The sequence below is a fragment of the Manis javanica genome, chromosome 9, assembly GCF_040802235.1.
Source record: "Manis javanica isolate MJ-LG chromosome 9, MJ_LKY, whole genome shotgun sequence".
NCBI lineage: Eukaryota > Metazoa > Chordata > Mammalia > Pholidota > Manidae > Manis > Manis javanica.
The window spans coordinates 72273002-72345090 of record NC_133164.1 but is presented as its reverse complement, the minus strand read 5'-3'; the positions used below and the strand labels follow the sequence as shown (position 1 = coordinate 72345090).

General features: G+C 42.8%; 1 protein-coding gene and 1 long non-coding RNA gene across 4 annotated transcripts; one reads left to right on the top strand and one right to left on the bottom strand.

Annotated features, from left to right (window-relative positions):
• Positions 1-40017: 40017 nt before the first annotated feature.
• LOC140843400 (bromodomain adjacent to zinc finger domain protein 2B-like) lies at positions 40018-59000 on the top strand. Of its 3 annotated transcripts, none has more exons than XR_012121126.1 (5): positions 40018-42148; positions 49782-50036; positions 50981-51804; positions 52599-52804; positions 57383-57800. XR_012121126.1 is itself a non-coding variant. In XM_073212771.1 (4 exons), the coding sequence occupies exons 2-4, from the start codon at positions 51755-51757 to the stop codon at positions 57385-57387; spliced, it is 261 nt and encodes an 86-aa protein (XP_073068872.1). In that variant the 5' UTR covers positions 49923-50036; positions 50981-51754; the 3' UTR covers positions 57388-57727. The 3 variants fall into 3 exon arrangements, 1 of the variants encoding a protein (XP_073068872.1); XR_012121125.1 differs by lacking the exon at positions 40018-42148 and adding an exon at positions 57932-59000 and having other exon boundaries at positions 49923-50036; positions 57383-57445; XM_073212771.1 differs by lacking the exon at positions 40018-42148 and having other exon boundaries at positions 49923-50036; positions 57383-57727.
• On the bottom strand, positions 49883-71377 carry LOC140843401 (uncharacterized). The gene is made up of 3 exons (XR_012121127.1): positions 70520-71377; positions 69175-69252; positions 49883-50018 (listed from the first exon to the last, which is right to left on the bottom strand). It is a non-coding gene; the product is annotated as an uncharacterized lncRNA (long non-coding RNA).
• Between the last annotated feature and the right edge of the window lie 712 nt (positions 71378-72089).

Below are 72089 nucleotides of genomic sequence, written 5' to 3'. Positions count from 1 at the left end.
TTTGGGAACCGAGAGTCCATTCTTGGGTTCACTGAGGTGGCTACTGTGTTGTTCTGTCAGTCCTTTTCTTTTTTCTGACACTCCACGGGTGAGTGAAATCAGTTGACTCTTGTCTTTCTCTGCGTGACTTATTTCGCTCAGCGTAGTACACTGTACCTCCAACCATGCGGTTACACATGGCAGGATTTGTTTCTTCATATGGCAGAGTAATATTCCAGCGTTCATCCTCTGATGGACACTTTCCTTGGCTATCGTGGATCGCGCTGTGATAGCCATTGGGGTGCACAGGTCCTTTTTAAACTGGGCTGCTGCATTCTAGTGTTTATTTTTGTATGTATGGATGTGTGGGTGTATGTAGTTAGTTTGTTGGTGAGTCACTTATTCATTTGTTATTTACTCATTAATTTATCCTTAGGCTTCAACCACATGAGTGACATGTAGTTTACGAAACTGCCCCTGTCAGTGAGATGCCCCCAGATAACCTCTTTGCACTCACTGTCCATGATCATAGTAAGATGCTGTAGAATCCCTAGTTGTGTTCTCTGTGTTGTGTACAGCCCTCCCTGTCGCCCCTTTCCAGTTTATGCATGCCAATGGTAAGAGGCACATTCTGCCCCGCTTCCCCCGACTTAATTCCTCCATTCCCACCTGTCCAGCTCCATGCCGTTCCCTTTGGTAACTCTTAGTCCACTCTTAGTTTCTGTGAATCTGGGCTTCTTTTCTTCTTCAGATGTCTCTTGGTTCTCCTCCTGCACACGCCAGTGAAAGCATTTGATATCTGTGTTTCTCCTCCTGCCTGCCTTATTTCACTGTGCATAATGCCCTCTCACTCATATCAATGCTCGTTTGCAAACGGTGGGATTTGTTTTCACATGGCTGAGTCATATTCCATTGTTGACCTACTGATGGACACTGAGCTTGGCTCTTGTGAATAGTGCTGTGGTAATCATAGGGGTGCACATGTCGATTCAAAACTAAGGGTAGCATTCTCTCTTTCATTTATCATTCTTTTATATTCATTTATTTATCTATCATTGATCTACGCTTACATGTGTGACATTATGTTGAGTACTCTCCCCCCGTCACCAACGTAGCAAAGGGTAAGGGCCTGGGAAGCAAGGTAGCAGGCTGGTGAGGGGGCATTACGATTAGCTCACCTAATGTGGAGGGCAGTTCTTTGGTGAAGGCAGTGTATTGGCAGAGAATTGATGCAGTGTTTCTGTAGCATCTTACTATGCTGGTGAACAGTGAGTGTACTGGGGTATATGGGGTGACTTGATGATCCGGGCAGTCTAGTAACCTTAATGTTGCTTATCTAATTGTAGATTGGTTATTGTGAATAGTGCTGTCATAAATCTAGGGGTGCAGATGTCTTTCTTCCACCGGTATGCTGCATTTTTTTACGTATGTTTGTATGTATATATGTATTCATCCATCCACTGCATCCATTCATTCATTTATTATCTGTCAGTCTGTCTACCTGTGTATCTGTCTTTCTGTCATTAAAGCACAATTAGATTTGTGACATTATGTTTACTAGACTACTCCCATCACTCCGGTGCCCCCCAGATACCCCATTGCAGTCACTGTCCCGTGAGCAAAGTAAGGTACTGAAGAATCCCTCCTTGTCTCCTCGTGTGTTTAACAGCCCTGCCTGTGACCCTCGTCCCAGTTTATATATGCTTTCTCTCATGTGTCCTGAGTTCCCTCCCTACTCCCTCCACTCACCCCAGTCTCTTTTCCTCTGTTAACTTTTACTCCATTGTTGCGGTTTTGTGAGACTGCTGCTGTTTTCTTTCAGTTTTTTCATTATTCTGAGACTGTAATGATGAGAGAAAACTTTATATAATATACATATGTATATATATATATATATGTGTGTAGGTAGGAAGCACTAATACTAGCCAAGGTGATGCACTTACCCACCAGTGAACAGTTCCCCCCGCCTCTGTGGGTGGAGTTTGCAAGAGCAGCACGGTTGCCTGGAGATTCCGTGATGTCACACGTGGTGCCCTCTGTCCACAGAGACAGAATGTATATGCTGAGAGGAGCAGCTGTGATTCTGGTGAGGTGGATGCTGACCAACCTTGACGGCATCAGGGATAATGGAATCCAGAGCCCAGGTACTGTGTGTTTCTTTTTATTTTGGTGTCACTACTGAAGAGTTACATGGGCAACATTACGGTTCCTAGGCTTCCCCCTGTGTAACATCTTCAGCACGTAGCCCGTGACAGTCGCTGTCCATCAGCCCCAAGAATATGCTGTAGAAGTGCTGCTGATCATCGCTGTGTAATTCTGCCTTCCCCATGCACGCTGCCGGACGCACTGTGTGTGCCCCTCGTAGTGGCCCATTTTCCCTCTCGTCCCTCCCTCTCTAACCCATCCTCCTCAGTCACATTGCCTTTGGGAACCCGAGAGTCCATTCTTGGGTTCGCTGAGGTGGCTACTGTGTTCTTCTGTCAGTCCTTTTCTTTTTTCTGACACTCCACGGGTGAGTGAAATCAGTTGACTCTTGTCTTTCTCTGTGTGACTTATGTCGCTCTGCGTAATACACTGTACCTCCGACCATGCGGTTACACATGGCAGGATTTGTTTCTTCATATGGCAGAGTAAAATTCCAGCGTTCATCCTCTGATGGACACTTACCTTGGCTATCGTGGATCGCGCTGTGATAGTCATTGGGGTGCACATGTCCTTTTTAAACTGGGCTGCTGCATTCTAGTGTTTATTTTTGTATGTATGGATGTGTGGGTGTATGTAGTTAGTTTGTTGGTTAGTCACTTATTCATTTGTTATTTACTCATTAATTTATCCTTGGGCTTCAACCACATGAGTGACATGTAGTTTACGAAACTGCCCCCGTCAGTCGAGATGCCCCCCAGATACCTCTTTGCCCTCACTGTCCATGATCATAGTAAGATGCTGTAGAATCCCTAGTTGTGTTCTCTGTGTTGTACAGCCCCTCCCCGTGGCCCCCTTCCAGTTTATGCATGCCAATGGTAAGAGGCACATTCTGCCCCCGCTTCCCCCGACTTAATTCCTCCATTCCCACCTGTCCAGCTCCATGCCGTTCCCTTTGGTAGCTCTTAGTCCACTCTTTGGTTTCTATGAATCTGGGCTTCTTTTCTTCTTCAGATGTCTCTTGGTTCTCCTCCTGCACAGGCCAGTGAAATCATTTGATATCTGTGTTTCTCCTCCTGCCTGCCTTATTTCACTGTGCATAATGCCCTCTCACTCATATCAATGTGTTTTTCACATGGCTGAGTCATATTCCATTGTTGACCTACTGATGGACACTGAGCTTGCCTCTTGTGAATAGTGCTGTGGTAATCATAGGGGTGCACATGTCGCTTCAAAACTAAGGGCAGCATTCTCTCATTCATTTATCATTCTTTTATATTCATTTATTTATCTATCATTAATCTACGCTTACATGTGTGACATTATGTTGAGTACTCTCCCCCCGTCACCAACGTAGCAAAGGGTGAAGGACCGGGAAGCAAGGTAGCAGGCTGGTGAGGGGTATTACGATTAGCTCACCTAATGTGGAGGGCAGTTCTTTCGTTAAGGCAGTGTATAGCAGAGAATTGAAGCAGTGTTTCTGCAGCATCTTACTATGCTGGTGAACAGTGAGTGTACTGGGGTATATGGGGGTGACTTGATGATCCGGGCAGTCTAGTAACCTTAATGTTGCTTATATAATTGTAGGTTGGTTATTGTGAATAGTGCTGTCATAAATCTAGGGGTGCAGATGTCTTTCTTCCACCGGTATGCTGCATTTTTTACGTATGTTTGTATGTATGTATCTATTCATCCATCAATGCATCCATACATTCATTTATTATCTGTCTGTCTGTCTACCTGTGTATCTGTCTTTCTGTCATTAAAGCACAATTAGATTTGTGACATTATGTTTACTAGACTACTCCCATCACGCCGGTGCCCCCAGATACCCCATTGCAGTTCACTGTCCGTGAGCAAAGTAAGGTACTGTAGAATCCCTCCTTCTCTTCTCTGTGTTTAACAGCCCTGCCTGTGACCCCCGTCCCAGTTTATATATGCTTTTTCTCATGTGTCCTGAGTTCCCCCCTCCCTATTCCCTCCACTCACCCCAGTCTCTTTTCCTCTGTTAACTTTTAGTCCATTGTTGGGTTTTGTGAGACTGCTGCTGTTTTCTTCAGTTTTTTCATTATTCTGAGACTGTAATGATGAGAGAAAACTTTATCTATATATATATATATATATATATATATATATGTAGGTAAGAAGCACTAATGTTAGCCAAGGTGATGCACTTCCCCGCCAGTGAACAATTCCCCCGCCTCTGTGGGTGGAGTTTCCAAGAGCAGCACTGTTGCCTGGAGATTCCGTGATGTCACAGTGGTGCCTCTGTCACAGAAGCAGAATGTGTATGCTGAGAGGAGCAGCTGTGATTCTGGTGAGGTGGATGCTGACCAAGTTGACGGCATCAGGGAAAATGGAATCCAGAGCCCAGGTACTCTGTGTTTCTTTTTATTTTGGTGTCACTACTGAAGAGTTACATGGGCAACATTACGGTTCCTAGACTTCCCCCAGTGTGAAGTCTTCAGCACGTACCCCATGAGAGTTGCTGTCCATCAGCCCAGGAATATGCTGTAGAAGTGCTGCTGCTCATCGCTGTGTAACTCGGCCTTCCCCATGCACGCTGCCGGACGCACTATGTGTGCCTCTCGGAGTGGCCCGTTTTCCCTCTCGTCCCTCCCTCCTAACCCATCCTCCTCAGTCACATTGCCTTTGGGAACCGAGAGTCCATTCTTGGGTTCACTGAGGTGGCTACTGTGTTGTTCTGTCAGTCCTTTTCTTTTTTCTGACACTCCACGGGTGAGTGAAATCAGTTGACTCTTGTCTTTCTCTGCGTGACTTATTTCGCTCAGCGTAGTACACTGTACCTCCAACCATGCGGTTACACATGGCAGGATTTGTTTCTTCATATGGCAGAGTAATATTCCAGCGTTCATCCTCTGATGGACACTTTCCTTGGCTATCGTGGATCGCGCTGTGATAGCCATTGGGGTGCACAGGTCCTTTTTAAACTGGGCTGCTGCATTCTAGTGTTTATTTTTGTATGTATGGATGTGTGGGTGTATGTAGTTAGTTTGTTGGTGAGTCACTTATTCATTTGTTATTTACTCATTAATTTATCCTTAGGCTTCAACCACATGAGTGACATGTAGTTTACGAAACTGCCCCCGTCAGTGAGATGCCCCCAGATACCTCTTTGCACTCACTGTCCATGATCATTGTAAGATGCTGTAGAATCCCTAGTTGTGTTCTCTGTGTTGTACAGCCCTCCCTGTCGCCCCTTTCCAGTTTATGCATGCCAATGGTAAGAGGCACATTCTGCCCCGCTTCCCTCGACTTAATTCCTCCATTCCAACCTGTCCAGCTCCATGCCTTTCCCTTTGGTAGCTCTTAGTCCCCTCTTGGTTTCTGTGAATCTGGGCTTCTTTTCTTCTTCAGATGTCTCTTGGTTCTCCTCCTGCACAGGCCAGTGAAATCATTTGATATCTGTGTTTCTCCTCCTGCCTGCCTTATTTCACTGTGCATAATGCCCTCTCACTCATATCAATGTGTTTGCAAACGGTGGGATTTGTTTTCACATGGCTGAGTCATATTCCATTGTTGACCTACTGATGGACACTGAGCTTGCCTCTTGTGAATAGTGCTGTGGTAATCATAGGGGTGCCCATGTCGCTTCAAAACTAAGGGGAGCATTCTCTCTTTCATTTATTATTCTTTTATATTCATTTATTTATCTATCATTGATCTACGCTTACATGTGTGACTTTATGTTGAGTACTCTCCCCCCATCACCAACGTAGCAAAGGGTGAGGGACTGGGAAGCAAGGTAGCAGGCTGGTGAGGGGGCATTACGATTAGCTCACCTAATGTGGAGGGCAGTTCTTTGGTGAAGGCAGTGTATTGCAGAGAATTCAAGCAGTGTTTCTGTAGCATCTTACTATGCTGGTGAACAGTGAGTGTACTGGGGTATATGGGGTGACTTTATGATCCGGGCAGTCTAGTAACCTTAATGTTGCTTATCTAATTGTAGATTGGTTATTGTGAATAGTGCTGTCATAAATCTAGGGGTGCAGATGTCTTTCTTCCACCGGTATGCTGCATTTTTTACGTATGTTTGTATGTATATATGTATTCATCCATCCATGCATCCATTCATTCATTTATTATCTGTCAGTCTGTCTACCTGTGTATCTGTCTTTCTGTCATTAAAGCACAATTAGATTTGTGACATTATGTTTACTAGACTACTCCCATCACGCCGTTGCCCCCAGATACCCCATTGCAGTCACTGTCCGTGAGCAAAGTAAGGTACTGAAGAATCCCTCCTTGTCTTCTCTGTGTTTAACAGCCCTGCCTGTGACCCTCGTCCCAGTTTATATATGCTTTCTCTCATGTGTCCTGAGTTCCCTCCCTACTCCCTCCACTCACCCCAGTCTCTTTTCCTCTGTTAACTTTTAGTCCATTGTTGGGTTTTGTGAGACTGCTGCTGTTTTCTTCACTTTTTTCATTATTCTGAGACTGTAATGATGAGAGAAAACTTTATATATATATATGTATATATATATATATGTGTGTAGGTAAGAAGCACTAATACTAGCCAAGGTGATGCACTTACCCACCAGTGAACAGTTCCCCCGCCTCTGTGGGTGGAGTTTGCAAGAGCAGCACGGTTGCCTGGAGATTCCGTGATGTCACAGTGGTGCCTCTGTCACAGAGACAGAATGTGTATGCTGAGAGGAGCAGCTGTGATTCTGGTGAGGTGGATGCTGACCAACTTGACGGCATCAGGGATAATGGAATCCAGAGCCCAGGTACTGTGTGTTTCTTTTTATTTTGGTGTCACTACTGAAGAGTTACATGGGCAACATTACGGTTCCTAGACTTCCCCCACTGTGAAGTCTTCAGCACGTAGCCCATGAGAGTTGCTGTCCATCAGCCCAGGAATATGCTGTAGAAGTGCTGCTGCTCATCGCTGTGTAACTCTGCCTTCCCCATGCACGCTGCCGGACGCACTATGTGTGCCTCTCGGAATGGCCCATTTTCCCTCTCGTCCCTCCCTCCTAATCCATCCTCCTCAGTCACATTGCCTATGGGAACCGAGAGTCCATTCTTGGGTTCGCTGATGCGGCTACTGTGTTGTTCTGTCAGTCCTTTTCTTTTTTCTGACACTCCACGGGTGAGTGAAATCAGTTGACTCTTGTCTTTCTCTGCGTGACTTATTTCGCTCAGCGTAGTACACTGTACCTCCAACCATGCGGTTACACATGGCAGGATTTGTTTCTTCATATGGCAGAGTAATATTCCAGCGTTCATCCTCTGATGGACACTTACCTTGGCTATCGTGGATCGCGCTGTGATAGCCATTGGGGTGCACAGGTCCTTTTTCATCTGGGCTGCTGCATTCTAGTGTGTATGGGTGTATGTAGTAAGTTTGTTGGTGAATCACTTATTCATTTGTTATTTATTCATTAATTTATCCTTAGTCTTCAACCACATGAGTGACATCGACTTTACGAAACTGCCCCTGTCAGTGAGATGCCCCCAGATACCTCTTTGCACTCACTGTCCATGATCATAGTAAGATGCTGTAGAATCCCTAGTTGTGTTCTCTGTGTTGTACAGCCCTCCCTGTCGCCCCTTTCCAGTTTATGCATGCCAATGGTAAGAGGCACATTCTGCCCCGCTTCCCCCGACTTAATTCCTCCATTCCCACCTGTCCAGCTCCATGCCTTTCCCTTTGGTAACTCTTAGTCCACTCTTGGTTTCTGTGAATCTGGGCTTCTTTTCTTCTTCAGATGTCTCTTGGTTCTCCTCCTGCACACGCCAGTGAAATCATTTGATATCTGTGTTTCTCCTCCTGCCTGCCTTATTTCACTGTGCATAATGCCCTCTCACTCATATCAATGTGTTTGCAAACGGTGGGATTTGTTTTCACATGGCTGAGTCATATTCCATTGTTGACCTACTGATGGACACTGAGCTTGCCTCTTGTGAATAGTGCTGTGGTAATCATAGGGGTGCACATGTCGCTTCAAAACTAAGGGCAGCATTCTCTCATTCATTTATCATTCTTTTATATTCATTTATTTATCTATCATTAATCTACGCTTACATGTGTGACATTATGTTGAGTACTCTCCCCCCGTCACCAACGTAGCAAAGGGTGAAGGACCGGGAAGCAAGGTAGCAGGCTGGTGAGAGGTATTACGATTAGCTCACCTAATGTGGAGGGCAGTTCTTTCGGGAAGGCAGTGTATAGCAGAGAATTGAAGCAGTGTTTCTGCAGCATCTTACTATGCTGGTGAACAGTGAGTGAACTGGGGTATATGGGGGTGACTTGATGATCCGGGCAGTCTAGTAACCTTAATGTTGCTTATATAATTGTAGGTTGGTTATTGTGAATAGTGCTGTCATAAATCTAGGGGTGCAGATGTCTTTCTTCCACCGGTATGCTGCATTTTTTACGTATGTTTGTATGTATGTATGAATTCATCCATCCATGCATCCATACATTCATTTATTATCTGTCTGTCTGTCTACCTGTGTATCTGTCTTTCTGTCATTAAATCACAATTAGATTTGTGACATTATGTTTACTAGACTACTCCCATCACGCCGGTGCCCCCAGATACCCCATTGCAGTTCACTGTCCGTGAGCAAAGTAAGGTACTGTAGAATCCCTCCTTCTCTTCTCTGTGTTTAACAGCCCTGCCTGTGACCCCCGTCCCAGTTTATATATGCTTTTTCTCATGTGTCCTGAGTTCCCCCTTCCCTATTCCCTCCACTCACCCCAGTCTCTTTTCCTCTGTTAACTTTTAGTCCATTGTTGGGTTTTGTGAGACTGCTGCTGTTTTCTTCAGTTTTTTCATTATTCTGAGACTGTAATGATGAGAGAAAACTTTATCTATATATATATATATATATATATATATATTATGTAGGTAAGAAGCACTAATGTTAGCCAAGGTGATGCACTTCCCCGCCAGTGAACAATTCCCCCGCCTCTGTGGGTGGAGTTTCCAAGAGCAGCACGGTTGCCTGGAGATTCCGTGATGTCACAGTGGTGCCTCTGTCACAGAGACAGAATGTGTATGCTGAGAGGAGCAGCTGTGATTCTGGTGAGGTGGATGCTGACCAACTTGACGGCATCAGGGAAAATGGAATCCAGAGCCCAGGTACTGTGTGTTTCTTTTTATTTTGGTGTCACTACTGAAGAGTTACATGGGCAACATTACGGTTCCTAGACTTCCCGCAGTGTGAAGTCTTCAGCACGTAGCCCGTAAGAGTCGCTGTCCAACAGCCCAGGAATATGCTGTAGAAGTGCTGCTGATCATCGCTGTGTAATTCTGCCTTCCCCATGCACGCTGCCGGACGCACTATGTGTGCCCCTCGTAAGTGGCCCATTTTCCCTCTCGTCCCTCCCTCCTAACCCATCCTCCTCAGTCACATTGCCTTTGGGAACCGAGAGTCCATTCTTGGGTTCGCTGAGGCGGCTACTGTGTTGTTCTGTCAGTCCTTTTCTTTTTTCTGACACTCCACGGGTGAGTGAAATCAGTTGACTCTTGTCTTTCTCTGCGTGACTTATTTCGCTCAGCGTAATACACTGTACCTCCAACCATGCGGTTACACATGGCAGGATTTGTTTCTTCATATGGCAGAGTAATATTCCAGCGTTCATCCTCTGATGGACACTTACCTTGGCTATCGTGGATCGCGCTGTGATAGTCCATTGGGGTGCACAAGTCCTTTTTAAACTGGGCTGCTGCATTCTAGTGTTTATTTTTGTATGGATGGATGTATGGGTGTATGTAGTTAGTTTGTTGGTTAGTCACTTATTCATTTATTTATTCATTAATTTATCCTTAGTCTTCAACCACATGAGTGACATGTAGTTTACGAAACTGCCCCCGTCAGTGAGATGCCCCCAGATACCTCTTTGCACTCACTGTCCATGATCATAGTAAGATGCTGTAGAATCCCTAGTTGTGTTCTCTGTGTTGTACAGCCCTCCCCGTGGCCCCCTTCCAGTTTATGCATGCCAATGGTAAGAGGCACATTCTGCCCCGCTTCCCCCGACTTAATTCCTCCATTCCCACCTGTCCAGCTCCATGCCGTTCCCTTTGGTAGCTCTTAGTCCACTCTTGGTTTCTATGAATCTGGGCTTCTTTTCTTCTTCAGATGTCTCTTGGTTCTCCTCCTGCACAGGCCAGTGAAATCATTTTATATCTGTATTTCTCCTCCTGCCTGCCTTATTTCAGTGTGTTTGCAAATGGTGGGATTTGTTTTCACATGGCTGAGTCATTCCATTGTTGACCTACTGATGGACACTGAGCTTGGCTACTGTGAATAGTGGTGTGGCAATCAAAGGGGGTGCACATGTCGCTTCAAAACCTAGGGGCAGCATTCTCATTCATTTTTCATTATTTTTTATTCATTTATTTATCTATCATTAATCTACACTTACATGTGTGACATTATGTTGAGTACACTCCCTCCGTCACCAACGTAGCAAAGTGTTAGGGACTAGGAAGGCTGGTTGGGAAGCAAGGTAGCCGGCTGGTGAGGGGGCATTACGATTAGCTCACCTAACGTAGGGGGGGAGTTCTTTCGGGAAGGCAGTATATAGCAGAGAATTGAAGCATTGGTTCCGCACCGTCTTACTATGCCCGTGAACAGTGACTGTAATGCGGTATGTGGGGGTGACTTGATGATCCGGGCAGTCTAGTAACCTTATTGTTGCTTATGTAATTGTAGTTTTGGTTATTGTGAATAGTGCTCGCATAAATCTAGGGGTGCAGATGTCTTTCTTCCACCGGTATGCTGCATTTTTTACGTATGTTTGTATGTATGTATGTATTCATCCATCCATGCATCCATACATTCATTTATTATCTGTCTGTCTGTCTACCTGTGTATCTGTCTTTCAGTCATTAAAGCACAATTAGATTTGTAACATTATGTTTACTAGACTCCTCCCATCACGCCGGTGCCCCCAGATACCCCATTGCAGTTCACTGTCCGTGAGCAAAGTAAGGTACTGTAGAATCCCTCCTTGTCTTCTCTGTGTTTAACAGCCCTGCCTGTGACCCCCGTCCCAGTTTATATATGCTTTTTCTCATGTGTCCTGAGTTCCCCCCTCCCTATTCCCTCCACTCACCCCAGTCTCTTTTCCTCTGTTAACTTTTAGTTCATTGTTGGGTTTTGTGAGACTGCTGCTGTTTTCTTCAGTTTTTTCATTATTCTGAGACTGTAATGATGAGAGAAAACTTTATCTATCTATCTATATATATATATATATATATATATATATATATATATATATATATATATATATATATGTAGGTAAGAAGCACTAATGTTAGCGAAGGTGATGCACTTCCCCGTCAGTGAACAATTCCCCCGCTTCTGTGGGTGGAGTTTCCAAGAGCAGCACGGTTGCCTGGAGATTCCGTGATGTCGCAGTGGTGCCTCTGTCACAGAGACAGAATGTGTATGCTGAGAGGAGCAGCTGTGATTCTGGTGAGGTGGATGCTGACCAACTTGACGGCATCAGGGAAAATGGAATCCAGAGCCCAGGTACTGTGTGTTTCTTTTTATTTTGGTGTCACTACTGAAGAGTTACATGGGCAACATTACGGTTCCTAGACTTCCCCCAGTGTGAAGTCTTCAGCACGTGGCCCATGAGAGTCACTGTCCGTCAGCCCAGGAATATGCTGTAGAAGTGCTGCTGATCATCGCTGTGTAATTCTGCCTTCCCCATGCACGCTGCCGGACGCACTATGTGTGCGCCTCTAAGTGGCCCATTTTCCCTCTCGTCCCTCCCTCCTAACCCATCCTTCTCAGTCACATTGCCTTTGGGAACCGAGAGTCCATTCTTGGGTTCGCTGAGGTGGCTACGGTGTTGTTCTGTCAGTCCTTTTCTTTTTTCTGACACTCCACGGGTGAGTGAAATCAGCTGACTCTTGTCTTTCTCTGCGTGACCTATTTCGCTCAGCGTAATACACTGTACCTCCAACCATGCGGTTACACATGGCAGGATTTGTTTCTTCATATGGCGGAGTAATATTCCAGCGTTCATCCTCTGATGGACACTTACCTTGGCTATCGTGGATCGCGCTGTGATAGTCATTGGGGGTGCACAGGTCCTTTTTAAACTGGGCTGCTGCATTCTAGTGTTTATTTTTGTATGGATGGATGTGTGGGTGTATGTAGTTAGTTTGTTGGTGAGTCACTTATTCATTTGTTATTTACTCATTAATTTATCCTTAGGCTTCAACCACATGAGTGACATGTAGTTTACGAAACTGCCCCCGTCAGTGAGATGCCCCCAGATACCTCTTTGCACTCACTGTCCATGATCATAGTAAGATGCTGTAGAATCCCTAGTTGTGTTCTCTGTGTTGTACACCTCTCCCCGTGGCCCCCTTCCAGTTTATGCATGCCAATGGTAAGAGGCACATTCTGCCCCGCTTCCCCCGACTTAATTCCTCCATTCCCACCTGTCCAGCTCCATGCCGTTCCCTTTGGTAGCTCTTAGTCCACTCTTGGTTTCTATGAATCTGGGCTTCTTTTCTTCTTCAGATGTCTCTTGGATCTCCTCCTGCACAGGCCAGTGAAATCATTTGATATCTGTGTTTCTCCTCCTGCCTGCCTTATTTCACTGTGCATAATGCCCTCTCACTCATATCAATGTGTTTTCAAACGGGTGGGATTTGTTTTCACATGGCTCAGTCATATTCCATTGTTGACCTACTGATGGACACTGAGCTTGGCTCTTGTGAGTAGTGCTGTGGTAATCATAGGGGTGCCCATGTCGCTTCAAAACTAAGGGGAGCATTCTCTCTTTCATTTATTATTCTTTTATATTCATTTATTTATCTATCATTGATCTACGCTTACATGTGTGACTTTATGTTGAGTACTCTCCCCCCATCACCAACGTAGCAAAGGGTGAGGGACTGGGAAGCAAGGTAGCAGGCTGGTGAGGGGGCATTACGATTAGCTCTCCTAATGTGGAGGGCAGTTCTTTGGTGAAGGCAGTGTATTGCAGAGAATTCAAGCAGTGTTTCTGTAGCATCTTACTATGCTGGTGAACAGTGAGTGTACTGGGGTATATGGGGTGACTTTATGATCCGGGCAGTCTAGTAACCTTAATGTTGCTTATCTAATTGTAGATTGGTTATTGTGAATAGTGCTGTCATAAATCTAGGGGTGCAGATGTCTTTCTTCCACCGGTATGCTGCATTTTTTACGTATGTTTGTATGTGTATATGTATTCATCCATCCATGCATCCATTCATTCATTTATTATCTGTCAGTCTGTCTACCTGTGTATCTGTCTTTCTGTCATTAAAGCACAATTAGATTTGTGACACTATGTTTACTAGACTCCTCCCATCACGCCGGTGCCCCCCAGATACCCCATTGCAGTCACTGTCCTTGAGCAAAGTAAGGTACTGAAGAATCCCTCCTTGTCTTCTCTGTGTTTAACAGCCCTGCCGGTGACCCTCGTCCCAGTTTATATATGCTTTCTCTCATGTGTCCTGAGTTCCCTCCCTACTCCCTCCACTCACCCCAGTCTCTTTTCCTCTGTTAACTTTTAGTCCATTGTTGGGTTTTGTGAGACTGCTGCTGTTTTCTTCAGTTTTTTCGTTATTCTGAGACTGTAATGATGAGAGAAAACTTTATATATATATATATATGTATATACATATATATGTGTAGGTAAGAAGCACTAATACTAGCCAAGGTGATGCACTTACCCACCAGTGAACAGTTCCCCCGCCTCTGTGGGTGGAGTTTGCAAGAGCAGCACGGTTGCCTGGAGATTCCGTGATGTCACAGTGGTGCCTCTGTCACAGAGACAGAATGTGTATGCTGAGAGGAGCAGCTGTGATTCTGGTGAGGTGGATGCTGTCCAACTTGACGGCATCAGGGATAATGGAATCCAGAGCCCAGGTACTGTGTGTTTCTTTTTATTTTGGTGTCACTACTGAAGAGTTACATGGGCAACATTACGGTTCCTTGACTTTCCCCACTGTGAAGTCTTCAGCACGTGGCCCATGAGAGTCACTGTCCGTCAGCCCAGGAATATGCTGTAGAAGTGCTGCTGATCATCGCTGTGTAATTCTGCCTTCCCCATGCACGCTGCCGGACGCACTATGTGTGCGCCTCTAAGTGGCCCATTTTCCCTCTCGTCCCTCCCTCCTAATCCGTCCTTCTCAATCACATTGCCTATGGGAACCGAGAGTCCATTCTTGGGTTCGCTGAGGCGGCTACTGTGTTGTTCTCTCAGTCCTTTTCTTTTTACTGACACTCCACGGGTGAGTGAAATCAGCTGACTCTTGTCTTTCTCTGCGTGACTTATTTCGCTCAGCGTAATACACTGTACCTCCAACCATGCGGTTACACATGGCAGGATTTGTTTTCTTCATATGGCAGAGTAATTTTCCAGCGTTCATCCTCTGATGGACACTTACCTTGGCTATCGTGGATCGCGCTGTGATAGTCATTGGGGTGCAGAGGTCCTTTTTCATCTGGGCTGCTGCATTCTAGTGTTTATTTTTGTATGGATGGATGTATGGGTGTATGTAGTTAGTTTGTTGGTGAATCACTTATTCATTTGTTATTTATTCAGTAATTTATCCTTAGTCTTCAACCACATGAGTGACATGTACTTTACGAAACTGCCCCCGTCAGTGAGATGCCCCCACATACCTCTTTGCACTCACTGTCCATGATCATAGTAAGATGCTGTAGAATCCCTAGTTGTGTTCTCTGTGGTGTACAGCCCCTCCCCGTGGCCCCCTTCCAGTTTATGCATGCCAATGGTAAGAGGCACATTCTGCCCCACTTCCCCCGACTTATTCCTCCATTCCCACCTGTCCAGCTCCATGCCGTTCCCTTTGGTAGCTCTTAGTCCACTCTTGGTTTCTATGAATCTGGGCTTCTTTTCTTCTTCAGATGTCTCTTGGTTCTCCTCCTGCACAGGCCAGTGAAATCATTTGATATCTGTGTTTCTCCTCCTGCCTGCCTTATTTCACTGTGCATAATGCCCTCTCACTCATATCAATGTGTTTTCACATGGCTGAGTCATATTCCATTGTTGACCTACTGATGGACACTGAGCTTGGCTCTTGTGAATAGTGCTGTGGTAATCATAGGGGTGCACATGTCGCTTCAAAACTAAGGGTAGCATTCTCTCTTTCATTTATCATTCTTTTATATTCATTTATTTATCTATCATTGATCTACGCTTACATGTGTGACATTATATTGAGTACTCTCCCCCCATCACCAACGTAGCAAAGGGTGAGGGACTGGGAAGCAAGGTAGCAGGCTGGTGAGGGGGCATTACGATTAGCTCACCTAATGTGGAGGGCAGTTCTTTGGTGAAGGCAGTGTATTGCAGAGAATTCAAGCAGTGTTTCTGTAGCATCTTACTATGCTGGTGAACAGTGAGTGTACTGGGGTATATGGGGTGACTTGATGATCCGGGCAGTCTAGTAACCTTAATGTTGCTTATCTAATTGTAGATTGGTTATTGTGAATACTGCTGTCATAAATCTAGGGGTGCAGATGTCTTTCTTCCACCGGTATGCTGCATTTTTTACGTATGTTTGTATGTGTATATGTATTCATCCATCCATGCATCCATTCATTCATTTATTATCTGTCAGTCTGTCTACCTGTGTATCTGTCTTTCTGTCATTAAAGCACAATTAGATTTGTGACATTATGTTTACTAGACTACTCCCATCACGCCGGTGCCCCCAGATACCCCATTGCAGTCACTGTCCGTGAGCAAAGTAAGGTACTGAAGAATCCCTCCTTGTCTTCTCTGTGTTTAACAGCCCTGCCTGTGACCCTCGTCCCAGTTTATATATGCTTTCTCTCATGTGTCCTGAGTTCCCTCCCTACTCCCTCCACTCACCCCAGTCTCTTTTCCTCTGTTAACTTTTAGTCCATTGTTGGGTTTTGTGAGACTGCTGCTGTTTTCTTCAGTTTTTTCATTATTCTGAGACTGTAATGATGAGAGAAAACTTTATATATATATATGTATATATATATATGTGTGTGTAGGTAAGAAGCACTAATACTAGCCAAGGTGATGCACTTACCCACCAGTGAACAGTTCCCCCGCCTCTGTGGGTGGAGTTTGCAAGAGCAGCACGGTTGCCTGGAGATTCCGTGATGTCACAGTGGTGCCTCTGTCACAGAGACAGAATGTGTATGCTGAGAGGAGCAGCTGTGATTCTGGTGAGGTGGATGCTGACCAACTTGACGGCATCAGGGATAATGGAATCCAGAGCCCAGGTACTGTGTGTTTCTTTTTATTTTGGTGTCACTACTGAAGAGTTACATGGGCAACATTACGGTTCCTAGACTTCCCCCAGTGTGAAGTCTTCAGCACGTAGCCCGTGAGAGTCGCTGTCCATCAGCCCAGGAATATGCTGTAGAAGTGCTGCTGCTCATCGCTGTGTAACTCGGCCTTCCCCATGCACGCTGCCGGACGCACTATGTGTGCCTCTCGGAGTGGCCCATTTTCCCTCTCGTCCCTCCCTCCTAACCCATCCTCCTCAGTCACATTGCCTTTGGGAATAGAGAGTCCATTCTTGGGTTCGCTGAGGTGGCTACTGTGTTGTTCTGTCAGTCCTTTTCTTTTTTCTGACACTCCACGGGTTAGTGAAATCAGTTGACTCTTGTCTTTCTCTGCGTGACTTATTTCGCTCAGCGTAGTACACTGTACCTCCAACCATGCGGTTACACATGGCAGGATTTGTTTCTTCATATGGCAGAGTAATATTCTAGCGTTCATCCTCTGATGGACACTTTCCTTGGCTATCGTGGATCGCGCTGTGATAGCCATTGGGGTGCACAGGTCCTTTTTAAACTGGGCTGCTGCATTCTAGTGTTTATTTTTGTATGTATGGATGTGTGGGTGTATGTAGTTAGTTTGTTGGTGAGTCACTTATTCATTTGTTATTTACTCATTAATTTATCCTTAGGCTTCAACCACATGAGTGACATGTAGTTTACGAAACTGCCCCCGTCAGTGAGATGCCCCCAGATACCTCTTTGCACTCACTGTCCATGATCATTGTAAGATGCTGTAGAATCCCTAGTTGTGTTCTCTGTGTTGTACAGCCCTCCCTGTCGCCCCTTTCCAGTTTTTGCATGCCAATGGTAAGAGGCACATTCTGCCCCGCTTCCCCCGACTTAATTCCTCCATTCCCACCTGTCCAGCTCCATGCCTTTCCCTTTGGTAGCTCTTAGTCCACTCTAGGTTTCTGTGAATCTGGGCTTCTTTTCTTCTTCAGATGTCTCTTGGTTCTCCTCCTGCACAGGCCAGTGAAATCATTTGATATCTGTGTTTCTCCTCCTGCCTGCCTTATTTCACTGTGCATAATGCCCTCTCACTCATATCAATGTGTTTGCAAACGGTGGGATTTGTTTTCACATGGCTGAGTCATATTCCATTGTTGACCTACTGATGGACACTGAGCTTGCCTCTTGTGAATAGTGCTGTGGTAATCATAGGGGTGCACATGTCGCTTCAAAACTAAGGGGAGCATTCTCTCTTTCATTTATCATTCTTTTATATTCATTTATTTATCTATCATTGATCTACGCTTACATGTGTGACATTATGTTGAGTACTCTCCCCCCATCATCAACGTAGCAAAGGGTGAGGGACTGGGAAGCAAGGTAGCAGGCTGGTGAGGGGGCATTACGATTAGCTCACCTAATGTGGAGGGCAGTTCTTTCGGGAAGGCAGTGTATAGCAGAGAATTGAAGCAGTGTTTCTGCAGCATCTTACTATGCTGGTGAACAGTGAGTGTACTGGGGTATATGGGGTGACTTGATGATCCGGGCAGTCTAGTAACCTTAATGTTGCTTATCTAATTGTAGATTGGTTATTGTGAATAGTGCTGTCATAAATCTAGGGGTGCAGATGTCTTTCTTCCACCGGTATGCTGCATTTTTTACGTATGTTTGTATGTATGTATGTATTCATCCATCCATGCATCCATACATTCATTTATTATCTGTCTGTCTGTCTACCTGTGTATCTGTCTTTCTGTCATTAAAGCACAATTAGATTTGTAACATTATGTTTACTAGACTCCTCCCATCACGCCGGTGCCCCCAGATACCCCATTGCAGTTCACTGTCCGTGAGCAAAGTAAGGTACTGTAGAATCCCTCCTTGTCTTCTCTGTGTTTAACAGCCCTGCCTGTGACCCCCGTCCCAGTTTATATATGCTTTTTCTCATGTGTCCTGAGTTCCCCCCTCCCTATTCCCTCCACTCACCCCAGTCTCTTTTCCTCTGTTAACTTTTAGTCCATTGTTGGTTTTTGTGAGACTGCTGCTGTTTTCTTCAGTTTTTTCATTATTCTGAGACTGTAATGATGAGAGAAAACTTTATCTATATATATATATATATATACATATATGTAGGTAAGAAGCACTAATGTTAGCCAAGGTGATGCACTTCCCCGCCAGTGAACAATTCCCCCGCCTCTGTGGGTGGAGTTTGCAAGAGCAGCACAGTTGCCTGGAGATTCCGTGATGTCACAGTGGTGCCTCTGTCACAGACACAGAATGTGTATGCTGAGAGGAGCAGCTGTGATTCTGGTGAGGTGGATGCTGACCAACTTGACGGCATCAGGGAAAATGGAATCCAGAGCCCAGGTACTGTGTGTTTCTTTTTATTTTGGTGTCACTACTGAAGAGTTACATGGGCAACATTACGGTTCCTAGACTTCCCCCAGTGTGAAGTCTTCAGCACGTGGCCCGTGAGAGTCGCTGTCCATCAGCCCAGGAATATGCTGTAGAAGTGCTGCTGCTCATCGCTGTGTAACTCGGCCTTCCCCATGCACGCTGCCGGACGCACTATGTGTGCCTCTCGGAGTGGCCCATTTTCCCTCTCGTCCCTCCCTCCTAACCCATCCTCCTCAGTCACATTGCCTTTGGGAACCGAGAGTCCATTCTTGGGTTCGCTGAGGCGGCTACTGTGTTGTTCTGTCAGTCCTTTTCTTTTTTCTGACACTCCACGGGTGAGTGAAATCAGCTGACTCTTGTCTTTCTCTGCGTGACTTATTTCGCTCAGCGTAATACACTGTACCTCCAACCATGCGGTTACACATGGCAGGATTTGTTTCTTCATATGGCAGAGTAATATTCCAGCGTTCATCCTCTGATGGACACTTACCTTGGCTATCGTGGATCGCGCTGTGATAGTCATTGGGGTGCACAGGTCCTTTTTAAAATGGGCTGCTGCATTCTAGTGTTTATTTTTGTATGGATGGATGTATGGGTGTATGTAGTTAGTTTGTTGGTGAGTCACTTATTCATTTGTTATTTACTCATTAATTTATCCTTAGGCTTCAACCACATGAGTGACATGTAGTTTACGAAACTGCCCCCGTCAGTGAGATGCCCCCAGATACCTCTTTGCACTCACTGTCCATGATCATAGTAAGATGCTGTAGAATCCCTAGTTGTGTTCTCTGTGTTGTACAGCCCTCCCCGTGGCCCCCTTCCAGTTTATGCATGCCAATGGTAAGAGGCACATTCTGCCCCGCTTCCCCCGACTTATTCCTCCATTCCCACCTGTCCAGCTCCATGCCGTTCCCTTTGGTAGCTCTTAGTCCACTCTTGGTTTCTATGAATCTGGGCTTCTTTTCTTCTTCAGATGTCTCTTGGTTCTCCTCCTGCACAGGCCAGTGAAATCATTTGATATCTGTGTTTCTCCTCCTGCCTGCCTTATTTCACTGTGCATAATGCCCTCTCACTCTTATCAATGTGTTTGCAAACGGTGGGATTTGTTTTCACATGGCTGAGTCATATTCCATTGTTGACCTACTGATGGACACTGAGCTTGGCTCTTGTGAATAGTGCTGTGGTAATCATAGGGGTGCACATGTCGCTTCAAAACTAAGGGGAGCATTCTCTCTTTCATTTATCATTCTTTTATATTCATTTATTTATCTATCATTGATCTACGCTTACATGTGTGACATTATGTTGAGTACTCTCCCCCCATCATCAACGTAGCAAAGGGTGAGGGACTGGGAAGCAAGGTAGCAGGCTGGTGAGGGGGCATTACGATTAGCTCACCTAATGTGGAGGGCAGTTCTTTGGTGAAGGCAGTGTATTGCAGAGAATTGAAGCAGTGTTTCTGTAGCATCTTACTATGCTGGTGAACAGTGAGTGTACTGGGGTATATGGGGTGACTTGATGATCCGGGCAGTCTAGTAACCTTAATGTTGCTTATCTAATTGTAGATTGGTTATTGTGAATAGTGCTGTCATAAATCTAGGGGTGCAGATGTCTTTCTTCCACCGGTATGCTGCATTTTTTACGTATGTTTGTATGTGTATATGTATTCATCCATCCATGCATCCATTCATTCATTTATTATCTGTCAGTCTGTCTACCTGTGTATCTGTCTTTCTGTCATTAAAGCACAATTAGATTTGTGACATTATGTTTACTAGACTACTCCCATCACGCCGTTGCCCCCAGATACCCCATTGCAGTCACTGTCCGTGAGCAAAGTAAGGTACTGAAGAATCCCTCCTTGTCTTCTCTGTGTTTAACAGCCCTGCCGGTGACCCTCGTCCCAGTTTATATATGCTTTCTCTCATGTGTCCTGAGTTCCCTCCCTATTCCCTCCACTCACCCCAGTCTCTTTTCCTCTGTTAACTTTTAGTCCATTGTTGGGTTTTGTGAGACTGCTGCTGTTTTCTTCAGTTTTTTCGTTATTCTGAGACTGTAATGATGAGAGAAAACTTTATATATATATATGTATATATATATATATATGTGTAGGTAAGAAGCACTAATACTAGCCAAGGTGATGCACTTACCCACCAGTGAACAGTTCCCCCGCCTCTGTGGGTGGAGTTTGCAAGAGCAGCACGGTTGCCTGGAGATTCCGTGATGTCACAGTGGTGCCTCTGTCACAGAGACAGAATGTGTATGCTGAGAGGAGCAGCTGTGATTCTGGTGAGGTGGATGCTGACCAACTTGACGGCATCAGGGATAATGGAATCCAGAGCCCAGGTACTGTGTGTTTCTTTTTATTTTGGTGTCACTACTGAAGAGTTACATGGGCAACATTACGGTTCCTAGACTTCCCCCAGTGTGAAGTCTTCAGCACGTAGCCCGTGAGAGTCGCTGTCCATCAGCCCAGGAATATGCTGTAGAAGTGCTGCTGCTCATCGCTGTGTAACTCGGCCTTCCCCATGCACGCTGCCGGACGCACTATGTGTGCCTCTCGGAGTGGCCCATTTTCCCTCTCGTCCCTCCCTCCTAACCCATCCTCCTCAGTCACATTGCCTTTGGGAACCGAGAGTCCATTCTTGGGTTCGCTGAGGTGGCTACGGTGTTGTTCTGTCAGTCCTTTTCTTTTTTCTGACACTCCACGGGTGAGTGAAATCAGTTGACTCTTGTCTTTCTCTGCGTGACTTATTTCGCTCAGCGTAGTACACTGTACCTCCAACCATGCGGTTACACATGGCAGGATTTGTTTCTTCATATGGCGGAGTAATATTCCAGCGTTCATCCTCTGATGGACACTTTCCTTGGCTATCGTGGATCGCGCTGTGATAGCCATTGGGGTGCACAGGTCCTTTTTAAACTGGGCTGCTGCATTCTAGTGTTTATTTTTGTATGGATGGATGTGTGGGTGTATGTAGTTAGTTTGTTGGTGAGTCACTTATTCATTTGTTATTTACTCATTAATTTATCCTTAGGCTTCAACCACATGAGTGACATGTAGTTTACGAAACTGCCCCCGTCAGTGAGATGCCCCCAGATACCTCTTTGCACTCACTGTCCATGATCATTGTAAGATGCTGTAGAATCCCTAGTTGTGTTCTCTGTGTTGTACAGCCCTCCCTGTCGCCCCTTTCCAGTTTATGCATGCCAATGGTAAGAGGCACATTCTGCCCCGCTTCCCTCGACTTAATTCCTCCATTCCAACCTGTCCAGCTCCATGCCTTTCCCTTTGGTAGCTCTTAGTCCCCTCTTGGTTTCTGTGAATCTGGGCTTCTTTTCTTCTTCAGATGTCTCTTGGTTCTCCTCCTGCACAGGCCAGTGAAATCATTTGATATCTGTGTTTCTCCTCCTGCCTGCCTTATTTCACTGTGCATAATGCCCTCTCACTCATATCAATGTGTTTTCAAACGGTGGGATTTGTTTTCACATGGCTCAGTCATATTCCATTGTTGACCTACTGATGGACACTGAGCTTGCCTCTTGTGAATAGTGCTGTGGTAATCATAGGGGTGCCCATGTCGCTTCAAAACTAAGGGGAGCATTCTCTCTTTCATTTATTATTCTTTTATATTCATTTATTTATCTATCATTGATCTACGCTTACATGTGTGACTTTATGTTGAGTACTCTCCCCCCATCACCAACGTAGCAAAGGGTGAGGGACTGGGAAGCAAGGTAGCAGGCTGGTGAGGGGGCATTACGATTAGCTCACCTAATGTGGAGGGCAGTTCTTTGGTGAAGGCAGTGTATTGCAGAGAATTCAAGCAGTGTTTCTGTAGCATCTTACTATGCTGGTGAACAGTGAGTGTACTGGGGTATATGGGGTGACTTTATGATCCGGGCAGTCTAGTAACCTTAATGTTGCTTATCTAATTGTAGATTGGTTATTGTGAATAGTGCTGTCATAAATCTAGGGGTGCAGATGTCTTTCTTCCACCGGTATGCTGCATTTTTTACGTATGTTTGTATGTATATATGTATTCATCCATCCATGCATCCATTCATTCATTTATTATCTGTCAGTCTGTCTACCTGTGTATCTGTCTTTCTGTCATTAAAGCACAATTAGATTTGTGACATTATGTTTACTAGACTCCTCCCATCACGCCGGTGCCCCCAGATACCCCATTGCAGTCACTGTCCGTGAGCAAAGTAAGGTACTGAAGAATCCCTCCTTGTCTTCTCTGTGTTTAACAGCCCTGCCTGTGACCCTCGTCCCAGTTTATATATGCTTTCTCTCATGTGTCCTGAGTTCCCTCCCTACTCCCTCCACTCACCCCAGTCTCTTTTCCTCTGTTAACTTTTAGTCCATTGTTGGGTTTTGTGAGACTGCTGCTGTTTTCTTCAGTTTTTTCATTATTCTGAGACTGTAATGATGAGAGAAAACTTTATCTATATATATATATATATACATATATGTAGGTAAGAAGCACTAATGTTAGCCAAGGTGATGCACTTCCCCGCCAGTGAACAATTCCCCCGCCTCTGTGGGTGGAGTTTGCAAGAGCAGCACGGTTGCCTGGAGATTCCGTGATGTCACAGTGGTGCCTCTGTCACAGAGACAGAATGTGTATGCTGAGAGGAGCAGCTGTGATTCTGGTGAGGTGGATGCTGACCAACTTGACGGCATCAGGGAAAATGGAATCCAGAGCCCAGGTACTGTGTGTTTCTTTTTATTTTGGTGTCACTACTGAAGAGTTACATGGGCAACATTACGGTTCCTAGACTTCCCCCAGTGTGAAGTCTTCAGCACGTGGCCCATGAGAGTCACTGTCCGTCAGCCCAGGAATATGCTGTAGAAGTGCTGCTGATCATCGCTGTGTAATTCTGCCTTCCCCATGCACGCTGCCGGACGCACTATGTGTGCGCCTCTAAGTGGCCCATTTTCCCTCTCGTCCCTCCCTCCTAACCCGTCCTTCTCAGTCACATTGCCTTTGGGAACCGAGAGTCCATTCTTGGGTTCGCTGAGGCGGCTACTGTGTTGTTCTGTCAGTCCTTTTCTTTTTTCTGACACTCCACGGGTGAGTGAAATCAGCTGACTCTTGTCTTTCTCTGCGTGACTTATTTCGCTCAGCGTAATACACTGTACCTCCAACCATGCGGTTACACATGGCAGGATTTGTTTCTTCATATGGCAGAGTAATTTTCCAGCGTTCATCCTCTGATGGACACTTACCTTGGCTATCGTGGATCGCGCTGTGATAGTCATTGGGGTGCACAGGTCCTTTTTAAAATGGGCTGCTGCATTCTAGTGTTTATTTTTGTATGGATGGATGTATGGGTGTATGTAGTTAGTTTGTTGGTGAGTCACTTATTCATTTATTTATTCATTAATTTATCCTTAGTCTTCAACCACATGAGTGACATGTAGTTTACGAAACTGCCCCCGTCAGTGAGATGCCCCCAGATACCTCTTTGCACTCACTGTCCATGATCATAGTAAGATGCTGTAGAATCCCTAGTTGTGTTCTCTGTGTTGTACAGCCCTCCCCGTGGCCCCCTTCCAGTTTATGCATGCCAATGGTAAGAGGCACATTCTGCCCCGCTTCCCCCGACTTATTCCTCCATTCCCACCTGTCCAGCTCCATGCCGTTCCCTTTGGTAGCTCTTAGTCCACTCTTGGTTTCTATGAATCTGGGCTTCTTTTCTTCTTCAGATGTCTCTTGGTTCTCCTCCTGCACAGGCCAGTGAAATCATTTGATATCTGTGTTTCTCCTCCTGCCTGCCTTATTTCACTGTGCATAATGCCCTCTCACTCATATCAATGTGTTTTCACATGGCTGAGTCATATTCCATTGTTGACCTACTGATGGACACTGAGCTTGGCTCTTGTGAATAGTGCTGTGGTAATCATAGGGGTGCACATGTCGCTTCAAAACTAAGGGTAGCATTCTCTCTTTCATTTATCATTCTTTTATATTCATTTATTTATCTATCATTGATCTACGCTTACATGTGTGACATTATATTGAGTACTCTCCCCCCATCACCAACGTAGCAAAGGGTGAGGGACTGGGAAGCAAGGTAGCAGGCTGGTGAGGGGGCATTACGATTAGCTCACCTAATGTGGAGGGCAGTTCTTTGGTGAAGGCAGTGTATTGCAGAGAATTCAAGCAGTGTTTCTGTAGCATCTTACTATGCTGGTGAACAGTGAGTGTACTGGGGTATATGGGGTGACTTGATGATCCGGGCAGTCTAGTAACCTTAATGTTGCTTATCTAATTGTAGATTGGTTATTGTGAATACTGCTGTCATAAATCTAGGGGTGCAGATGTCTTTCTTCCACCGGTATGCTGCATTTTTTACGTATGTTTGTATGTGTATATGTATTCATCCATCCATGCATCCATTCATTCATTTATTATCTGTCAGTCTGTCTACCTGTGTATCTGTCTTTCTGTCATTAAAGCACAATTAGATTTGTGACATTATGTTTACTAGACTACTCCCATCACGCCGGTGCCCCCAGATACCCCATTGCAGTCACTGTCCGTGAGCAAAGTAAGGTACTGAAGAATCCCTCCTTGTCTTCTCTGTGTTTAACAGCCCTGCCTGTGACCCTCGTCCCAGTTTATATATGCTTTCTCTCATGTGTCCTGAGTTCCCTCCCTACTCCCTCCACTCACCCCAGTCTCTTTTCCTCTGTTAACTTTTAGTCCATTGTTGGGTTTTGTGAGACTGCTGCTGTTTTCTTCAGTTTTTTCATTATTCTGAGACTGTAATGATGAGAGAAAACTTTATATATATATATGTATATATATATATGTGTGTGTAGGTAAGAAGCACTAATACTAGCCAAGGTGATGCACTTACCCACCAGTGAACAGTTCCCCCGCCTCTGTGGGTGGAGTTTGCAAGAGCAGCACGGTTGCCTGGAGATTCCGTGATGTCACAGTGGTGCCTCTGTCACAGAGACAGAATGTGTATGCTGAGAGGAGCAGCTGTGATTCTGGTGAGGTGGATGCTGACCAACTTGACGGCATCAGGGATAATGGAATCCAGAGCCCAGGTACTGTGTGTTTCTTTTTATTTTGGTGTCACTACTGAAGAGTTACATGGGCAACATTACGGTTCCTAGACTTCCCCCAGTGTGAAGTCTTCAGCACGTAGCCCGTGAGAGTCGCTGTCCATCAGCCCAGGAATATGCTGTAGAAGTGCTGCTGCTCATCGCTGTGTAACTCGGCCTTCCCCATGCACGCTGCCGGACGCACTATGTGTGCCTCTCGGAGTGGCCCATTTTCCCTCTCGTCCCTCCCTCCTAACCCATCCTCCTCAGTCACATTGCCTTTGGGAATAGAGAGTCCATTCTTGGGTTCGCTGAGGTGGCTACTGTGTTGTTCTGTCAGTCCTTTTCTTTTTTCTGACACTCCACGGGTTAGTGAAATCAGTTGACTCTTGTCTTTCTCTGCGTGACTTATTTCGCTCAGCGTAGTACACTGTACCTCCAACCATGCGGTTACACATGGCAGGATTTGTTTCTTCATATGGCAGAGTAATATTCTAGCGTTCATCCTCTGATGGACACTTTCCTTGGCTATCGTGGATCGCGCTGTGATAGCCATTGGGGTGCACAGGTCCTTTTTAAACTGGGCTGCTGCATTCTAGTGTTTATTTTTGTATGTATGGATGTGTGGGTGTATGTAGTTAGTTTGTTGGTGAGTCACTTATTCATTTGTTATTTACTCATTAATTTATCCTTAGGCTTCAACCACATGAGTGACATGTAGTTTACGAAACTGCCCCCGTCAGTGAGATGCCCCCAGATACCTCTTTGCACTCACTGTCCATGATCATTGTAAGATGCTGTAGAATCCCTAGTTGTGTTCTCTGTGTTGTACAGCCCTCCCTGTCGCCCCTTTCCAGTTTTTGCATGCCAATGGTAAGAGGCACATTCTGCCCCGCTTCCCCCGACTTAATTCCTCCATTCCCACCTGTCCAGCTCCATGCCTTTCCCTTTGGTAGCTCTTAGTCCACTCTAGGTTTCTGTGAATCTGGGCTTCTTTTCTTCTTCAGATGTCTCTTGGTTCTCCTCCTGCACAGGCCAGTGAAATCATTTGATATCTGTGTTTCTCCGCCTGCCTGCCTTATTTCACTGTGCATAATGCCCTCTCACTCATATCAATGTGTTTGCAAACGGTGGGATTTGTTTTCACATGGCTGAGTCATATTCCATTGTTGACCTACTGATGGACACTGAGCTTGCCTCTTGTGAATAGTGCTGTGGTAATCATAGGGGTGCACATGTCGCTTCAAAACTAAGGGGAGCATTCTCTCTTTCATTTATCATTCTTTTATATTCATTTATTTATCTACATTGATCTACGCTTACATGTGTGACTTTATGTTGAGTACTCTCCCCCCATCACCAACGTAGCAAAGGGTGAGGGACTGGGAAGCAAGGTAGCAGGCTGGTGAGGGGGCATTACGATTAGCTCACCTAATGTGGAGGGCAGTTCTTTGGTGAAGGCAGTGTATTGCAGAGAATTCAAGCAGTGTTTCTGTAGCATCTTACTATGCTGGTGAACAGTGAGTGTACTGGGGTATATGGGGTGACTTGATGATCCGGGCAGTCTAGTAACCTTAATGTTGCTTATCTAATTGTAGATTGGTTATTGTGAATAGTGCTGTCATAAATCTAGGGGTGCAGATGTCTTTCTTCCACCGGTATGCTGCATTTTTTACGTATGTTTGTATGTGTATATGTATTCATCCATCCATGCATCCATTCATTCATTTATTATCTGTCAGTCTGTCTACCTGTGTATCTGTCTTTCTGTCATTAAAGCACAATTAGATTTGTGACATTATGTTTACTAGACTACTCCCATCACGCCGGTGCCCCCAGATACCCCATTGCAGTCACTGTCCGTGAGCAAAGTAAGGTACTGAAGAATCCCTCCTTGTCTTCTCTGTGTTTAACAGCCCTGCCTGTGACCCTCGTCCCAGTTTATATATGCTTTCTCTCATGTGTCCTGAGTTCCCTCCCTACTCCCTCCACTCACCCCAGTCTCTTTTCCTCTGTTAACTTTTAGTCCATTGTTGGGTTTTGTGAGACTGCTGCTGTTTTCTTCAGTTTTTTCATTATTCTGAGACTGTAATGATGAGAGAAAACTTTATATATATATATGTATATATATATATATGTGTAGGTAAGAAGCACTAATACTAGCCAAGGTGATGCACTTACCCACCAGTGAACAGTTCCCCCGCCTCTGTGGGTGGAGTTTGCAAGAGCAGCACGGTTGCCTGGAGATTCCGTGATGTCACAGTGGTGCCTCTGTCACAGAGACAGAATGTGTATGCTGAGAGGAGCAGCTGTGATTCTGGTGAGGTGGATGCTGACCAACTTGACGGCATCAGGGATAATGGAATCCAGAGCCCAGGTACTGTGTGTTTCTTTTTATTTTGGTGTCACTACTGAAGAGTTACATGGGCAACATTACGGTTCCTTGACTTCCCCCACTGTGAAGTCTTCAGCACGTGGCCCGTGAGAGTCGCTGTCCATCAGCCCAGGAATATGCTGTAGAAGTGCTGCTGCTCATCGCTGTGTAACTCGGCCTTCCCCATGCACGCTGCCGGACGCACTATGTGTGCCTCTCGGAGTGGCCCATTTTCCCTCTCGTCCCTCCCTCCTAATCCATCCTCCTCAGTCACATTGCCTATGGGAACCGAGAGTCCATTCTTGGGTTCGCTGAGGCGGCTACTGTGTTGTTCTGTCAGTCCTTTTCTTTTTTCTGACACTCCACGGGTGAGTGAAATCAGTTGACTCTTGTCTTTCTCTGCGTGACTTATTTCGCTCAGCGTAGTACACTGTACCTCCAACCATGCGGTTACACATGGCAGGATTTGTTTCTTCATATGGCAGAGTAATATTCCAGCGTTCATCCTCTGATGGACACTTTCCTTGGCTATCGTGGATCGCGCTGTGATAGCCATTGGGGTGCACAGGTCCTTTTTCATCTGGGCTGCTGCATTCTAGTGTGTATGGGTGTATGTAGTAAGTTTGTTGGTGAATCACTTATTCATTTGTTATTTATTCATTAATTTATCCTTAGTCTTCAACCACATGAGTGACATCGACTTTACGAAACTGCCCCTGTCAGTGAGATGCCCCCAGATACCTCTTTGCACTCACTGTCCATGATCATAGTAAGATGCTGTAGAATCCCTAGTTGTGTTCTCTGTGTTGTACAGCCCTCCCTGTCGCCCCTTTCCAGTTTATGCATGCCAATGGTAAGAGGCACATTCTGCGCCGCTTCCCCCGACTTAATTCCTCCATTCCTACCTGTCCAGCTCCATGCCTTTCCCTTTGGTAGCTCTTAGTCCACTCTTGGTTTCTGTGAATCTGGGCTTCTTTTCTTCTTCAGATGTCTCTTGGTTCTCCTCCTGCACACGCCAGTGAAATCATTTGATATCTGTGTTTCTCCTCCTGCCTGCCTTATTTCACTGTGCATAATGCCCTCTCACTCATATCAATGTGTTTGCAAACGGTGGGATTTGTTTTCACATGGCTGAGTCATATTCCATTGTTGACCTACTGATGGACACTGAGCTTGGCTCTTGTGAATAGTGCTGTGGTAATCATAGGGGTGCACATGTCGCTTCAAAACTAAGGGCAGCATTCTCTCATTCATTTATCATTCTTTTATATTCATTTATTTATCTATCATTAATCTACGCTTACATGTGTGACATTATGTTGAGTACTCTCCCCCCGTCACCAACGTAGCAAAGGGTGAGGGACTGGGAAGCAAGGTAGCAGGCTGGTGAGGGGTATTACGATTAGCTCACCTAATGTGGAGGGCAGTTCTTTCGGGAAGGCAGTGTATAGCAGAGAATTGAAGCAGTGTTTCTGCAGCATCTTACTATGCTGGTGAACAGTGAGTGTACTGGGGTATATGGGGGTGACTTGATGATCCGGGCAGTCTAGTAACCTTAATGTTGCTTATATAATTGTAGGTTGGTTATTGTGAATAGTGCTGTCATAAATCTAGGGGTGCAGATGTCTTTCTTCCACCGGTATGCTGCATTTTTTACGTATGTTTGTATGTATATATGTATTCATCCATCCGTGCATCCATTCATTCATTTATTATCTGTCAGTCTGTCTACCTGTGTATCTGTCTTTCTGTCATTAAAGCACAATTAGATTTGTGACATTATGTTTACTAGACTACTCCCATCACGCCGGTGCCCCCAGATACCCCATTGCAGTCACTGTCCGTGAGCAAAGTAAGGTACTGTAGAATCCCTCCTTGTCTTCTCTGTGTTTAACAGCCCTGCCTGTGACCCCCGTCCCAGTTTATATATGCTTTTTCTCATGTGTCCTGAGTTCCCCCCTCCCTATTCCCTCCACTCACCCCAGTCTCTTTTCCTCTGTTAACTTTTAGTCGATTGTTGGGTTTTGTGAGACTGCTGCTGTTTTCTTCAGTTTTTTCATTATTCTGAGACTGTAATGATGAGAGAAAACTTTATATATATATATGTATATATATATATATATGTGTAGGTAAGAAGCACTAATACTAGCCAAGGTGATGCACTTACCCACCAGTGAACAGTTCCCCCGCCTCTGTGGGTGGAGTTTGCAAGAGCAGCACGGTTGCCTGGAGATTCCGTGATGTCACAGTGGTGCCTCTGTCACAGAGACAGAATGTGTATGCTGAGAGGAGCAGCTGTGATTCTGGTGAGGTGGATGCTGACCAACTTGACGGCATCAGGGATAATGGAATCCAGAGCCCAGGTACTGTGTGTTTCTTTTTATTTTGGTGTCACTACTGAAGAGTTACATGGGCAACATTACGGTTCCTAGACTTCCCCCAGTGTGAAGTCTTCAGCACGTAGCCCGTGAGAGTCGCTGTCCATCAGCCCAGGAATATGCTGTAGAAGTGCTGCTGCTCATCGCTGAGTAACTCGCCCTTCCCCATGCACGCTGCCGGACGCACTATGTGTGCCTCTCGGAGTGGCCCATTTTCCCTCTCGTCCCTCCCTCCTAACCCATCCTCCTCAGTCACATTGCCTTTGGGAACCGAGAGTCCATTCTTGGGTTCGCTGAGGCGGCTACTGTGTTGTTCTGTCAGTCCTTTTCTTTTTTCTGACACTCCACGGGTGAGTGAAATCAGTTGACTCTTGTCTTTCTCTGCGTGACTTATTTCGCTCAGCGTAGTACACTGTACCTCCAACCATGCGGTTACACATGGCAGGATTTGTTTCTTCATATGGCAGAGTAATATTCCAGCGTTCATCCTCTGATGGACACTTTCCTTGGCTATCGTGGATCGCGCTGTGATAGCCATTGGGGTGCACAGGTCCTTTTTCATCTGGGCTGCTGCATTCTAGTGTGTATGGGTGTATGTAGTAAGTTTGTTGGTGAATCACTTATTCATTTGTTATTTATTCATTAATTTATCCTTAGTCTTCAACCACATGAGTGACATCGACTTTACGAAACTGCCCCTGTCAGTGAGATGCCCCCAGATACCTCTTTGCACTCACTGTCCATGATCATAGTAAGGTGCTGTAGAATCTGTAGTTGTCTTCTCTGTGTTGTACAGCCCTCCCCGTGGCCCCCTTCCAGGTTATGCATGCCAATGGTAACAGGCACATTCTGCCCCGCTTCCCCCGAGTTATTCCTCCATTCCCACCTGTCCACCTCCATGCCTTTCCCTTTGGTAGCTCTTAGTCCACTCGTGGTTTCTGTGAATCTGGTCTTCTTTTCTTCTTCGATGTCTCTTGGTTCTCCTCCTCTGCACAGGCCAGTGAAATCATTTTATATCTGTATTTCTCCTCCTGCCTGCCTTATTTCAGTGTGTTTGCAAATGGTGGGATTTGTTTTCACATGGCTGAGTCATTTCATTGTTGACCTACTGATGGACACTGAGCTTGGCTACTGTGAATAGTGGTGTGGCAATCAAAGGGGTGCACATGTCGCTTCAAAACTAGGGGCAGCATTCTCATTCATTTTTCATTATTTTTTATTCATTTATTTATCTATCATTAATCTACACTTACATGTGTGACATTATGTTGAGTACACTCCCTCCGTCACCAACGTAGCAAAGTGTGAGGGACTAGGAAGGCTGGTTGGGAAGCAAGGTAGCCGGCTGGTGAGGGGGCATTACGATTAGCTCACCTAACGTAGGGGGGGAGTTCTTTGGGGAAGGCAGTATATTGCAGAGAATTCAAGCATTGGTTCTGTACCGTCTTACTATGCCCGTGAACAGTGAGTGTAATGCGGTATGTGGGGGTGACGATGATCCGGGCAGTCTAGTAACCTTAATGTTGCTTATGTAATTGTAGTTTGGTTATTGTGAATAGTGCTCGCATAAATCCAGGGGTGCAGATGTCTTTCTCAACTGGTATTCTGCACGTAGAAAGTTCTCTAAAGAAGAAATCCGCATGGCCAACAGGCACATGAAAAGATGCTCCATATCGGTAATCGTCAGAGATATGCAAATTAAAACCACAGTGAGATATCACCTCACATATGTAAGGATCGCCATCATCAGTAAGAGAAATAACAACAAATGTTGGCAAGGTTGTGGAGATTGGGTACCCTCCTGCACTGCTGGTGGGAATGTAAATTAGTTCAACCATTGTGGAAAACAGTATGGAGGTTCCTCCGAATGCTCAAAAGAGAAATGCCATTTGACCCAGGAATTCCACTTCTAGGAATTTACCCTAAGAAGAATGCAGCACTCCAGTTTGAAAGAGACAGATGCACCCCTGTGTTTTTCACCGCACTGCTTACAATAGCCAAGGTATGGAAGCAACCTAAATGTCCATCAGTAGATGAATGGATAAAGATGTGGTACATATACACAATGGAATATTATGCATCTATAAGAAAAAAAACAGATCCTACCATTCGCAACAACATGGATGGATCTAGAGGGTATTATGTTAGTGAAATAAGCCAAGCGGAGAAGGACAAGTACCAAATGATTTCACTCATATGTGGAGTATGAGAACAAAGGAAATCTGAAGGAACAAAACAGCAGCAGAATCACAGAACCCAAGAATGGACTAACAGTTACCAAATGGAAAGGGACTTTGGATGATGGGTGGTAAGGGAGGGCTAAGGGTGGGGAAAAAGAAAGGGGGCATTACAATTAGCATGTATAGTGGGGGGTGGCACGGGGAGGGCTGTGCAACACAGAGAAGACAGGTAGTGATTTTACAGCATCTTACCACGCAGATGGACAGTGACTGTGAAAAGGGTATGTCAGGGGGACTTGAACGATGGAGTCTCGTAAGCATAATGTTCTTTCTGTAATTGTAGATTAATGATACCAAGAAAAAAACAGAAATACCCCTTTTTGCATACTAAAAGAATTGATTAGATGTTACAACTTTGATTTTTAAATTTTGACGTGAAATGAGATGATCAAACTAAGCTGGTGCCGGTGCTTATTTTCGTACTGTGGCTTCAAGATGCCCCTGTGGCCGGTGGTGCAGTTTTTATGGCTTTAAATGGTGCATCAGGTGGTAGACATCAGTAAACAGCAGTGTCCCATTTCTCTGGTATGGTATATGAACCACAGCTAGCTTCACCAAATTGGTGTGAAAGCTTTAAAAAAAAAAAAACTTTCTAATTCGTTGGTGACTTATTTGATTTATAAAATGACAGTGTACTTGAAATAAATAAAACTCATTCTAAGACCATGAAGGGAAGTGATTATAAGTAAGTTTCTGCCTGGTCTAAAAATTCAAGAGCAATACAACCTTTAGTTTAGTACGTATTTGTGGTTTTTCTAATAGCAGGTGTAAGGTAGCTGACCTGTTCCAGCCAACCATTATGCTTTTTGTTCTGCCAGCTTTTGAAGGAGCATTACAACTGACCATAAGTAAATCTTGTATGCTTCTGTTTACACTGTCTCCATGTTCATTGTTTTACCATTTTCCTTTTGATTGTTCTTGTATTTGCTTTCTAAAGCTGAACTGAAACATGCACAGACTGGCCATTCTTGTCTTATATTTAGTATTTACTGTGACTCGTCTATAAATGCTGAAATGATATACTGAGTTTCGTTTTGTTTTGTTTTTAGATTTGAAAATCAAAGTGTTAACTATGGTTATTTTCCTAATTTTATCTGGCCTAATAGGAACGAGAGAGAAGGAGACAACATACAATGTTTATGAAAGCTCTGGAAGCTCGTAAAAAAGCAGAAGTCAGTGTATATTTCTAGGAAACTATTTAACCTGTCATAAATTAATATTTTCTTCCTCAAGCAGTGGCTCTTCAAAATAGAAATTTTTCAGAGTGTGGGTTTGTCATGATTTACTGGCTTTGATAATAAGTAAGCCAAAGGTTATACATAATAACTGCTAGAACATAAAAGATATAGGAAGGATTCCAATGTAAATGTTAATTTTTTAGCTGAAATTTTAATCATCTTTTTTGAATGTAGTGAATGACATTCATTAACTAAAAGTACCTGTTTATTACCATAACCAGAGTTACAGCATGCCTAGAAAAGTCCTTTGTGTCCTGATTCAAATGATATATCCAATAAGGATCTAACATCCCAAATATATAAAGAACTCATAAGCCTCAGAGCCAAAAAAATACAAATAACCCAGTTAAAAAGTAGACAGAGTATCTGAATAGACATTTGTCCAAAGAAGAAATACAAATGGCCAACAGGCATATAAAAAGATGCTTCATATCACTAATCATCAGGGAAATTCAAAACAAAACCACAATGAGATATCACCTGACACCAGTCAGAATGGCCACTATCCAAAAGACAAGAAATAACAAGTAGTGACAAGGATGCTGAGAAAATGGAAACTCCACTACACCATTGGTGAATGTGTGAACTGGGGCAGCCACTGTGGAAAGCAGTATGAAGGATCCTCAAAAAACTAAAAAGAGAAATACCATATTCTAGGAATTTACCTGAAGAAAACAAAGTCTCTCTGATTCAAAAAGATATATGCATCCCAGTGTTTTATTGCCACATTATTTACAATAGCCAAGATATGGAAGCAACCAAAGTGTCCATTAATTAATGAACACATAAAGAAGTGGTACATATAAGCAACTGAATATTATGCAGACATAAAAAAGAAAGAAATCCTGCCATTTGTGACACCATGGATGGATCTAGAGGGTATGACATGCAATGAAATAAGCCAGGTGAAGAAAGACAAAGCAAACAGAAGGAACAAAATAGCAGTAGACTCACAGACGCAGAGAAGTGACTCATGGTTACAGAGAGGCGGGGTTAGAGGGGTGGGAAGTGGGAAGGAAGAGGAGGAGGATAAAGGGGCACAATAATTCTCCATTGCAATATAAGTTGGTCACAGGGATAGTAGTACAGCATGGAGAATATGGTCAGTGATTCTGTGACATCTTTGTACATGAATAGATAGTAGCCGCACTAGAGAGGGTGAGGATTTAATAATAAGGGTAACTGTTGAACCACTGTGTTGTACATTGGAAACCAATATAAGATTGTGTATCTTATATTGTGTATAGTACCTGTAGCACTCCATCCAGACATGCTAGGATTAAGTAGAAGGGGAGACCAAAGAGAATAGTAAGAATAAGACCATCTGAGGGAGTAAGTGCCCAGTTTGAGAGGTATGCAAAAGACCCAAAAGGTAGGACCTCCTCCACTGGTTTTTCGTATGTGACCATGTGGCCTGGGAGGAAAGTGGGGAAAAACTGTTGAAGAGAGGCGTGAAAGACCTGGTTTGAGTAGAAGGTAGCAGTCGCAGGTTAAATGAAGATAATTAAAATTGTCTCTAAGGAACGCATCAAAGCCCAAGCGTCCCTCTCATGGGAAAAGCATATGACCCTTTGCCGGAAAGAGTGAATCAGTCACAGTGCTTCGAGTAAAACCTGGAAAGGTCTATGAGAAACCAACACAGCTCTCTGCCTCTCCTGGCCTCTCTGTCCTCAGGAAAAAAGCATGAATAGTATAGAAAACTCATTCTTCAATCTGAAGTACTTAAAACTATAAACCAAGTAGCAGAGAGAGTGATAAGGGAACTAAAGGAAAATTACCCCACCTGTATTGGAGCAGTACAAGTACCTACTAGGGCTGTGCACATCAGGCATAAGTAATCAGAAATGTCAAACCAACCGTGCAAAATATTAAAGCAAAAAAAGTAAATACGTGCATATATACATAAAGTATAACTTAAGAACCTGATTCCTTGCTTTCATTCCTATTTTCCTTAGCTTTCCCTGCGCATTCTCTATAGAACAGCAAGGGTGATCTTTTCTGAAAGAAACCAGATTGCATCTTCACACTGTCCAGTGACTTCTTTGCAATTGTAACAAATTCACATTCCTCGCCATGTCATAACAGCCCCACATGCTCCAGCTTCTGCTTTCTACTCCGTCTTTACCTCATACAATTTGTCCCTTATTAATATATTCCAGTCACTTTGTATTTTTGTTATTCCTGGACAAAGGGTCTTTACCTTGCTGTTCTTCCATCAAATACTCAAGAGGTTCAGTCATAACAAATGTTAACTTGTCAAAAGGGTCTCCCCAGAACACCTGATTTTGCCTTTTCTTATGACCTACCTCCCGAACTCCATTCCATCATTTTACTCATATATTCCTTGTTTGTGGTCTGTCTCTTCCCAGAATGAAATATCTATAAGGCAGGAATCTTGTCTGTCTTATCTACCATGGTATCACCACTGTCTGGATTAGAACCAAGTATATAATAGGTGCTTAGAAAATTAGAGTTGAGTGAAAGTATGAATGAATGAGCTAGAGTGGCAAAGTGCGAAGAAAACACAATCATGGCCCAGCTGCACTCACGCAAGCGGTGCTGTCCTGTGGCACAGCTCTGCGCCCTCGCGCCCTTGCACTCCTCGCGCTGCGGCCACCGGGACTGAAGACCATGGCAGAGAAGAGGCAGCTGTTTGTAGAAATGCGTGCTCAGAATTTTGATGTGATACGACTGTTAACTTATAGAACAGTCGTGTCACAAAACAACAGCGTTGTACAAAAACAATGCAACCTCCATCTTGTTGATACCTGGAACATGATTGAATCCTTTGAGACAATGGTCTGAATATACTGGACCATACCACTGAGATGAGTGTGACGTGCGTTGAAACGGTCATCTCATCCATCTACTAGGAGATGAACAAGTGCCTGTCTTCAACTCACTATATTAATTTTAAAGGGTCATTGATACATCATCATAGTTCATAAATATTTTCCTAAGCGTAAGAAAGAATAGTCCTTAGCCTAGTGAATAAAAAAGGCTTATTGCCTAGTATAATTCAAATAATAGTGTGAAGTATATCTGCTTTCATTGTTGGAATTTTAGACTGGAAATTTAGACTAAGCACCATAAGTACCTCTAATCTCCTGTTTCATTTATACAGAATCTCAAACCATACCAGTCACAAATATATAAGCACTTTACTCATAATAACTAAATAATCAACCATAGTAATTGTAAAAGAGTCATTGGTATGCCTCCCCAAGGATCAATATACTACAAAGGTTGTTAAATATGCATCTATCACAGAATGACTGTGTCAGCACTTCAGGACGCAAAACCTTAAAACAGAAGAGAGTAGGTCAGACTTCAGAAGTCATCTAATAAATAATTGGAAAGCAGAAAAAAAGTATAACCCCTCCCAATTATTCAAGTCATGAGAATATTTTATGATCCTATATTTATATGAATCAGTGAAGAATAAAAATAAATGTAGGATTTTACATGTACAGTTTGGTTTAAGCAATCCTATTTTTCAGTTGAAGACAATGTACATATGCGACATGCTTGTATATTATACTAACACAATGTATTTATAATGTACTCAATCTCAGTGTTAAAGTTCAGTTGCCTTTAAAAACAAACGTGAAGTGATTTTATATTAACTATACAATAAAATGTTAAATATGTAACAGTTCATTTTGGAAAGAATTGTTACCGATTTAGGGTACTAAAGTATCTGACTCAAGATTATTAACAATTGTGATTTTAATTTAGAAAACATTTATGTAACAGTAGCTATTCTACGAAGTTTTTAAAGATATTTAATCTAAAGTAAGTATAGATTTTTGAGTAATTCTTTGGTGGATTTTTAAGAAAATATGACTGGAATATTATTAAATATACCTATAAAGTAAAATTTTTGTTAAAATGTAAAATATAAGGGTTTCTCAATCCTAGTTTCTTCATTTGTTAATTTTCATAATATTTTAATGTAATAGTGGGCCTTTTTAAAAATATTACCCTGATTGTTTTACCCATACTCAGCATCATTTTTACTCTCTATACTTGTCTCCTATAAATGGCTTATATTATTAATCTTATTTATACTTGCATTCTTCCTACACCCTGAGTTAAATCCATGTGTCTTAAATTATATTTATGTCTTTGAAATTTAAGTACAAGTTGCTGTCAAAAGAAATGTGTTCTCCTAATTACGCCCAGAACAGACACCTAAGAGACCCGGTAAAATCGTGAAATGCAAAAATATACGGGCATCTTCGCAACAGTGTCTCTTAAAAATAGCCTGTTTTGTAATCTCATAGAAGTTGTAAAACTTTACAGTAACAGGTCATTCTACTATATTCATGTTTGGTTTTTAAACTTTTATAATTCTAAAATAGAATAAGTTTACTTCATACATTCATTATTATACTGTAGATTTCTGGAAATACTTCCATTTTTTGCTTTTAGAGTCCCTAAAATAAACCTTTTCTGGGAGTAGAAAACTAGTTTTTAAGTTTTCACTCTGTCTATTTGGGGCTGTTTCATATAATCTAAATTTAAAGCATTGGCTATCAAAAGATGTTCCAACTTTGAAATCAAATTCAAATGACTTCTTAACTAATAAAAAGTAATATTTTATACAGAAAATTCCATTACTATAATTAAGATGATAAAAAAGGCATATTATTACAAATGACTTACGTTTCAGAAATCCAAATGTATTTCAAGAATTTCTACCTCTAGAAACTATGGGGGAGGTGAGGTGAATGCCAAAAAAAAAATGGGAGGAGGCATAGTTATTTGCTTGTAATTATTTACAGTCAATCTAAAAATAAAAATAGTCAAGAGCTATATTTTGTAGTCATTTGAGGGAATTCTAAGTTATTGCCCTAACATTAACCAATATTAATTTAAAATATGTCTCAACATTCCTTTTATATCATGATAGGTTTAATTAGTTTTACCTCTGGTAGGTCAAAGGCCTATTGTGAACTAACCTTAAAAAATCAGAATGGTCCATTGTGAAATCTTTAATACTTGGCATAGCAACAAAATGTAATATAGAAATTAGATGTAGGATCAAGCATGGCAACTTAATTTGTCAAGAAAAGGTAAATGTATTGCTCTTTGAAGAAGTATACCAAGTCTGGAAGAGAGACTACTACACAGATTTCATCTTTAAATTTGGCATAAAGTAGCACTGCACCTTTAACTTTAGTTCTGGAAAAATTCTAGAGAGTATAAAGTCTGTTTAATTTTGATATGGGGGAGGTCTGTTTGCAAGCACATGAAATCATAATGCAATTAAAGTGGTTAAGAAATTGTTGAAATGTTGAAGTAGATGTGAGAAATATATTTCAGATACTTAAAAATTCCTAAATATAACCTGAGTATTATTAACAAATGTGTTCATCTCTGCTTTTGGATACAAGGTTTGTGTATAAATGAAAATTGAAAACATCAATTATGTTTGTCCATGATATAAAACATAAAAAGTAGAGAAAAGACTGTCTATTGAATATGTTCAATGACTACTAGTACAGGTGTTATGTATCTTTATGTGACGTTTGTAGAATTAATCATTAATTCATGCTTAAATAAGTTTTATATGCTAAAGCACACCAACTATGTCCATTACAGTCAGATGATAATTACTATAGTCAGAAATAAAAACAATATTTATACCAGTGGGTGAGGAATGTTGAAACAATACAGACTTGAGAGTCAGGGAAAAGGATAAAAATCACTAAAAACTGTGCCTGGCAAATTGTACAGCTGGGAATTGAATAGGTGCATAAAGAACCAGGTGAACGGAAGATGACTGGTTAGCCAGAGACGGGTAAGATTCCTCAAGGGAGGAACAACCTAAGACAGGCACAGTCACAGGGGGGCCATCAGGTGAGAAATCGGGGAACAACAGTGGTGAAGCTTAGAACCTCACCCCCCCCCCCCCGCTTTTTTGAGATAAAGCTTCTGCACCCATGGATGTTTTATTGCCCTTGTCTAGCTCGGATTAGCACATAGCACATAGTCTACAGGCACACACATGATCATCTACAATTGCTCTCTTACAACACTAAACTATGTTTTCTACCTTTATCTTGCATCTACCTACCACTTCAGCATTTTATTAAAAATAATAATAATAATAAAGGGAGAAATGTGGGATCCACATATAAATCAAGTATAAAAATCAAACGAATATTCATATTTGACCTGATTGTTTATAGTTCATAATGCGTGATCAAAACTGAAAGTTTCTGTGATGAATGTCCTTGTACTGTTCACCATGTGAGAACTTATTCACTATGTAAGAATTTGTTCACCATGTAAGAACTTGTTCATTATGCTTCAGAAGATTGGAGACTGACGAGAATTAGGCTTGAGATGGATTAATGATTGTGCATTCAGCATTGACCCCCCTATACAGAATTTTATTGTTGTTAACAACCATTTGATCAATAAATATGAGAGATGCCCTCTCAAAAAAAAAAAAAAAAGAACCGGGTGAATAAATTAGTTCTTCTGACCTAAGTTCACAGTGACATGAGTAACATCAACTTTAAACAAATAATTGTCCCAGAGTGCAGTAAATTCTGTGTTATGTGGAAGCCCAAAAAAGAAATATTAAAGTCCCTGAGGTAGTTGTGGGAAGAGTAAAAAAAGAAAAGACTTATGTGTGGAGGAGGAGCTATGAATTCAAAGCAGGGCGGGGATGACATACACAAAGGTACAGCCTGATGACTGAGTAGGCCCCTTGGGGTGGGGAAGATGAAGGGGCAGTGGGAGTCAGTTTTTACCTTGTGTGTCCACCTGTCTCAGCTTTGTTGCTGCTTCTCCTTCTCTTTCTCCTCCTCCTCCATTTTCATCATCATCACATCATCATCCAAGCAGTGCCTCAAACTGTCACGCAGACTTTTCTCAACCCAGCTGTGTCAAACAGTGTGACTAGGGCATGGTGAATGCACTGAGAATAAGATGTGAGACAGACCTTGTGTGGGGCTAAATTGTGACTGTCTTTGTATGCCATTTGAAACTGGTTATTTGAGTCATCTTACACCAGAACAACAGGATTTGTATTAGTCCGATACAGTTCTTTAAAATTCACTAAATATGTTAGTGAATACTTTGACTAAATAATAAATTAAATTAGTGAATAAGTTCACTAAATTTACTGAATTTAGAGACACCATGTTTCCCTTGAAGTATCCGTATTAGTAAACAAAAATGGATGCCTGTCGCTAAGTATTAAGTATCCTACTAATTTCAAAGATTTCTTGGAAATCTCCATTTTATCCTAAAAATTGACCACACTCTTACCTTCTGTTCCATATTATAGCTGTTTTTTTTTTAATTGGAAAAAGTACTGCATATCACTAGTTAAAAATGATGCCCAAGAATAGACATGCGCACACGCACAGAACACACAGTTGGCCTTTAAACAATGTGACATTAAGGAAACAGAACTCTGCATATAACACCTGACTCCCCAGAAACTTAACTACTTACAGTAGCCTACCACTGACTGGGAAGCCTTTCTGATAACATAAGCAGATCATCAACCATATTTTGTATGTTATATGTATTATATACTGAATTCTCACAATAAAGCTAGAGAAAAGAAAATGTTTTTTCAAATTGTTGCAGATCTCCGAAAAGTTGAGTGTATTTATTTTTTTAAACCTGCATATAAGTGGACTGATGCAGCTGAAGCCTGTGCTGTTCAAGGATCAACTGCACAAAAATATGTACAGACATAAGATTATTTTGAAACTCAAAGAGTGACAATACTGAAAAGCAAAATAAGTTAACTCTATGCAATCCTTAGTCTGTTGCTAAACCTGCTATCACAGCTCTGTTCATGTACATACACAGATCACTTTTTAAATTTAACTAAAGGTTTTTCAAATGTAATAATGGTTAAAGAGACTATGTGGACATGGTTTTCTTTTTAAGGGAAAAGAACGGTTGAAGCAAGAAAAAACATGATGAGAAAAGATTAAAGAAAGAGCATAAAGTAGAGCAACGAAGATTAGATAGAAATGGCAACAGAACTAAAGAAGTCTAATGAAGACATGTGCATAGCAGACCGAAAGGTAATTTATCATGTAAACCATTTCTTTAATAAATTTAATTTCTCCTGTGTTCTCACCTCATTCGCCCGCCGGAGCTGCCAGGATGAAAGGTTTCACTTTCAGCTGAGCAGTGGATTTCCAAGTCTACGTCAGTGTGCTTCTCCTGGATGTCCACCAATAAGTCTCTTGACCTGAGCTGGAAATGGAAGTTCTAAATATATAAGTGGAGTGCTTCAAATCTTTTTCATTGAAATAAAAACACTGTACAAATCTACAAGGGTGAATGATAAAAGTAGACAAGATTTCTGTGTTTCATTTGGTCCTTCCCAGATGTTTAGATACATAAAGATCTACCTTCTCCCCAAACCCCCTTAGATATTTAAATAAATCAGGATTTATAATCTGTAACCTCCTTCAGTGCTTTATACTCGTTAGCTAACTTTCATTGAGTATGTTGACTACTTTCCAGGCACTGTGCTAAGTGCTTTTATGTATGAATTCTCCCATTTAATCCTCACCACAATCCTGTAGAACAGGTATTTATGCCCATTTACAAGTGAGAAACTTTGACACAAAGGGTTAAGGAACTTGCCCAAGATGACACAACTAATAAGTGGCACCTTGAATCTAAACTCCAATCTGTTAAACTCCAGGGTCCATACTGTTTATCACCTTGAAAGCCAAGAAATGCATCCAGTCAGAGTACCTCATGTGATTTCTCTCCTGTTGTTTCCACAGACGTGTGATGTTGCTAAAATACGTAAAAGTAAAAATTTGGAAAGAGCGAGATAATCATGTTAACTGGCATGATTTACATACTTATCAGAAAAAATCAATTATATTTGACTACAGTTAAGATGGTATTTCTAGAAAATCAATAATGCATATTATTTCTGTAATACTGTCAGTAATACTATAGTCAATAGCATCTATATTATATGCCACATTCAACTGATAATACAAAGAATAATTGAGTGTCTCTTTACAGCTTTTTCTAAAGCACATAAAGCGAACAATATCCCAGTGGGGATTTAGTTATAATATTCTTACTTAGCACAAATGCTTTTAACTACAAATAAAAGTATAAATACTAGTTTTAGTAAAACTGGATGTTTAAGTTTTCTGAAGTCCAGGGAGGGTACATAGGTCAGTTGACACATTTAGTAGGCTCACAGTGAGCAATTTTAAAAATCCTAAATGACTTTTATTTTCCTTGAATTTGTTACTTCCGTTTAAATCCATATGCAATAAATCAAATATGGAAGTCCATCTTAAGCCTTACTTTTTTTTTTATTATCTCTTTTGTTTTTAGGTGTACACTTTGACTTTTTTTGGTATCATTAATCTACAATTACATGAAGAATATTGTCTTTACTAGGCTCCCCCCTTCACCAAGTCTCCCCCACATACCCCTTCACAGTTACTGTTCATCAGCATAGTAAGATGTTGTAAAATCACTACTTGTCTTCTCTGTGTTGTACAGCCCTCCCCGTGCCCCCATACTATACATGCTAATCGTAATACCCCCTTTCTTTTTCCCCACCCTTGTCCCTCCCTTCCCATCCATACTCCCCAGTCCCTTTCCCTTTGGTAACTGTTAGTCCATTCTTGGGTTCTGTGATTCTGCTGCTGTTTTGTTCTTTCAGGTTTGCTTTGTTCTTATATATAATCCACATATGTGTGAAATAATTTGGTGCTTGTCCTTCTCCGCCTGGCTTATTTCACTGAACATAATACCCTCTAGCTCCATCCATGTTGTTGCAAATGGTAGGATCTGTTTTTTTCTTATGGCTGAGTATTATTCCATTATGTCTATGTACCCCATATTCTTTACCCGTTCATCTACTGATGGACATTTAGGTTGCTTCCATACCTTGGCTATTGTAAGCAGTGCAGCCATAAACAATAGGGGTGCATCTGTCTTTTTCAAACTGGAGTGCTGCATTCTTAGGGTAAGTTCCTAGAAGTGGAATTCCTGGATCAAATGGTATTTCTATTTTGAGCATTTTGAGGAACCACCATACCGCTTTCCACAATGGTTGAACGAATCTACATTCCCACCAGCAGTGTAGGAGGGTTCCCCTTTCTCCACAACCTCGCCAACATTTGTTGTTTATCTTTTTGATCATGGCGATCCTTACTGGTGTGAGGTGATACCTCATTGTGGTTTTAATTTTCATTTATCTGATGACAAGCGATGTGGAGCATCTTTTCAGGTGTCTGTTTGGCCATCTGAATTTCTTCTTTGGAGAACTGTCTATTCAGCTCCTCTGCCCATTTTTTTATTTGATTATTTGCTTTCTGTTTGTTGAGGTGTGTGAGCTCTTTATATATTTTGGATGTCAACCCTTATTGGATCTGTCATTAATGAATATATTCTCCCATACTGTAGGATACCTTTTTGTTCTATTGATGGTGTCCTTTGCTGTACAGAAGCTTTTTAGCTTGGTACAGTCCCACTTGTTCATTTTTGCCTTTGTTTCCCTTGCCTGGGGAGATATGTTCATGAAAAAGTCACTCATGTTTATGTCCATGAGATTTTTGCCTATGTTTTTTTCTAAGAGTTTTATGGTTTCATGGCTTACATTCAGGTGTTTGATCCATTTCAAATTTACTTTTGTGTATGGTGAAAGACAGTGATCCAGTTTCATTCTCTTACATGTGGCTGTCCAGTTTTGCCAGCATCATCTGTTGAAGAGACTGTCATTTCCCCAATGTATGTCCATGGCTCCTTTATCATATATTAATTGGCCATATATGTTTGGGTTAATGTTTGGGGTGTCTATAATGTTCCAATGTTCTGTGGCTCTGTTACTTGTGCCAGTACCAAATTGTCTTGACTACTGTGGCTTTGTAGTAGAGCTTGAAGTTGGGGAGTGAGTCCGTCCCACTTTATTCTTCCTTCTCAGGATTGCTTTGGCAATTCAGGGTCTTTGGTGTTTCCGTATGAATTTTTGAACTATTTGTTCCAGTTCATTGAAAAGTGCTGTTGGTAATTTTATAGGGATTGCATCGAATCTGTATATTGCTTTGGGCAGGGTGGCCATTTTGATGATATTAATTCTTCCTAGCCAGGAGCATGGGATGAGTTTCCATTTGTTAGTGACCTCTTTAATTTCTCTTAAGAGTGTCTTGTAGTTTTCAGGGTATAGGTCTTTCACTTCCTTGGTTAGGTTTATTCCTAGGTATTTTATTCTTTTTGATGCTATTGTGAATGGTATTGTTTTCCTGATTTCCCTTTCTATTAGTTCATTGTTAGTGTATAGGAAAGCCACAGATTTCTGTGTATTAATTTTGTATCCTGCAACTTTGCTGAATTCTGATATTAGTTCTAGTAGTTTTGGAGTGTAGTCTAGGGTTTTTCATGTATAATAACATGTCATCTGCAAACAGTGATAGTTTGACTTCTTCTTTACCAATCTGGATTCTTCTATTTCTTTGTTTTGTCTAATTCCATGGCCAGGACCTCCAGTACTATGTTGAATAACACTGTTCAGTATGATGTGAGCTGTGGGTTTATCATATATGGCCTTAATTATGTTGAGGTACTTGCCCCCTATGCCCATTTTGTGGAGAGTTTTTATCAAGAATGCATGTTGAATTTTGTGGAATGCTTTTTCAGCATCTATGGAGATGATCATGTGGTTTTTGTCTTTCTTTTTGTTGACGTGGTGGATGATGTTGATGGATTTTCGAATGTTGTACCATCCTTGCATCCCTGGGATGAATCCCACTTGGTCATGGTGTGTGATCCTTTCAATGTATATTTGAATTCAGTTTGCTAATATTTTCTTGAGTATTTTTGCATCTATGTTCATCAGGGATATTGGTCTGTAAGTTTCTTTTTCGGTGGGGTGTTTGCCTGGTTTTAGTATTAGGGTGATGTTGGCTTCATTGGATGAGTTTGGGAGTATTCGCCCCTCTTCTATTTTTTGGAAAACTTTGAGGAGAATGGGTATTATGTCTTCTCTGTATGTCTGATAAAGTTCTGAGGTAAATCCATCTGGCCTGGGGGTTTTGTTCTTGGGTAGTTTTTTGATTACTGCTTCAATTTCGTTGCTGGTAATTGGTCTGTTTAGATTTTCTGTTTCTTTCTGGGTCAGTCTTGGAAAGTTGTATTTTTCTAGGAATTTGTCCATTTCTCCTAGGTTTTCCAGCTTGCTAGCGTAAAGGTTTTCATAGTATTCTCTAATAGTTCTTTGTATTTCTGTGGGGTCCCTCGTGATTTTTCCTTTCTCGTTTCTGATTCTGTTGATGTGCGTTCACTCTCTTTTTCTCTTAATAAGTCTGGCTAGAGGCTTATCTATTTTGTTTATTTTCTCGAAGAACCAGCTCTTGGTTTCATTGATTTTTTTCTATTGTTTTATTCTTCTCAGCTTTATTTATTTCTTCTCTGATCTTTATTATGTCCCTCCCTCTGCTGACTGTAGGCCTCATTTGTTCTTCTTTTTCAAATTTCCATAATTGTGACATTAGACTATTCATTTGGGATTGTCCTTCCTTCTTTAAATATGCCTGGATTGCTATATACTTTCCTCTTAAGACTGCTTTCGCTGCGTCCCACAGAGGTTGGGGCGTTGTGTTGTCATTTGTTTCCATATATTGCTGGATCTCCATGTTAATTTGGTCATTGATCCACTGATTATTTAGGAGCATGTTGTCAAGCCTCCATGTGTTTGTGAGCCTTTTTGCTTTCTTTTTACAATTTATTTCTAGTTTTATACCTTTGTGGTCTGAAAAGTTGGCTGGTAGGATTTCAATCTTTTGGAACTTACTGAGGTTCTTTTTGTGGCCTAGTATGTGCTCTATTCTGGAGAATGTTCCATGTGCACTTGAGAAGAATGTGCATCCTGTTGCTTTTGGGTGTAGAGTTGTATCGATGTGTATATTAGGACCATCTGTTCTAGTTTGTTGTTCAGTGCCTCTGTGTCCTTACTTATTTTCTGTCTGGTGGATCTGTCCTTTGGAGTGAGTGGTGTGTTAAAGTCTCCCAAAATGAATGCATTGCATTCCATTTCTTCATTTAATTCTGGTAGTATTTGTTTCACATATATTGGTGCTCCTGTGTTGGGTGCATATGTGTTTATAATGGTTATATCCTCTTGTTGGACCGAGCCCTTTATCATTATGTAGTGTCCTTCTTTATCTCATTACTTTCTTTGCTTTGAAGTCTGTTCTATCTGATTCTAGTATTGCAACACCTGCTTTTTTCTTCCTGTTGTTTGCATGAAATATCTTTTTCCATCCCTTGACTTTTTATCTGCGCATGTCTTTGGGTTTGAGGTGAGTCTCTTGTAAGCAGCGTATAGATGGGCCTTGCTTTTTTATCCATTCTAGTACTCTGTGTCTTTTGATTGGTGCGTTCTGTCCATTTACATATAGGGTGATTATCAATAGCCATTGCAGGCTTTAGAATTGTGGTTACCAAAGGTTCAAGGTTGGCTTGTTTACTACCTTACTGTCTAACTTAACTCGCTTATTGAGCTGTTATAAACAGTCTGATGATTATTTCTCTCCCTTCTTATTCCTCCTCCTCCATTCTTCACATGTTTGGTGTTTTGTTCTGTGCTCTTTTTAGGGGTGCTTCCATCTAGAGCAGTACCTCTAAAAAACCCTGTAGAGGTGTTTTGTGGGAGGCAAATTCCCTCAACTTTTGCTTGTCTGGGAATTGTTAAATCCCTCCTTCATATTTAAGTGATAATCGTGCTGGATGCAGTATCCTTGGTTCAAGGCCCTTCTGTTTCATTGCATTATGTATATCATGCCATTCTCTTCTGGCCTGTAAAGTTTCTGTTGGGAAGTCTGATGATAGTCTGATGAGTTTTCCTTTGTAGCTGACCTTTTTTTCTCTCCCCTGCTGCCTTTAATACTCTGTCCTTGTCTTTGATCTTTGCCATTTTAATTATTATGTGTCTTGGTGTTGTCCTCTTTGGGTCCCTTCTGTTGGGAGTTCTGTGCACTTCCATAGTCTGAGCAACTGTTTCCTCTCCCAGTTTGGGGAAGTTCTCAGCAATTGCTTCTTCAAAGGCCCTTTCTTATCCCTTTTTCTCTCTCTTATTCTTCTGGTACCCCTATAATGCGGATATTGTTCCTTTTGTATTGGTCACACAGTTCTCTTAATATTGTTTCATTCCTGGAGATCCTTTTGTCTCTCTCTCTCTCTGCCTCAGCTTCTATGTGTTCCTGCTCTCTGGTTTCTATTCCTTCAATGGCATCTTGCATCTTATCCATTCTGCTTATAAATCCTTCCAGAGATTGTTTCACTTCTGAAATCTCCCTCTGGACATCATCCCTTAGCTCTTGTGTACTTCTCTGCAGCTCCATCAACATGTTGATGATTTTTATTTTGAATTCTTTTTCAGGAAGACTGGTTAGGTCTATCTCCTCAGAGGTTGTGGTTTTGGTCTTTATCAAATTCTTCTGCCTTTTCATGGCAATAGAGATAGTTTGCAGAGCTGGCCCAAGTGATGGCTGGGAGCACATCCCTTCTTGTTTGGTTTGTGGCCTTCCTCTCCTGGGAGAACAGCGACCTCTAGCGGCTTGTGCTTGGCAGCTGTGTGCAGATGGGGTTTCTGATTCTTGCCCGGCCACTATGGAGTTTAGCTCCACGGTTGCTGTGAGTGTGGCCTGCCTCAGTTATGCCTTACTTTTGTTAGCTTTGTTATATAAATTTTTTAAATCATATGGTATGTGTTTGTCTGATATGGTTTAAAAAGATGATCAGACTTAGATGGTTATCAAATGGAATATAAAAGGTTTGTATGTTATCAGATATTATCCATAGTTCTGTGTTTCCACACAGTATTTAGTAGAAAAGGTCATTGGTTAGTTGTTTCAGTAAGTGCAGGGTGGAGGAACATTGTTTAACAAAGACCAGTGAAATAGAAATATTTTAAAGTTCATATTTTAAAATCAAGATTTAAGATGCTATTAAATCTAATTCATGGACCTTATTACCTTATTTACTTCTTAAATATCCATGACAACTGGTACTACAGTTTAGTCGTTAAAATGTTCATATGTGAGCATACTTGAGAAGTAGCAAAAGAGGCCGCTTTCTAATTGTAGTATTGAAATTCAATATTAGTGTTTTGCTACAAGCCTAGAGACTATTAGTTGCAGTGTAACTGGGTTCTTGATAGGATCATGGGTTCTGGTCATGTGGACCAAATAATTTATCTGCATTAATTAGCCAAAGGTTGGTACCATTCTCCCATCAGCCCATAGATGCACGGTAGTTTCTAAGCTACCAACAAAGTGTGAATTATTAATCAGTCTCCATCATTAGAAGAAATTAGTACACATGCCCTACTTAGATGTCCATGTCCGAGTAATTTGAAATACTCATTTCTTATGTTGCTCCAGTCATGTAACCCATGTTCTATCAGTATATGTTAATTAAAATTTGTGTTCTCTTTTCAGAGTTCTGAGTTCGTATTGAGTTCAACTGAAATTTATTGATGGCTGCTTGGTTTCAAAATCCTGTGCTTAGTACTATGGGGTTGCAGAAATGTCCTCAGGGAACCCACAGTCTAGACAGAAAACCACTGGTAGAACTCAAGAGCAAAGAAAGATAGCAACCTGTTCTATTTCAGAAGATCTGAAGTCATAGCCTTTTTACTTAATTAGCTTTTTATTTTATTTTATTTTTCAGCCTTTGCCAGAGTTGCCTCATGTTCCAGGACTTGTTCTCTCTGGAAGTACATTTTCAGACTGTCTCATGGTGGTGCAGTTCTTATGAAACTTTGGTAAAGTTTTGGGCTTTGATGTGAATATTGATGTTCCATGCGTGAGTGTTCTTCAAGAGGGATTGCTAAATATAGGGGACAGCATAGGTGAAGTACAAGACTTGCTTGTGAGGCTTCTCTCAGCTGCTGTATGTGATCCAGATCTAATTACAGGATACAAGGTAAAAAAAACAAAATACAAAAGCTAATTTTAATTTGTACCCTCAGTGCATTGATAGCTGGCTTTAGCATATTAGCAGAAGAGTGTATACACACTGATCCAGTTTTTTCCACATCTCACAAAGTTAAGTGTAGATTTGCATTCAGTTGCAAATGGTTCACATCTAGGAAAACCTGGTTCATAAGGCCTAGGGAATGTGGATATTCCCAAATTACTCTAATTTTCCTCTAGCTTTTGGCCAAAACCAAGCTGACTTAAGGAAAGTGATATTCAGCAAAAGAGAATTTATAGATCATAAAGAATTAAAATTTATGTATGCCTTTTGAAATTATGCTGTGTGCTCTCAATCACTGTGAATAAATGGAGGCTAATGGCAGCACCTCTAAGATCAGCATGTTAAGGCTCTGTACCTCTCAGTGGATACTCAAGAAATTCAAATTTATCATAATTCCAGCTAAGATACACATTTCAGTCAGCTTTGCTGTAGATAATATGGTGGAGAGAGATGTTCCCAGATGCATCAGTTGCTTGTTCTTCCATTTTCCTATTTAGTATACCAGACAATAAAGTCCATGACACTCTAGAGCTGGAAAACACAACAATAGTGCCCCTGGAACTCCCGCAACCACTACTGATAGAACGCCTAGATAAAGCCTTAGAAAGCTTGAGATAGTTTCTGTAGTCGAAGAAGGTATGGTATCTACTCATCTGTTTACATACTCTCCTTCCCGCGTGTTAAACCAAGGGTCTAAAGAAGGAATGGAAAGATGCAAGTACTCAAATGCTTGTCTATTATCTGTTGCCTATTTTATCTTCATGTAAAGTGTGAATAAAGCCCTTTTCAGTAATATATAGATAATATAATAACAATATTTTAAAATCTTAATTGTTTTTATGTTCTGTATGGTTAGGGTTAGTACTGACAAAAATGCCAAACTTTTGTAGGCCGAAACAGCCCTTGGAGAACATTTGCTGAATGTTGGTGTGAATCGAGACAATGTTTCTGAGACCTTGCAGATCTTTATGGAAGCCCGTTGTGGACAGACTGAGCTCACTGAAAGCCTGAGGACCATGTTGTCTTTGCAACCATTTTGTTTACTTGATAATTCTGTTAATTATTCATATAAGGAAACATAAAAATAGTTTTTTCTTACTATGGCACCGGAATGTAGCACCTTTGCAAGAACCCGGAATTTTTTCTTTCTTTGACATTTTTCAGTGATAAATAACTACCTGATCTTCCTTTGCAGCCATTAATAGAATTATCCAGCTTTTTATTTTATGTGCTAATAACTATTTAATATTATTCGTTTATTGATGTATTGTACTTTTTAAAAACTTACATTTAAGAGTTGAAGTAAATTTTGCACTCTAGTATTTCAAGTTTTGGTGGACAAATCCATATTCACCTTGTTCTTGCTATTCATTGTTTTACTTATCTTAATTATGTTACTTTTAGCTCTTTACCTTTCTAGGAAAAGGACCAATCCATATATTTCAGAGCCATGCATTTCTACCATTGATGGACATATTAAGTCTTCTGTACATCTCTTAGCTGCGTTACTGTATTGATACAATTTTTTATTTGTTGTTGCTACTCATTGACATCATTTTTACTTAGCAAGAAATGGCAACAGTTCACATGGTGAGAAATTAATCCATTTCTGTCTTCTAATAAATTTTTGTATTGACAGTGAAATTGACAAGAACATTGATTATATGTCAAACTTGAGGAGAGATAAACGGGTGGTAGAAGGTCAACTCCACAAGTAAGTCCTGTTTTATTAAAGTTAGTATATTGTTTCCCATTGTCCAAATTCGCCAGTAAAACATAAATTGCAAAGATAGAGTTTAAACTTTATTTGTCTAAGAAATAAAAAAAGTTAAAGCTTAGTTAAGATGAACTAAGAAATTAATAAAACCCAGGGTGAGAGTCTGCAATGGACAAAAGTTGTAATTAGAGTCATTGAACATCTTATGCTTCAAAGTTAGAAGAAAGTCAGTTTCCCTTTCTGATCTCACAGTCAAGCAATCGCGTTTTCTTAGATTGTTGTTGCTATCAAGTTATGTTTGTCATATGTAGAATCTGTTTAGAACTACCTCTTTTTAAAATTGCTTTCTAATTAAAGTTTGCTTTCATAGAGTCTAAAATATCCAAATGTATTCAGAATTAAAACTTAGCTTTCTGCCAGGAAATATAATGCTGAAATTAGTCAATTTCTATGTAAGAAGATATTTCTTTGCATAATTTGAACAGAAATTTATACAGTCTGATAGCATGGGATCAAGAATTATCATTGGTCATTGCTAGAGTTACTTTTTATCAGCTTTCTAAGTTTTTTTTTTAATATGTTCTGATCCCAAAGAGATCCAGAATAATTCTTAAAAGTCAATATATTCTGTAATTTCTGGAAACATATTTCTTGAATTTCCTTAATTCTAATTTTATTGCCATCGACTTATTACTCACCCATAAGGCATTTTTGCTTAAAACTCACATTATTCTCTCTCAAAATATGAAGAGAAGCTTTTCTTGTGCATAATAATTTTGTTACATTTAAAGGCTCAGAATCATTCATGCTAAGAAAGCAGGCAAGAGAGACACTAAAGGTGGTGTCGATCTTGAAGAAGAGCAGCACGTGTCGGCCACCCCCACAGCAGAATGCAAGCGAAGAAGGAAGGGCGGGGACAGTGATGCTGACGGCGACGAGGAGGAGGAGGAGGAAGACAAGGAAGACAAAAAAGGAAAGAAAATCGATGTCTGTGAAGGTGAAGTAATCAAGTTTGGGTGGATTTGGGTTTTAAGTCCATTTTGAACGCTTACTTGCCTCCGTTTCTTCATCTGAAAACTGAATATTTATAACAATCACCTCATAAAATTTTTTGTGATGGTTTAATAATTGCCCACACGTAGGATGGACTTACACTGAATAAACAAAGTCAACTTTTTCTTTGTATAGAACATATTGAGAGTTCTTCAAAGAACCATGCAGATTCTTAATTTCATATATCCTCTTTCATTCTGGTAAAATACTAGCTTATATGTGTACAATACTTCCTGCCTTGAAAGTATTGTCACATTTAGTGAAAGTGATGTATTTCTCAAGCATCACTTTATTATGTGCCTAGCTCTGGGCACTTTTGATTAAAGATGAGTAAGGTATTGAAAGTCCTCTCTCAACTTGCAGTCTCATTGAGGAAGATTTGCCATAAGAAAATGTAATGTACTACATGTTAACTGCTTTGCTGGTGGTATTTACTCTGTGCTAGGCAGGCAGAAAGGAAGGGCATTGAACCTTTATGAGAAATTGGTCCTCATGAAGGCTTTCTGGGCCCATTGGCTGAGGCTAAAAGGTGGGCTGAATGTTAACCTGGGGAAGAACCGGTAGAAAAGTGCTCAGGCAGAAAGAACAGCATAAACGGACGTAGAAATCTGAGAGCACGATGCGCTTTAAGTGACTGACAAGTGCCTCATTGTTATTAGAGAGCCTCCTAGCAACAACTATGAACTGGTATTTATACTTTTTTGGTAAGAGGAAACCATTGCTTCCTCTTTGTAAGTAACAGAATGACAGAGTCACACTTGGGTTTTTTTAGTGGCTCACTATGGCAGCTCCATGGAAAATAGAAATAGATTTGGGGTAGGGCAAGATCAGATGTGGAAAGATCAGTCAGGAGATGTTGCAAGAGTTTAGTGAGTTGTAGGGTCCAAAATGAGCCTGACGGTAGTTGGGAAGAAGGAGGAAAAGATTTCAGTAAATACATAGGAAGAAGAATGAGTAGTATTTGAACTGGTAGGTTGATGGAAGGGTAGGATTGATTCCCAACCATCTGGTTTGCATTCTTGCCATGAACTGAGTTAGAGAAATCAGGAGGAACAGAGTAAATAGATGATAGAGGAGGAGGGGAGTGCAGAACAGATAACGGGAGACAAGAAATAATGGTCGGTTTATTTTGGACATGTGAAGTTTGAGGTGCCTATGCAGCAGTTCTGCAGTAAGTTGGATATAAGAATATGAAGCCTAAAGATGAGTTCAGTCATGAAAATATAGATCTGAAAGTTATTCACACAGACAATAGTTTAAAATCATGAGGTGGGTGATTTTCGTACAGTTGGATTGGTTTAGGGAACAGAGTAGCAGACTGAAGTTGGAACCTCGGGGGATGTCAGTATTTAAGAAGACCCCATAGGGCTCCTTGTTGAAGAAGGAGCAGTTGTAGAGGTAGGAGATGTCTGTAATGGGTCAAGGATCTCTGAGGCCATCTCCAGAGTCAGTGACTCACTAGGAAGGCTCACACATCAGAATCAGCAGAGAGAAAAGGCATGTGAGCCACGGCCCAGAGGAAACCAGACCCACAATGTTAAGTCTTTTCCAAGTAGAGTCACACAGGATGGCCTTAAGTCCCCTAGGAATGGGTTATGACAAGTATAAAATTCCCAGGAGAAAAACAGGTGTTCAGTATGCACCCCATTGTTAGCACAGTTGGGTTCCAGTGAGCCAATCTTATCAGCGTGGGAGGAAACCGTCTGAAAGACAAGTTCCCAGACACCAGCCAGGAACCAGCCTTGTACGCCGGCCTTTCAAAGGAGAGCAGTCAGATCTGCAATCTCAACTCTTTTCTACACATGTAGTAGTAGCAAAAATCAAGAACACTGAACATTTCAAAAAGGAGGGAGTGATAAACAATGTTAATTCAGCAGGAGTCTAGTGTCTGTTGGATTGGGCAAGGCAGAGGTCACTGGGGACCAGAGGCAGCACAGTTGTTAGATGGGTCCGAGCAGGAGCTGGGTGGTGATGGATCAAGAGCAATAGAAGGTGAGGTGATGATGACTTCTGTAAGCATTGTGCCTCAGAGGAAAAGTTGGTTCCTAAAGGGGGACAGATACCAAGGATTACTCAGATGTGAAAGGCTAAATTTGATTTCGGGTTGAAGGGAAAGAGTCAGTAAGAGAGGGGGTTGAAGAGATAAAGAAAATAATGGGCCATGGTAGATAAACACTACTAAAATTTATTACTGATTATTTAAACATCATTAATGTTTCTTAAACCACATGTATCATTTAAAGTGACTTTTTTATGAGTACTGAATTACAGAGTTAGATTATAGGGTTTCATTGATCAAAATCCTGGCAAATGTATATGTTATTAATGTGAGAAAACAGTTTAAAAACTTCTTAAGATAATTATTTTAGGACCTAACAAGTCAAAATGACATTTATTTTAAGTGATTTTAGAGTTATTTGTTATGATGAAGAACTGGTAGCCACTTATCAATTGCCTAAAAAATGTTAACTATTTAATGAGCCCAATGATAAGATAGATACATTATTCCTCAAAAAGCAGGTTTAGATTCTTGATTAAAGTTTAGAGACAGTGCCAGGAATTAAAACTCCCTAGAAGATTAATTTCAGGGATTCTTTCTGTTGAGACCCATGTGCTGGCTTTCAGTTAGAAGGTCCTGCCCTTGACTAAGTCATCCCCCTTTGTCTCAAAGATGATTCCCTCTTCTCCACACTCCTCATTCCTTCAGCACATGGAGTCTGTATACCTAAACCTTAGAATTGTGTTGAAACCTATGTAGGCTTTAACTTCACAAGTTGGCCTGGTAACGGGTTATGTGGATGATTGAACTTTGACACATAGGGACATACAATGGCCTCTCTTTGGGTTGGGAAATCATGGAGAACCACAGCAGGGACAGGTTCTTTGTGCCTAGTCTCCTTGCTTTTCTCTCTGACCTGTCAAGTTCTACACATGTCTTAAAATTATAAGGACTATTAGCCAAAACGCCTTTGCTTTAAACAAACCTTAGTAGACACTTTACTTCCTTTTCAGCTTAGGGAGAGTCTTAGAAACAGCAGTAAGTTTATTTGACTGATACACAGTTACTTTGATGTCTTTTGTAAGTATTTTTTATTACTGTTGCTTGAATTGTATTTTTGTATAAGCGTATTATCAAACATTTGCCCTGCGAGTCAAAAGGTCACTTTAGAATCATACAGACATGTAATTATGTAATTATCTATTTGAGGGTCATTGGGCCTGTTCTCTTTTAAGGTTTCTTTCCTGAAGTAGAAATTGTGTTACTGTTAGCACAAGTAATATGCCTAAATGCCTCTGTAACTTGCTCCCCTGAATTGGATGCGAAGTAGATAAATGATAGATAATACTAAAGCTCATGAGGCTTTCTTTTCATTTCCTTTTGTTGGGGAGATAACTATACTCATCCAGAAATATCTGGTCATGAGTGGTTGGTGTCAGTGTGGCTTTTTAAAAATGCTTCTAGAAAGTGAGCACCAGAAACAAATTTTATTTTTTTAAACCTAAGAGGTACCTGCATTTTCTAGGTACAATTTTCAGAAAGAGGGAAAGTAACCAGTTTGCATACTGTGTGCCTGGACGTTTGCTGGTTACTTTCACATCTGTTCTTCTCAGCCCTCACAAATGCCCCCATGTTACAGGAAATGTTCTTATCAATTTACAGATAAGGAAATAGTCTTAGATGAGTTACGTAGTTTGCCCATAGGAAGTAAGTAGCGTGGCTAAGATACAAAGAAAATACATGTACCTTTTACTTCATGCTTTCCCTCTAAAACATATAATTTCGTGGTTGTTTTTCTCTATTCGTTTTCTAGAATGAAAGATTTCATGTAATCACTAGTAAAATACCACTTTGGAAATTAGTAGTATATATTGGAGGTATTAATTTTCTTCTAACAGCTCAATGTGTTCAAAATATAACATCTTCTTTGCCCTAAAAATGACTCCTTCAGTGAATGGTACCAGTATTTTAGAACTATTGCCGTATTATCTTTGTAAGCATAGTTCTCATGTTTAACCTCCCTCAAAAGATCATGTTATTGACCATGGTCAAGCATTTATAGCTCTAGATCGTTTAACCCTGAACTCATCCTTGCCTCATCTCCTGTTTTACCTCTTCTTGTACCTTTCATGTCAAGATACATCAGACTCTTTCTGGAATGCCCTGCCCTCTTTCCTCTGATCCATCGAATCCGAACCACTCTTTGGTAGCTAATTAAGACACAACTTGTTCCATGTAGCCTCTCTTTGTAAGGATTCCCACTAAAAGTAATCTCACCTTCTCCTGAACTCCATGACTCTTAAACTCTACCTCTTTTGGGGTCCCTATGGCTTCCTCTGTGTAGTGGTTTTTATTTTCTTAGTGTGATGTGCATGTGTCTCCCTACCAGATGATTAATTTACAAAGAACCAAGAGATGAGGCTATCCTAGTGCTTTGCATATAGGAGGCCTTCATCAAATATTCACTGATTGATTGAATAAATCTTAAAACCAGCAAATCATACTGTAGTTTTTCGTGTATAGGATGAAGGTGACCAAGCAGCAAGTCTTGAAGAGCTAGAAAAACAGACTGAAAAGCTGAGTAAAGTAAGCACTTTACAGATTACAGCTTACATCATTTTTGCAATGTTTTAAAAATCCACGTTGTATGGGATTCCTTTTTTCTGACTGCTAAATAAAAGCAAGCTTCTTGTAAGTAATTATAATGGGGAGCTCCAGAAACATTCTCACAACTGAACCATAAAAGTTTCTTGCCAATGTTAAAGGCCTGCCTCTTAAGACATGGTGCTAACTTAATCAATAGCTATATTCTTTAGCTCTTTATTTAAATACAATATATCAATAAATGCTTGGTTTTATTTCTTGGAATTCATTACTTTTTAAATTCAGTCAGATTTCATGGTAATAGTTTCAGCATCCTGAGTTTTATTTTTCTTTAGTGTATTTGTAGGTTTTATTTGCACTGGAAACTGTACATATATGTACTTCTCCTGTAAAATGGAATTTCAGTAGCATTAGTGAAGTATTTCAGCAGTAGTATTATGAGATATCTGTATTTTATGTCATTATTAGATTCATCACACAGTTATTCCAAAATTCAGTCATATGCTGCCTAAGTTTTGCAACATGTCTGGTATGACCCTGAGCTCCTCAAGGAAGAGCATCAAGTGAACTGGTGACAACACAGGTGAGGTCCCAGGGGTGCCCAGGTGTGGGGATGCTCACACCGGGGGTGGCTTGCACAGCATGGGCAGGGGTGTTGCTAGCAGATCAAGCAGAAATTTCGAGTGAATGTTAAATGGGAAAAGCCATGAATTCAGGCACTGCTACTGATAGGGTCACAATTTCCCATCAAGTTCCTGAAAACTGAAGAGAATTAGCCTCCAAGGCTGTTGGATGGTGGGGGCCTGGCACCTGACGCCAACTCATCTTGAGGAGAAGGAGAGTGAGGCCAAACGAGCACAAGGGAGGGCTGAGCACCTCTCAGCCTGGACTCAAGTGATGGTTGAGAATGTGCTGCAAGCCCGTAGCCGCCAAGCCATCGTGCAGCAGAGGCTGGGGTCTCATGCGGCCCTGCCAGCAGCGTGGTGGAAGGCACACACTGGGCTGAGCCCAGCCCGTCTCTTGGCCCCAGAGCACTGACATGCTGGGAAAGGCCAAGGTGCCAGAATCTGGGCTGCCCACCAGAACCGCTGTGCCGGGTTGGCAGCAGGCCACTGGGCGCTGCACTTCCTGGTGGCTGTCCTGCTCCCACTGCCACAAGGATCGGGACCCTTCATGAAAGGGGCTCACGGAGCAAAGCAGGGTCCAGGAGGAGACAGGTGTGCAGAGGGCAGGAGCTGCCAGGCTCCCCATAAAACTGGTGGCAGAGCTGGGACCAGAGAGGGTAGAGGGTAGGCCACACTGCCAGGGTACCCAGGGACTCACAGGAGTTCAGCAGTTAGACACAGGAGAGCAAAGCGTGGATACCAACAGAAGGTGGGATGCTGGAGTCCAAGGGGCCTTTCTAAGAGTGAATGGAAGGTAGGTGGGGAGTTCTGGAGAGCCAGCGTTGGCAGACCCCCTGAGACCTACCCAGGTGCAGCCGGCTGGGGAGGAAACTGCCATGGAGTCCCAAGGGGTGCGCTTCCTGCCTGGAAGGTCCCACGTGGCAAGCACGGGTGGGAAGGACCAGCGCATCCGTCCTCCGACATCCCACACGTGGGACATGAGAGCACCCTAGATGCCTGAGAGAAAAAGAGCAGGCTTCATGGAGGCATCGAGTTGGAAGTCCGGGCTTGGCAGCAGGAGGCTGGGGTGGCTGAGAGGAGGTGCCAGGTGGGGACCACACCTCCTCCAAACAGGCAGTGGTGAATGTGCCACTTGGGAGGTGCCACTTCCTCACACAGCTCCCAGGAGGTTCCCCACCAGAGCCAGGGTGACGGCGAAGCAGCAGGCGTGGGACGAGCCCAGGCCCACCAGGAGGGTGGGAGGCTCCTGGAGACATGCGGACAGTGCCAGAGAGGAAGTTCTTTGGGAGATCTGGGGGCAAGTCAGGACTGGGTAGCCAAGTCAGGCGCCCTGGCTGTGCAGGCCCGCGAGGGTCACAAGCCCACCTGGCTCGGCTGAGAAGAGGCTGCGGGAACCCAGACACTGGGGTGTGAGCAATCATGACACAGCTCAGTGGCCAAGGGAGTGGATGCCAGCAGATGTCAGAAAACGTCTGAATCATGGGGAGACTAAGAGCAGCCGTCACATAAGCTGCTGGGCACCAGGGAGCACCAACCAGGGCCAGAGACGCTGGGGGGAGCAGGAAGGGGGACACAGGCCTGGCCGGCCACGGGCTTCTGGCTCTGCAGTCCTGCCCATTAGAACTCAGGCATTGGCTGAGCCCCCTGGCCGATAGCTTGTGGCTTGTGGATGCAGGATAGCTCCTGCCGCCCCTTCATTTCCCGCCTTTCTGTCTGTGTGTGCCCTGGGTGCCTTAGGGGCTCTCCTCAACTCCCGTTTAGGGGCTACTGTCTGTCACAGTCGACACTTTGGGCTAACTCTACATCCTCCCTTCTCTCCAGCCCTAGCACATGGAGGGTCCCACGTGGTGAGCACAGGGGTGGGAACACTAACTCTACCGTAACCTACCCGTACCCATACCTTAAACCCTAACCCATACCCTAACCCCTAATCTTAACCCCTAACCTGTACCTGTACCCTGACCTCTAACCTGTACCCTAACTTTAACCCGATCCCTAACCCTAACCCATACCCCAACCCATATCCTAACCTTATCCCTAACCCATTCCCATACCCTAATCCTAACCTGTTCCTGTACCCTTACCCGTTCCCATATCCTAACCCTAACCCATTCCCGTATCCTAACCCTAACCCTAACCTGTTCTTGTACCCTATCCCTAGTTCTCACTCCTTCTCTTCCTATAGCCTGGTTTCAAACAAACCCCCTATAACAAACCCTACACTTCACTGTGTTCTAATCCTCCATCTCTTAAATGTTAGGCATTATTTTAGTCCTAAATATCTAAATTATGAAATCCCAAAGCTCTGAACCCTTAAATTCCAAATGTAAGCATCGGTATTAACTAAGTGAAGTTACAGGAAAAAAGAATATTATGCGAACGTGTTTTCTTTATAAACATTAGCAATGAATAATCACAAAAGGAATTTTTTAATTCTCTACTAAATGTCAACATTACTAAAATACTTGGGAACAGACTACAGACTTAATTAAAGTACAAGTATTATACATTGAAAATTAAAAAACATTGATAATAGGAAAAATGAAGAAAAGCTAAATAAATGTAAGGTCCTGCCATGGTGATGGCAGACTTAATATCTCTAAGATGGCAATGGCACAAATGCAACCTATAGCCTCAACGTGGTTCCTGTGAAAATTCCCAAAGCCTTTTGGGAAGAAATGCACCCGCTGATCCTGTCACATATGAAATTGCAAGGGACCCAAATGAGCCCTTGAAAAGAATCTTGAAAAAGAAAATCAGAGCTGGAGGCACAGGCTTCCCAAAATCAAATCTTAGTACAAACTTAACATTAAATGAAACACTGTGACACTGTCAGAAAGATACGCAGTTGACCCTTGGTCCATAGGCATGTGAACTCCATAGGTCCACTTAAATCATTTTTCCCCCCACAAATATATTGGAAAAATGTTAAGTCAACAATTTGAAACATTGCCTTTTCTATAGCTTACTTTCCTGTGAGAATACAGCGCATAATATGTATAACATACAAAATATTGTTAATCGAGTGTTTATATTATTGGTAAGGCTTCCAGTCAAAATAGGCGATCAGTTTTAGGATAACAAAGTTTTGGTGGAGTCAGATGTTTTATGTATATTGGGACTCTGCAGGTTGTCAGCACCACTAACCCCCATGTTGTTCAAGGGTTGACTGTATATATAGATCAACGTATCTGAATGGAAAGCCCAGAAATGGCCCTAACCACCAATGGCTAGTTGATTTCTGACAAGGGTGGACAACATTAAGTTATGGAGAAAAAGTGTCTTTCCAGTAAATGATGTTTGGCAACCAGTTGTCCACATACAGAAGAATGAAAATGAACCCTAACTCATATCACATACAAATATTAACTCAAAATACGTAAGAGCTTACGTGTAATAGGTAAAACATGGGGATAAATGTTCATGACCTTGGATTTAGCTATGGTTTCTCACATCTGAAACCAAAGTACAAGCAACAAGAGAAAGAATAAATTAATTTCCTTCAAATTAAAATCTTTTCTGCATCAAAAGATACCAACCAAGAAGTGAAAAGACAGTCACAGAATAGAAAATATCTGCACATTGTACATCTGACAAGAGCCTCTTATCCAGAATGCACCACGAACTTGTATACTGCAAGAAGACAACATCCCAATTTCTTAAGTGGGTGAGAGACTCCAAGACATACAAACGCACAACAAGCACATGGAAAGGTGTCACACAGAATTCCCTGCACACACATGGGAATGGCTGAAAATCAGGAAAACTGAAAATCACATGTTGCCAAGGATGCAGAGGAATTGGAGCCCCTAACCTTTGATTGTGGAAATGTAAAACATGCAGCCTGTGTACAACAGCTTGGTGTTTCCTCATAAAGATAAAATACAATTACTGAATTGTGGTTATACACCCACTCCTAGATAATACCACAAAGAAATGACAATGATGTTGAAACAGAAACTGGCCCACGAGTTCTTGGCAGCATTGTTCACCACAGCAAAAAGTCAGGAACAACTTGAGTGCCCATCAAGGGGTGAATGGATGGATAAAACCTGGTTGATCCATAAACTGCATTTTTCTGCCATATAAAGAAACAAAGGAAAATGGTCCACAGCCTCATTTGAAACAGTGTAGGAAGGGGGGAGGGCGTCTCCAGAAACTTGAACATACAGTTAATGTATGAGCAGCAATTCCGCTTCAGGGTCTCTGCCCAAACCACACGAAAGCAGGGACTTAGATATTTGGACACCCATGTTCACAATTGCATGACTCACAATGGTTAAAAGGTGGAGAGGACCCACGTGTCCACAGACAAATGGATGAACAAAGTGTGGTCTCCACACAGTGGAGTGAACAAGGGAGTCCTGGCACCTGCTGCATGGATGGACCTTAAAGCCATTTTGCTCAGTGAAATGCACCAGTCACAGAAGGATGAATATTATGTGATCCCACTTATGTGAGATCTGGCAGAGCCCAACTGAGCTCAAGTCTCTGGAACAGTTCCAGAGAAAGGAAATGGGATCAGAATGGAAAGACATTTGCACACAGCTGGGGTAGGTGGGAACAGCTGTGCAGGCTCTGTGCACTGGATTATCATGTGGAGACCCTAATGCTTCTCTTATTTAGGGTCAGGTGGTGGCTCCCTGGAAACTTGTCCCTATTTGGGGTAGAGGCCAAGAGCATTTTGTGTGAAGTGGTGGGTGCGGTAAAGTGGGATTCTGGAGAATTCAGTGTAAAGACTGTACTGACACTGAAAGTTTTCTAGATGCTTGAAATTGCTGTAAAGTAAATTACTTTGCAAAACAGCCATGTCAGTCCTGCACCAGAAGAGCAGAGCAGGCATTACACCCGGTCACAGAGGCCAAGCCCTCCCCATTCAGTTCACCCGAAGTGGAGCGCTACTCAGCCTGCAGGGGTCACTACAAGGCCCATGGTAAAATTCCCTTGCAGACACTGGGCTTGGTTGTTGGGACGACCTGGAGTGGAACAGTGGGATTTTTAAATTCCAATTTCCACACCGCTCCACCAAAAACCTGTTACAGCTAAAAATAAAATCAAGAATCTTGCAGGATACAAAATCAATATACAGAAGTTGTTTGCTTCTGTTCACCAATAACCAACCACCAGAAAGAGAGATTAAGAAAACAATGCCCTTTACAACTGCATCATAAAGAATAAAGTACTTAAGGACAAGCCTAACCAATGATGCGGGAGGCTTGAGTCCTGAGCTCTGAACACTGAGGACACTGCAGACCTAGACAGGAGAGTTAGGTTATTACAAGTCCCCTCCACCCACAGCAACCTGCAGACTCCGTGGGAACCCCCACCGAAACTCCACCGCACTTCACACAGAAGCAAACACCCAACAGGCTGAATGGAACCGCATGGGACCCCATCCCCGCAGCCGTCCTGAGAAAGCAGAGCCCGGGCATCATGCCCTGACGTCCCACTTCACTGTGGACCTGTAGCAACCAAGACCCTGTGAGGCGCCAAGTAGAAGTGGGTGTGGAAACAGGACACCAGGTGCCCTTCATCCCCCAACCTGATCGGCTGAAGAATCGGCTCAACGAGGCCCCAGGCGCAGGCCGTGGGTGGGGGCCGCCCTCAGGGAGCTGGGCTGTGTGCCATGCTGTGCCCGGGGAGCCTCCCAGGCGGACCCCACCTCGGGGACCCTTCCCAGGAAACTGCCCCATGTGCAGGGCACACAGCAAGGGCTGCAGCCCGGGTAAGCGGGTCGCTTAAGCAGCCAAGTCCCCTCCGTCCCCTTTCCCATCTCAGAGCCTTGTTAGGAAGGACGCCTGCAGTCTGGAGGGCATCCCGCAGGTGCAGCCAATCCACCCGCTGCATGGGGCCCGAGGTGCGCAGCACGGAGACACGGGCTCCCGGGGACGCACTGGACGCTGCACATCCGCCCCAGCCCAGTCTCAGCCTGCGCCCTGAACTCGCCCTGAGTCACACCCGCCATACCCCGAACTCACCCGCACCTGCCTCAGCCCAGACTCTGCAATATGGTTCCCATCGCAGGCCTTCCTCTCCCAGGCCCTGAAGAAGAGCGCTCGGCAGGCAGTGCACGGAGAGCCTCTCCTTACCTTTCCCTACTGCAGCTCCTCAGAAAACAGAGCTGTCATTGCAGACGCGACCCGCGGTGTCACGGAGCTGCAGGGGAGCCGGAGCAATTCCAGCACCAGTCAGAGCTGGGAGAAAAGTCCTGCGACCTGACCGCGCATGCGCTCCGCTGGTTCACAAAGAGGGCAGAGGCGCCATCTGTGGGCCACAGTGAGCGGTGCAGGACCCCGCTCACAGCTCAGGGAAGGTGGTGCCCTCTTGTGGCTAAACTGATGAACCACACATCTTTGGAAATTCAAGCCGCAATGGGCACAAATTTCCTGTGTCTTCTCCACTTTGTTTGAGAGTGAAAGGAATGAAATGAAGTAGACACAGGCTTTACAACTTACACCAAAATTAACTCAAAATTCCCCATAGGCATGTTCCTTAGGAAACTAAAAATAGAAATACCATTTGACCCAGGAATTCCACTCTTAGGAATTTACCCAAAGAATATAATTTCACAGATTGAAAATGACATATGCACCCCTATATTTGTTGCAGCACTATTTACAATAGCCAAGATATAGAAGCAAGAAGCAACCTAAATATCCATCAGTAGATGAATGGATAATGAAGATGTGGTACATACACACAATGGAATACTACTCAGCCATAAGAAGAAAACAAATCCAACCACTTGCAACAACATGGATGGAGCTGGAAGATATGATGCTCAGTGAAATAAGCCAGGTGGAGAAAGACAAATACCAAATGATTCCCCTCATTTGTGGAGTACAACAGCACAGTAAAACTGAAGGACCGAAACAGAAACAGACTCACAGACTCCAAGAAGGTAATAGCGGTTAACCAAAGAGGAGGGTGGGGGAGGGCAGGTGAGGAAGGAGGGAGAAGGGGATTGAGGGGTATTATGATTGGCACACATGGTGTGGGGGATCACGGGGAAGACAGTGTAGAACAGAGAAGACAAGTAGTGACTCTGTGGCATCTTACTACACTGATGGACAGTGACTGCAATGGGTTAAGGAGGGGACTCGATAATATGGGTGAATGTAGTAACTGCAGTGTTTCTTCATGTAAAACTTTCATAAGAGTATATCAATAATACCTTAATTAAAATTTTTTCTAATAGTACACTCATTAAAAAATTCTCCATGGGCACATTTTTTATTCAAAATTATAAAATTTGTAGGTAACAGCAAAATCTACACAACTTTACTGAAGACTTTCACCACCCAACACCAAAGGCCTATCCGCAAAAGAAAAATAATCACATGGGCTTAATAGAATTATAATTTCTACTCTAAGAGACCTTGTTCAGAGAACCCAAACACAAGACACAAACTGAAAGAAAATATTTTCAAAATACATATTTGATAAAGGATTTCTACTCAAGATATACAAAAATCCATAAAACAAAAATGAGCCATAACAAATATTTTACAATTAAAAAAAGTCTCACCTTAACATCCAAGAATTACATTGCCAGTATTTAGACAACTGCTTTGAAAAACTATGCCCCAACAAAAGCCACCATGCAATTTTACACAATAGCTCTATTCATAAAGGCTAAAAACTTAAAGAAATCAGGACGTGTTTCAGTAGATGAATGCTTTGGCAAACTGGGGTACATCCGTAACATTTCACTACAACTTGTACAATGAAATGTACAGTGATTTGCCCAGTGAATTTGGTGCCTTGATCACTGGAGGTTACAGGTCTGGTGTGAGAAATGGTTTCTAACAGCTTCTTTGGGATTACGAAGGCATCAGCCTTGGGCCAGCAGAAGGCTTCATTCTTCCCTGTGCAGTTGGAGCGCCATCACCCTCCCAGTACACCACATGGATGTGTTCGCCAACCTGGAAGCTCTCCAAATTCCATATTTTGAGACACAGGTATGGTGTATTATTGGCTCCATTTTTATCCCCTCCCCTTTCTCTGGAGAATGGAGGGGTGACGCTGAAAATCCCAAACTTCTCATCATGGCTTGGGCTTTCTGCCTGTCAGACAACCAAGCAGAACCCACCCAGAACCACCTACTTAGAACAAAAGATGCCACTATTACTCAGGAAATCCCCAGGGCTTTAGGAACCCAGTGTCAGGAACGAGGCCCAGACCAATATGCATGTTTTCTATTGTACTCCCGTGTTCATAGTGGCACATCCCAGGGAGAGGGTTGGGAATTCGTTTTTCCACTATTCCCATGAGGAGGAGGATATAAAACAGAAACTAAGTTGAGTTATACAAAATATATAATGTGTGACCCCAAGATGTACGGACTGAGATTCCAACCAAAAGGCCAATGTGGCCATAGTGACAAGTATCAGCTTCCAGGGCTATGTGAGGGTCTGACAGGCAGTTTCTCTAACTGTCCATTTGCAGCTCTGGGTGGGGAGTGAAGGCCCCTCCCCCACGGTGATGGAAAGAGCCCTGTGATCAGAGGGGAAGCCTCTCTTTTTTAAAATTCCATATTAAATGATGTGAACATTAATAAAATACTAAGAATAGACTTAAGGAGCAAATCATGTACATTGAAAATAATAAAGCATTGATAATTTAAAAACTAAAAAAGAGCTAAATACATTTAAAGGGAACTCATGTTGATGGAAATACTTAAATACTGTTAAAGTGGCAATGACTCAAATACACCCTACAGAGTCAACATGATTTCTTTGAAAATTCACACAGGCTTTAATGTACCAGCTGATCCTGACACATGGAGTATCAAGGGACCCCAAAGAGGCCTTGAAAACAATCTTGAAAAAGAAAATCAAAGCTGGAGGCTCATGGCCCCCAAGATCAAATCTTAGTACAAAGTAACAGTAAATAAAACACTGTGACACTGGCATAAACATACACAGTTGGCCCTTGGACAGCAGGGGTGTGAACTGCCCAGGTCCACTTGAGTGGATTTTTTTCCACAAATATATAGAAAAAGTGTTTAAAGACTTAAGACAATTTGAAACATTTGCTTTTTTCTACCTTGCCTTACTGTTAGAATACAGCACAAAAATATATGTATAGTGTACAAAATATGCGTTAATTGAGTGTCTATATTATTGGTAAGGCTTCCAGTCAAAATAGGCAACCAGTTTTAGGATAATACTTTACTTTTGGGGGAGTCAGATGTTTCATGTGGATTCTGACTCTGTGGGATGTGAGCTACACAAACCCCCATGTAGTCCAAAGGTCAACTGCATGTATAGATCAGCAGAACTGAGAGGAAAGCCCAGAAATGACCACAACCATCTACAGTCATTTAATTTCTGACAAGGGTGGACAACATTAAATTAGGGAAAGAATGGTCTTTTCAGCAAATGGTGCTGGGCAAATGGCTGTCCCGGTGCAGAGAAATGAAACTGGACCCTTAGTACATACCACATATAAAAATTAACTCAAGGTAAAGCACTTACATATAATAGGTAATATTATAGACTCTAGAAGAAAACATGAGGAGAAACCTTCATGATGTTGGATTTAGCCATGGTTTCTCAGATATGACACCAAAGGGCAAGCAACAAAGAAAGCATAAATTAAAGTTCTCCCAAATTAAAAACTTTTCTGCATCAAAAGTCACCAACCATAATGTGAAAAACAGCCACAGGATGGAAGAAAATATCTGCACATTGTACATCTTACAAGAGCCTGTTATCCAGAAAACACCACAAACTCATACAGGGCAACAAGACAACAACCCAAATTTTAAAGTGGACAAAAGACTCCAGCTAAGACACACAAACATTCAACAAGCACGTGACCAGGCATCACACAGCATTAGTCATAATGGAAATGCAAATTAGATCACAGTGACCACCTACTGCAAGCACACGGCAATGGCCATACTCCGGAAAATTCAAAACCACATGCTGTCAAGGATGTAGAGGAATTGGAGCCCCTAACCTTTGCTTGTGGAAATGTAAAACATGCAGCCTGTGTACAACAGCTTGCCATTTCCTCATAATATATAATGCAATTACCTAATTGTGGGTTAACACCCACTCCTAGATACACACCCCAAAGAAATGAAAACGTTGTTCAAACAGAAACTGGCCCAAGAGTTCTTGGCAGCACTGCTGACCACAGCAAAAAGGCAGAAACAACCCTGATGCCCATTAAGGGGTAAACAGATGAACAAAACAGGGTTGACCCACAAACTGCATTATTCTGCCAAATACAGAAATAAAGTGGTCCAAAGCTGCTTTGAAGAGAGAGAGAGAGAGAGAGTGTGTGTGTGTGTGTGTGTAGGGCATCCCCAGAAGCTAGAGTATAGAATTAACATATGATTAGCGATTCCTGTGTGTGTGTGTGTGTGTGTGTGATCCCCAGAAGCTAGAGTATAGAATTAACATATGATTAGTGATTCCATTTCAGGGCATTTGCCCAAATGACATGAAAGCAGGGGCTTAGATATTTGCACATCCATATTCAGAGCTGGATTACTCACAACAGCCTGAAGGTATCCACAGACACATGAAAAAAATGTGGTCTCTACACAGTGGAGTAAACAAGGAGTCCTAGAACCTGCTACACAGATGGAACCTAAAGTCGTTCTGCTCAGTGAAATGCGCCCCTCAAAGAAGGACAAATATTATGTGATCCCACTTGTCCAAGGTCCCTGAGAGCCCAACTGAGGTAGAATCTCGGGAACTGTTCCAGAAAAAGGAAACTGCATCAGGATAGAAAGACGTGTGCACACAGCTGGTGCGGGTGGTGACAGCTACCGTGGGTCTGTGCATTGGATCACCATGTGGAGACCCTAATACTCCCTGGGATCATGTCCCTGTTTGGGGTAGATGCTACAGCATTTTGTGTGAAGTGGCAACTGTGGTAAAGTGAGACGCTGGGGAATTCAGTAAAATGAGAATTTGTACTGACACTGCAAGTTTTCTGTATGTTTGAAATTTCTGGAAAGTAAATTACTTTGCCAAACAACCATGAGAAAAGCAGAGCAGACATCACACTCCGTCAACAGAGGCCAAGGCCTCCCCATCCAGTTCACCTGATGGGGGCGCTACTCACCTTGCAGGGGTCCAGGGGTCACTAGAAGTCACGTGGGAGGATCCCCTGTAGCCACTGGGACTTGGGCGTTGGGACGACCTGAGGTACCAACAGTGGGATTTTAGAATTCCAATTTCCCACAGCACTCCACCAAAGACCTTTTAGAACTAAAAATAAACTTGTAAGGTACAAAAGTTGGTTGCTTGTATTCACTAATAACCATCACAGAAATTACGAAAACAATGCTCTTTACAATTGCATCATAGAGAATAAAGTGCTGTGGGTAAAACTGCAGTATTTCTAGAATCTCTCGCCTGGCCTTGGTGCATCTCTGTATCAATAGCTGTTTCCAAAGGGTGGAGAGAAGTAGTCCATCTCTATCAACAGGTAATTACAAGGGTGAGCAAGAGCATATCTGGACTGGAGAAGTTGGGTGGGACCTCCCTTCTGCAGCTGCGTTGTGCGAGACACTGGCTAGTAAGCAAGAAACAGGTTTCTCCCACTTTATTTCTCACTTTGACTGATTTCGGTTCAAAGGTATTTTGCCCCGGAATTTTCCCCCAGAGTTACAAGTACCTAAGAACAAATGTAACCAAGGAGGTGGGAGGCCTCAGCTCCAAAACAGTGGATACTGAGGACGTGGACGGGAAGGGTTAGGTTATTACAAGTCCATCCGTCCACAGCAACGTGCAGACTAGGTGCAACCCCCACCAAAATTTCGTCCACATCTCACAGAAGCAAACACCCTAGAGGTTGGACAGAACCGCACGGGACCCCTATCCCCACAGACGTCCTGGGAAAGCAGAGCCGGGACATCGCACTGGGACCTCCCACTACACTGCGGGGCTGCAGCAAACGTGACCCGTCACAGCACCCAAGCAGACGCAGGCGTGGAAACAGACACCGGGAACCCTCCGCCCCCCCAAACTTGCCCGAGGAGGCGGCTCACAAGGCCCCGGGCCCCGGCCGCGGGTGGGCGCCACCCTCAGGGAGCTGGGCTGGGTCAGCGCCACGCTGCACCCCAGGGGCCTCCCAGGCGGCCCCCACCCCGCGGACCCTTCCCAGGAACCCGCCCGGTGCACTCGGCACAGAGCAAGGCCTGCGCCTCACTTCCCAGGCCGCTTCAGCAACCAAGTCCCCTCCTCCCCGCTTCCAGTTTCAGAGCCTCGTTCAGGAAGGATGCCTGGAGCCCGGAGGGCGTCCCGCAACTGCGGCCAATCCACCTGCCGCACGGAGCCCGGGGCGTACAGCGCGGAGACACGGGCTCCCGAGGACGCGGTGGGCGGTGCACACCCGCCCTGGCGCGGACTCAGCCACGCCCCGAACTCTCCGAGCACCGCCTGCCGCGCTCGCAGCCTGAACTCACGCGCGCCCGCCACGTCTCCAAACTCCGCCAACACCCCGTTCGCGGTCGCAGGACCTTGCTCGCCCGGTCCCTTAAGAGGAGCGCTCAGCAGGCGGCGCACGGGAGCCTCTCCTCATCTTTCCTTCCTGTGGCTCCCAAGGAAACCGAGCTGTCACTGCAGACGCGGGGTCCCAGAGCGGCGCCAGGTTCTGAGAAAACATGTCACCTGGCAGCCGGAAGCTGAGGCAACGCTCGGGAACTGGATGCGCATGCGGCCCAAGGGTCCGCGAGGTGAGCAGAGGCGCCCCCTGCGGGCCTTAGTGGGCTGTGCAGGACGAGCGCTCACAGCTCAGAATAGGCGGTGTCCTCCCGCAGACAGGAAAATCAAACTGCAATGGGCTGGAATTCCCCGTGTTCTCTGAACAGTCAAGGAGCAATTCGTTGGACACCATAAGGAATCAAATTGAAGGCACTGGGGGGAGGGGTGAGCACGTCAGACACTGATGACTTGCCAAAATTCTCGGCTGCTGCTCCCTCCCAACCTGAAAAATGTGTCTTAGGCTAGCCAATCTTCCCGCTGCTGTAAATTTAAGCTCTGCCTTCCCCTACCATCTTTAAAAACTCTCTGCCTGTCTACTTTCACATGACTTCTCCAGACTGTGACAGCCAGACCGCGGAACCTCGCCTGGGGGCATTTAAATAAATTACCTGGCCCTTTGTTGCCTCTCTTTGCCTGCTTATTTCGGGTAGAATTTATCTTAACATTTGGTGCAAAAACCTGGGACTGCAGGCACAACGTGATGGCAAGTCTAGCTTGGCTTTCTGGCCTCCAGAGGCTTTAAAAGTTCAATCTGAAATTCCTTACAAAAAGTTCCAGCAAAGCACATTTAAAAGAGCCCATGTAATCAATTGCTCTTCTTTCTGCACTTATGCAAATAATTAAGCCAAGTGTTAACTATTTTCTTGACCTGGTTGCTTCTAATAAAAATGAGGGTGATTTTAGAAAAAAGTATTGTTTCAATAATCCAGTCTTTTCTATACTACATTCTAATACCAGTCATTGAGATGTAAACTCAATCCAGAATTTTAGTTTCCCCATAATACCTGGCTATGATTCTCAATTAGACTCTTCATATTTCTAGTTCTCATATTCAGCCATGAATTCTTAATCTCATCAAGTTTGTCCTTCCAGAATAGAAGTGCCAACCTTCCGAAGCCCTCTCAACTGACCAGTAATAAAAACCTAGCTGCACCCTTTACTGTGCCCCTTCTCAGCATGAAGCAGCCAGAGGTGTCATCTTCCCTTTTCCCTGGCAGCAGCTAAAGCCTCTGTGTATAGAAGAGAAAATGAGACAGGGATCATGAGCTTAGGGAGTGTAGCGTAGAAGCCTCTAGAAAAGGTAAGGCAAGATATTTGCAGTCAGAGCAATGTAACTACATGCTACGAAACCTCCCCACAACACCCCTTGTCAGCCAGAAGTAGCCAGATCAAGTCATTGCCTATTGTGACCAAAGGCTGAAATATAAGGTTGAAGGCACTGGAGTGAGGGGTGAGCACGTCAGACACTGATGACGTGCCAAAATCCCCAGC

Coding starts and splice junctions, on each gene's coding strand:
- LOC140843400 (XM_073212771.1), top strand. CDS start 51,755: ATGTCAAACTTGAGGAGAGATAAACGGGTGGTAGAAGGTCAACTCCAC. Junction 51,805..52,598: donor GTAGAAGGTCAACTCCACAA/GTAAGTCCTGTT, acceptor TTACATTTAAAG/GCTCAGAATCATTCATGCTA.